The 60,948-nt window shown below is 41.4% G+C and overlaps 4 protein-coding genes across 4 annotated transcripts in view; all 4 read right to left on the reverse strand.

Annotated features, from left to right (window-relative positions):
- Window positions 1–5,149, reverse strand: part of LOC133108231 (sodium- and chloride-dependent GABA transporter 2-like) — a 5,158-nt gene extending 9 nt beyond the window's left edge. Inside the window, exons 1-5 of the mRNA XM_061217701.1 lie at window positions 4,981–5,149; window positions 4,540–4,674; window positions 3,569–3,709; window positions 2,640–2,730; window positions 1–136 (exon numbers count right to left, since the gene is read on the reverse strand). The exon at window positions 1–136 is cut by the window's left edge and continues 9 nt beyond it. Coding sequence (XP_061073685.1) covers window positions 1–136; window positions 2,640–2,730; window positions 3,569–3,709; window positions 4,540–4,674; window positions 4,981–5,149 — 672 coding nt within the window. The remainder of the gene's footprint in view (window positions 137–2,639; window positions 2,731–3,568; window positions 3,710–4,539; window positions 4,675–4,980) is intronic.
- Window positions 5,150–16,627: 11,478 nt separating this feature from the next.
- Window positions 16,628–33,635, reverse strand: LOC133108233 (sodium- and chloride-dependent GABA transporter 2-like). The gene is made up of 13 exons (XM_061217704.1): window positions 33,557–33,635; window positions 31,391–31,531; window positions 27,877–27,958; window positions 27,395–27,527; window positions 26,998–27,132; window positions 26,756–26,859; window positions 26,418–26,542; window positions 25,586–25,698; window positions 25,094–25,231; window positions 24,672–24,774; window positions 23,653–23,753; window positions 22,805–22,975; window positions 16,628–16,768 (listed from the first exon to the last, which is right to left on the reverse strand). The coding sequence occupies exons 1-13, from the start codon at window positions 33,618–33,620 to the stop codon at window positions 16,628–16,630; spliced, it is 1,551 nt and encodes a 516-aa protein (XP_061073688.1). The 5' UTR covers window positions 33,621–33,635.
- A 1,783-nt stretch (window positions 33,636–35,418) lies between these two features.
- LOC133108235 (sodium- and chloride-dependent GABA transporter 2-like) lies at window positions 35,419–51,227 on the reverse strand. Its single transcript, XM_061217706.1, has 14 exons — window positions 51,077–51,227; window positions 49,353–49,487; window positions 46,974–47,114; window positions 43,268–43,349; window positions 42,786–42,918; window positions 42,388–42,522; window positions 42,142–42,245; window positions 41,804–41,898; window positions 40,959–41,071; window positions 40,467–40,604; window positions 40,054–40,156; window positions 38,930–39,030; window positions 38,230–38,400; window positions 35,419–35,523 (listed from the first exon to the last, which is right to left on the reverse strand). The coding sequence occupies exons 1-14, from the start codon at window positions 51,225–51,227 to the stop codon at window positions 35,419–35,421; spliced, it is 1,707 nt and encodes a 568-aa protein (XP_061073690.1).
- A 185-nt stretch (window positions 51,228–51,412) lies between these two features.
- On the reverse strand, window positions 51,413–59,444 carry LOC133108236 (sodium- and chloride-dependent GABA transporter 2-like). Its single transcript, XM_061217707.1, has 6 exons — window positions 59,276–59,444; window positions 58,835–58,969; window positions 57,862–58,002; window positions 56,936–57,026; window positions 51,979–52,111; window positions 51,413–51,454 (listed from the first exon to the last, which is right to left on the reverse strand). Exons 1-6 carry the CDS (start codon window positions 59,442–59,444, stop codon window positions 51,413–51,415), a joined length of 711 nt encoding a protein of 236 aa, XP_061073691.1.
- Between the last annotated feature and the right edge of the window lie 1,504 nt (window positions 59,445–60,948).

Raw genomic sequence — 60,948 nt, forward strand, 5'->3', positions numbered from 1 at the left:
GACCTTGCCTGTAGACTTCACTCCCTTCCAGATGCAGAAGTAGCAGATGACCCACATAGTGATGAGGCACAGGAGCAGCTCCCACCTCACACTGCCCACCTCCTCAATGCCCCCCGAGATCAGCAGCACACGTCTCCTGGGAGGGAAGCAGAGAAAATTAATTAGAAAAATGTTATACTACAAAATTAACCCTTAAAAAACCTTATCCCTAGCCCCACCTCACCCAAACCATAACACTAACATTACATTTTAATGATACTAAATGTAGAAAATTAAGCAAATTAAGCAAATTAAGCAAATTAAGCAAATTACACAAATTTCACAAATGAAATAAATACTTAAATTATGAAAAATTCTAAATTAGGAAATAAAACATTCTCCCTAAAAAAACCCTTACCCTAACCCTCAACCAACCCTTAGCCTAAACCCCATCACCCTCACCCTCACCCAGATAACATTATATTTTAATTATCAAAAATTTAGAAAATTAATGAAATGGAAAAATTGAAAAATTCCCAAAATTCCAAAATACTTCAATGACATTCAAATGAAAATAAATAAAAAATTTTGAAATTAGAAATATATAAGAATATATAAATTTTTTTAAACCCCGAAAATTCATTTAAAAAAATATATATTATGAAATTATGAAATAAAACATTCTCCCTAAAAAAAACCTTACTCTCACCCAACCGTAAGCCTAAACCCCATTACCCTCACCATAACCCTAACACTAACATTATGTTTATAATTGTCAAAAATGTAGGAAATTCCAAAAATGACAAGAAATGAACATATACAAAAATTTGAAAGCATATACAGAAATTACAAAATTGTGAATTACATTCCAAAAATTCTAAAATTCTAAAATTCTAAAATTCTAAAATTCTAAAATTCTAAAATTCTTTCATTATTCTAACATTATGTTTTAATTATCAAAAATATAGAAATGTAGAAATGACAGAAATGACAGAAATGACAGAAAAATCCAGAAATGGAAAAATTCCTAAATTATTGAATTACATTTAAATTATAATTTAAAAAAACATTGAAAAAAAATTTACAAAAATAGCAGAAATGTAAAATTAAAAAAGTAATGTTATGAAATTAACCCGAGAAAAACCCTAACCCTTACTCTCACCCCAAACCTAACCCCACCTCACCCAACCCTAACATTACATTTAAATTATAATGAATGGAGAAAATTACAAAAATTACAAAAATTCCAGAAATGAAAAATTTCCCTAATTCTTTACCCTCACCCCCAACCGTAACCCTCAACCAACTCTAACCCTGAAAATTATATTTTAATTATCAAAAATGTAGAAAATGACTAAAATGTAGAAATATCCAGAAATGAAAAAATACAAAAATGAAGAAAATTACAAAAAGGACAAAAATGACAAACAATGTTTTATTATAATTTTATAATGAATTATTATTTTCAATGTAGAAAATTACAAAACTTACAGGAATGCCAGAAATGAAAAAAGATTCCCAGAATTCCAAAATACTTAAATAACATTTAAATGATAATAAATTACAAAAATTTAAAAAATAAAAATAAATTGAGGTAAACCTATGAAAAGACTGCAATAGGTTTACATCGCAAAGCACTTCCTTACACTCGCCTAATAGAACTGTTTTTGAGAACACATTAGGCTTCTGACATATATTTTAGCCATGGCAATTATCATCTTTCTGATCGGCGTGTTTCAGGGGGAGACAGGGCACAAACGACAAGTTTAGGTTTTCACTTAATAAAAATATATACGCGTATATTAGAGTAAATATCTTTCATCCACAAAGAAGATCCAGTACATGTCTTTGCTATATATATATAACAGTCTACAGTCTCTATGTTGTCTAACTAAACTCATATGACACAGTTAATGCGTGATGACCCTGGTGTAAATGCTATGACCAGTTTGAAATGACCAGCTACCAGCTGTTTCAAAACATCTTGAGCTGGTCAAACCATGTTAACTACAGATGTGGTCTGAATTGCTCAACCAGCTACCAGCGGTTTCAAAACCTAGCTTGAGCTGTTTTTTTCATGAGGGGAATATCTCTGAAGAAATGGATGAGAGCAAGTGCTATGTATAACAGAGTAAGTACATGGCATACATGGAATATACACTCAGTGATCACTTTATTAGATAGACCTGTACACCAGATTGTTAATGCAAATATTTAATCAGCCAATCATGTGGCAGCAACTAAATGCATGATTGGCTGATTAAATATTAAGTCATTATTAAATATTAATCTGTTGTTCAGTCCAAATGTCAGAATGGGGAAGAAATGTGACTTTGACTGTGGAATGATTGTTGGTGCCTGACAGGGTGGTTTGAGTATCACAGAAGCTGTTGATCTCCTGGGATTTTCACGGACAACAGTCTCTAGTGCAGGGGTACAAAACTCCTCTCCTGGAGGGTCGGTCTGTACTTGAGCACAGTATAATCTTTTGGATACACTTGCAGTCTGAAGCTGTAACTGGTACCTTTGCAAATATCTGATCAATACATTATTTAGTTAAGAAATAATGAACAGCAGAATTTGGCACAAAATCCTGAAAGGGATTGGCCCTTGCGGTGTGCACCTTCTCTAAAGTTACAGATGTCAGCCAGCACACTTACTCCCAAAACTCGGTGGCTGCAGAAGAGGAGTTGTTGGGCTGTTTGGTCCAGTTTGCAATGAGGTTTTGATTGGAGAAGTCCACACAGTGATCTGAAACACAGAGTAGCCTTTCCTAAATCATCAAACATACTCATCACACACTGCAGCTGAGGTATTTTAAACAGTCATAACTGTCACAGCAAACGAGTCATTCTGATACTGTTGAGTCTGATGTACTTAGTATATGCAGACAGCCATTATTAAACCAGGCTTTATACAATGGATAGGACCGGTCCATTGTCTCAAATGGTCAGTTTGTGTCCCAGCTGAGCCAATATCCACAATACACGCATGGCTAAATGGAATGTTCAGAAATCATTTAATATTACTCCGCATTTGTAGATCACCGTTATCTAATTTGTACCCAAAATTAACCTAACCTAATGTTATCATCATTTAGCCATACCGCTGCTTAGCAACCAAGAAACTGTTCAGTAGTTCCACAAAAATTGTCTTTCTTTTGTGAATTTTTGAAAGATGAATGTGGTAACCGTTGTATGAAAGCGTTATGGAACAAGAACCCGTGGTATATCGTGAATATTGGCACAGCTAGTGGGATGGTTAGGCGCTACTGACATTTAACAAGTGTAAGGAAAGCAATGCAAAACTAATATCTTACAAAATCAATACTCTTATCCAAATATGGTATATCATATATAGTGAAGTCCGTAAGTATTTGGATAGTGACACAATGTTTGTAGTTGTGGCTCCAGAGCATTGGATTTGAAATGAAACGATGTAGACGGTCAGCTTTAGTTTGAGGGTATTTACAGACATATCAAGTGATCTATGTAGGAATCATGGCCCTTTTTAGTTTGAGACCTCCTGTCTACGTGTCTGCAGTGTGAAGGAGGAGTTAGAGCACTTTACACCACATTTCATACTTTACCTGAGTTCCAGGTGTTGGAGCAGCTGGCCAAGGGCAGCTCAGAGCTGAAGGAGAAGTACAGGTAGAAGAGGGCCCAGGCCAGGATGATGATGTAACACATGCAACTGTAAATCAGGATCAGCTGACCTCCATAGCCAATCCCTGAGACACAAACAGATACTGTACACATAGCTATATACACATACACAAACTCAATTAACAGCTGGCAATGCCAATCATTGGTTTTAACAGCTACTTTGTGCAATAAATGGTAATGAATATGCTTGCTGTGGTTTCTCTTCATATTTGTATTCCTGATTATTTCACTGATGCCTTCTGCTTTGAGAGACACTCTGGACAAGAGCATCTGACAAATGGCAGTAATATATCGTCACTATTTCCTCCCGTATGATTATCCCATTTCTCCCTGCAAGAGTAGAGTCCACCTCTTTGCATATGATGGTTGTTCTCGAGGTATGCTTTGGATCATTGTCTTGCTGGAATACCAAACCTCTTCAACATCAATGTCTGGACTGACCTTTCAATTTCATGATATTTGGTGGAATCCATTATTCCTTCCACTCGCACAATATTTCCTGTGCCCTCAGCTGCCACACAACCCCAAAGCATAATGGATCCATCTACATGGTAAACAAGGTCAATTTTGGTTTTGTCAGTCCAAAGCACATTATTCCAAAAGTCTTCAGGCTTCTCAATGTTTTCTTTTGCATACTTCAGATGGTTAATTTTGTGTGGAGGTCTTTCTTTCTGGCAACTGTACCATGTAGGGCTTTGTTGTTGTAGTGGAGGCAGAAATACTGGGGGTTTTCAAGACCAGGCTTGGTACGTTGCTAGATACAATTTAGCTTTTAGGCAACTAAGCAGTAGATACACTTTGGGGTAAGAAACGGTGAGCACTGCTGGGTTGAACATTATGTTATGTTATGTTATGTTTGAACGTTATGTCACGTCAGAGGTTTCTGGCCTCTCACCCTCAGCCAATGGGCACAGCTTCCTCCAGCAGGTGATGGCCCCCTCCTGGGTGTACTGCCCCATGGCAGTCTGCAGCAGGAACAGGGGTATCCCACAGGTCACCACAAACACCAAATATGGCACAAGGAACGCTCCTGCAGATACACCCACAATCAAAGGTAACGTTTCACTGAAATGAATATGTTTAGTTCCATGAAGCCAACAATCTGAAACAATGGCTGTGCAAGAATCAGTGCACTTGCCTACGATTGAGTATGCTTGCATAGTACAGTGGATGAGAAAGTTGTTAAGTAGGTGAAATATTCTCTAAATGTAGTGTACTTAAGATCCCTAATAAAGCGCTCACTGAGTTATTTGCACTCATACACTCACACGTACTCACTCAGAGATTCACTCATACTCACACTCACACTCTTACTCTCACTAATATCCCCACGCACCACCGCGGTTCTTGTAGCAGAGGTATGGGAACCTCCACACGTTTCCCAGCCCCACTATGTTCCCTGCCACCGCCAGGAGGAACTCCACCTTATTCCCCCACTGACCCCTCTCCTCCAATGGCCTTTCTGCAGTCTTCCTCTCCTTTTTCATCTCTTCTTCCTCTGTCATATTCCACTCTTACTGTCTGCCCTTCTTCGGTGCTCTCCGGTGCTGGCCTTGTCCTTACTAATGAGTGACAGGTCCATATTAAAGAATCACCATGTCATGCTACGCGGAGCAGAGGAACCAAAAGCAGACACGGGGGTGTGGAAAAAGGCAGGTTTACTGGCAGATGAAGGGACAGACAGAGCGTAATCCAAAACAGGCCAAGATCAAAAACCAGGGGGTCAGTCCACAGAGGCAAAAGTACTAGAGCTGATCCAAAAGAAGAGACCAAAAAGCAGGCAGGGGTCATAAACAGGAATTCCAGAAACAAAACCAAACCGACAGGAAAATACCAGGACAGAATGCCATAAGGGCAAGGGCCCAGGAAACAAGGACTCGGGAATAAGGGGGCTAGAACCGGGGGAAGGAATGAATGGGTACGGGACTCAAACCAGGACAAGACGAACTAGCAAGGTGTAACTGAAAAGGACAGGTATAAATACACAGGGGAATGAGACATACTAGGCAGGGCATGGGAGTGAGGGTGGTCTAACAAATAAACATCAGGTGACACATAACGAGGGGGAAACAAAAACGCGGACTGGATTCACAAAGACACAAATGAAATACAAACGGCTCTGGACAAGGGAGTAGACAATTGCACAGAATCAGGAGATGTAGTGATAAGTAGAGACAGGTGCGAACACTTTGCTGAAACTGAGCAAGTAATCAGTGATAGAATAGGGAGGTGGAGTTACAGAACAGAATTTAAACTGGAGATGCGTTAGTAAGTTATTTACGTGATTTCAATTACACATACCCAAAACTAGTGATAGTTAGTTTGTTAGTTTGACAAACATTTTAGTGTGTTAGTATAATTAGTATTGTACCAATTCTATGTTAGTTGGGATTAGTATATTAGTGCTATCTACAAACATGAAATGGAGAGAATGCAGGAAGTAAGGAATGCAAGATTGGGAGGAAGGTTGAACCCCGGAACTACCGTAGACACCCGAATAGTGGAGCACGCAGACAGGGGAGTGACTCTGGCTCATAAACATTCAGAATTGTTTACTTGTTTACAAAGTTACTTTGACCATGGAATGATTGTTGGTGGCAGACAGGGTTTCAGTATCTCAGAACCTGCTGATCTCCTGGGATTTTCACACACACTAGTTTCAAGAGTTTGCAAAGAATGGTGCAAAAAAAAAAAAAAAAAGAGCAGACCAGTGAGCAGCAGTTCTGCAGACAGAAATGCCTTGTTAATGAGAGACATCAGAGGAGAATAGCCAGACTGGTCTGAGCTGACAGGAAGGTGACAGTAACACAAATAACCACACATTACAACAGTGGTATGCAGAAGGGCATCTCTGAACAAACAACACATCATAACTCTAAGTGGATAGGCTACAGCAGTAGAAGTCCAGAAAATAAGTCTAATAAATGCCTAATAAAGTGCTCACTGAGTGTATATTATTTTATTTATTTTCTGATTCTCCAATTTAGTATTTGTTGCCTTCTATTTATTATTTTATTCCTCCAGTATATTTGGGGATCTGCAATGAAACGGCAGTGCTTGGTTTAGGGACATTGGAGGAGCAGATTCAGTCAGAATACAGTTCTGATGATGATGGATGGAGGGTGTGGGAGAAAAATATAATGTAGTACAATGTAACCTCGGATATATGTATCCAGATATGTACAATGCATATAGTTAGAAAACTGCTTAAAAGAATATTGTGCTTGTGACAGATAACCAGCAAAAATGTAAGGGAGGGGTGAGTGCTCTGCCACAGCTTACGTCATATGGGCATATGTGCAGGGGATAAAGCAGAACACACTTCCATTGTTGGGTGCGCTCATGTGCTTGTTATGATAAAAAATAATGAGGAGGAATCGCACCCGAGGTCGGTTCCTCCTTACCTAGACTAAGGAGGAACCACGGATGATAAATATAACCTTGAAGATACTGTAGCAGTGGGCTAATTGCAACACAAATGTTATATGACTTAAGGAGCAGATGTGGGCCTAGGAGTACAACGCGTGGGAAAAATACTGAGACACTGTCTGAAGATGATTGGCTTTCACAGTAATGTATTCATGTGATAACTTAGGATGTGTAATGGCATAAGAATAGACACCCTGTCTGCTAAAATCCAGAGTGTTTTCTCACATTGGTGTGAGGCATTCTCCGTGCTTTGTTATAGGGTTAATAAAGCTTGTATTATTGAAACTCTCCTTGCTGTGAAAGAACTGGGTTCTTTTAAATGGGAAAGGTTGCTTGCAAGAAGTCTCTCCTAAATCAAGGGGAATTTTCCCCGACAGTAACTTGGCGTAGTCGGCAGGATCTCTAACTCGTTTCTGTCTCAGAAGGGGCTGAGTCTCACCAGTCCGGGACTGGAAAGGGATTGGCAGGATCTCTAACTGCTGTCTGTTTCAGAAGGGGCTTAGTCTTCCTAGTCCGGGACTAAAAACGAAGACCGCCTCCGGGAAGAGGGAGCGACCCGAGATCCGGATCCCTAAAACGAAGACCGCCTTCGGGGGGAGAAAGCGATACGAGATCCGAATATTGAGGAAGGAGAAAGACTGAGTGGCAACCCCACAGCAACGAGAACGAGACTTGGGCAGACTACACCGGGTGTAGGGCGTGCCTATGCGTTGACGAACGCACCGGTCCGGGACCGGAGATCTCGTAAGGCCTTAAAGACTCATTTCAGGTTGGTACCTTTCTGTAATTGTTAAAATGGGGAATAGTTGCGGGAAGGAGTTAAATGTGGGCTCTGATCAATTTACAGGGCCCCTAAGAACAATGTGGAACCAACACGGACCATCAGCCGTGGAAGGTTTAAAAATTTGGCAAGAGCATGGGTTTCCTTTAAATGGCACATTTTCAACACAGAGGTTAGAGGATGTTAGAAAAAATATGGAAAGTTGTACTAAGAAAAGACATTTTTGTAAAAAAAAGGAATTAAGGGGATTTGAGTTATGGGAACGAGAGGCACGTGAAAGGCAGGCGAGACAACAAAGAAATAATGATAAAAAAGGGGAAACTCAGCCTCCGTCGTATTTTCCAGCTGGGGCGAGTGGGAAAAGCACACCCTGTTTATATCCCTCACTAACCATGTTAAAACATTCCGAGGTTGACACGGACCTGGACTGCCCGGTGCCCCGTCCACCTCCTCACGCACCTCCACCGCACCAGCCAGCCCCGGTCCCCAACACCCCGACGAGACCGCCTGCTCCAGCCCTGACTCTGCCATCGCCACCACGCCTACAGACTCCTGGAAGAGGGACCCCTCAGCCACCAACTTTGACACCCTCCACGGGCCACACCAGATCGGGATTACAGTATCAGCCACGGAAAAACTACCCGTGTGCAATACCAAACTGTCAGTTCCCTGCCACAGGAACTGCAGCAGACAGAGCCCCTGTCTGTGCCTCACACACCGCAGAGGCACGGGAACGCCAGTATGGATTAAAAGACATTCCAGAAGGAGAATGGAATAAAGAACCATATCAGGGTGATCCCGAAGGGTGGTATGGACCTAAACCTGATGATCCTCCCCGCCCCCAGCTGACAATGGGACAGTTTCCGATGGTAGAATGTCCGGACCCCCATCAACCAGGGCAGGTACAATTGGTGTACCGACCCTATACTAGGGACGAACTAAGGGCAATCTGCTCGGAACTACCGAACCCAAGTCATACCGGGGGAGAAACTTTCTATGACAAATTGATGGAAATAATACAGTGTGCTAAACCAAGCAGTAATGATCTGGAAGGCATCATGCGCATGCATTTGGGCACCAGGTGGGGAAAGGTGAGAGACAGAGCTGGAGTACCGGGCGACGGAGGGCAAGTGGCTGCCTTCGACCCTACCGTCATCTATAACCCAGCAGCAGGATCCCCATATGGCTTACAGACTGCGGCTTTGAGGGCAGCTCTCACACATGTTTTTCCCACTCACCTGGATACAGGTAAACTGGCCAGAACTGTGCAGAAACCCGAAGAAACAGTGGAAGAATATGAAGACAGGCTGCAGAGTGTTATGGAACTGCATGGAGGATTGCCGAAGCCCCAACCATTCCCGGGAGTGCAAAACACACCATACGAGTCGTATCTCAGTCAACACTTTATGAACGGGCTGAGACCCAGCCTACGGGCAGCGATACAACAGACTCTTGTGGGATGGCAGCATGCCCGCCTGGATGACCTACGACGCCCATGCACATCATGCCGAAAATAATGAAAGAGAAAAAAAAGAAAAAAACAACAAAAAACATCAGATGCAAATGGTACAAGTAACTGACCTCCAACTCAAACAGCTGAAGAGTCAGCAGCCAGCTAGAGGAAGAGGCAGAGGACGTGGAAGTGGGAGAGGAAGAGGGGCTGGGAGAAGCAGCGACAGAAACGGCCCTTGTTATGTCAGCGGAGAAGAAGGACATTGGGCACGAGACTGTCCCAGGAAATACAAAGGGCAGGGCGGAGGAGACCAAAGACTGGGCGAAAGAGGCGAGCAAGAATGGCAACACGCTCCACGGGGCCGGGGCACAGTGAATCATCCTGATCAGTTTGACGAACAAGATTGAAGGTGCGAGGGGAAAGGTGGATGGAGCATGCGGCAGACGGGTGAGTCCACATTAATGTTGATAAAATGCAAACCAGGAGATTTACCTAATTGGACATTAAAAGTAAATGGGAAAGACATGACCTTTATGGTCGATTCTGGGGCCGGGGTGTCGGTAATAAGTAAGAATGCATGGAAAGGGGCGCAGCCAGCAATGTCTGGAAGAGGCTTAAATACCGTGAATGCGGGGGGGGGTACTGTATATGAAAATTTCACTGAGCCGCTGCCTACCGTTAGTGAAAACACTGCTACCCATCATTCTTTCTTATTTTCCGAAACATGTCCAGTAAACCTATTAGGAAGAGATTTAATTCGACTTTTTAATATTTGTATAATTGGTACAAACGGAGAAATGGTTGTTACACAAGGGACAAAGCCCGTTAAAAATAAAAAATGGATTTATGCATGGGGGATCACAGAGCCACCAACAGCTGCATGTCTAAAGAACGAAGCAATACATAGGAGAAGGAGATATTGCAAGGCACCAGGGGATGAAATGTCATCAGACAAATTGCATGTAACAATGAGGGTAACAGAGCAGGAAGATTGGGGGTTCTTGGGTAAGCTTGGAGATGGCAAAGTGTATATAGGAGATCTCTATATGGGGCCACAAGCTACAGCATTTTCTGTAAATTTGACAGAGGAGCAAAAATCGCTGTTTTGTGTGCCAGGAAGTGTTCCACATATTTCGATTGAAAAGAATTCTGATTGGGCATGGGAAGACCTGGGCCCTTGGATGGCTCAGTGTCAGAACACCAAAGATTGGGAAAACAAAGGGTGGGGCCAATATTCACCCTCCCTTCAGGTACGTTGAGTCTCAATAAGAGAATACATACCTGTTTTTCCGCAATTGTTAAAAGGAGGGAAAGGCCCTACAACGGGCACCTCCATTTTCCTCAATGCCTCGGAAAAGGAAACACTCCTGACACAGGTCCCAGAAAAACTCTGGACCACAAATACAGCATCAGCGGGATTACTGGCAGGTGCCAAACCGCTGGAAGTCTCCCCAAAGTCATCTTACAGGCCATGCAAACGTCAATATCCTCTTCGACCAGAGGCCGAGGAGGGTATTACGCCAGTGTTTGAAGAACTATTAAAAGAAGGAATTATTGTGCCGTGTACAGGTTCCCCATGTAACACGCCTATACTGCCAGTACGAAAGCCTGATGGAACTTGGCGATTTGTACAAGATTTGAGGGCAGTAAATTCGGCTATAATTCCTAGAGCCCCTGTGGTGCCTAACCCCGCTACTATTATGTCCCAGATCCCGGGTGAAGCATGCTGGTTTACTGTGATCGATCTAGCAAATGCATTTTTCAGTATTCCTGTAGCTCAGGAATCGCAACCATGGTTTGCATTTACATTTCGAGGGAAACAATATACGTGGACTCGAATGCCACAGGGCTACGTTGAAAGCCCTGCTGTATACTCTGCCGCACTAAGTGAATGTTTGGAAGGATTCACTTTTCCCCAAGGAAGCACATTGGTGCAATATGTTGATGATTTATTGATCTGTTCAGAAACAGAACAAGATTGCACTGCAGACACTGTTGCGCTTCTCACATTCCTAGCAGAAACTGGGAATAAAGTGAAAAAGGCAAAATTACAATTGATACAAGAAACAGTGCGATATCTAGGTCATGACATTTCTAAAGACGGCCGTTCGTTGGGCTTAGAGAGAATCGAAGCGATTCTCAAAGTACCCAAACCACAGACTAAAACTCAGATGATGTCTTTTTTAGGCATGACAGGATACTGCAGATCCTGGATCATGGATTATGCGCAAAGAACGCAACCTTTGCAGGATATAATACATGGTAAAGGGTTAGGGTCACATGACCCCTTAGAATGGACTGAGGCAGCAGAAGCTGCATTTTTAGATTTAAAAGGGCAATTACAAATAGCCCCTACATTAGGAACACCAAATATGGACAAAGATTTTACTCTGACGGTACAAGAGAAGGGCGGATATATGTCCGCTGTCCTGCTCCAGGAGCATGGAGGTAAACAACGACCTGTCGGGTATTACTCGACGAGACTGGACTCAGTAATCCGGGGACTTCCCGCCTGCATGCGAGCAGTTGCAGCGGCTGCTGCGGCTGTAGAAGCCACCTGTGCTTTAGTGGCTTATCGACAGCTCACTGTCCTGGTTCCGCATGCTGTGGCAGAAATACTGCTGAAACAAAAAACCGCTCACCTTTCAGCTTCGCGCATGCTCCACTACCAACATGTATTAACAACCCTACCTAATGTTGTTGTGAAACGATGCACTGTTTTAAATCCCGCTACTCTTCTTCCCACAGAAGCAGATGGAGAAGCACATGACTGTGTTGCTGTTTTGGAGGAAGTCCTCACCCCCAGACCAGACCTAAAAACAGAACCCATGCCGAATACGGATATTGAATTTTTCGTAGACGGATCCGCTTCAAAGGATCCCACAACCGGTGAAAATCATGTGGGCTATGCAATAGTAACCGAACATGCGGTACAAGAGTCCGCCCGGCTACCGGGTCACCTTTCTGCCCAAGCTGCAGAATTGTTCGCCCTTACCCGAGCGTGTCATTTGGCAAAAGGTAAAGTTGTAACAATTTACACAGACAGCAGATATGCATTTGGAGTGGTACATGATTTCGGTGCAATTTGGAAACACAGAGGATTTCTCACCAGTGCGGGAAAACCCATTCAGAATGGACCCCTGGTCAGAAATCTTCTGGACGCCATCATGCTGCCCAGATCTGTGGCAGTTTGCAAATGCACTGCACACACTGGGGACAGTACACCCGTGGCTAGAGGAAATGCAGCAGCTGATGCGGCTGCTAAGGCAGCAGCATATGCCCCTGTGAAAACGACCCTCCAAATGTTGAATGAACAAAAAGACCCACAGCTCACAATACAAGAGAGTCAGGAAATGGCTACTGCCACAGAGAAGGCAAAATGGAAAAACAAAGGGTCAAAGGTCGATGGTCTGTGGGTGGGGAAAGCCTCAGGTAAACCTTTTCTACCACAATGTTTGGTTCCATACTACCTGAAATTGACACATGGAAAGACCCATGTGTCAAAAGGAGGGATGGTGGCAGAAATGGAACAATATTGGGACCTCAGCACATGTGCATTCAAAAGTCACTCACAAAATTTTTGTTCCAGATGCATTGTGTGTGCAACACACAACGCCGGAGTAGCAGTAAAAACGGAACCAGGTGCTCAACCACCAGCACAAGAGCCGTTTGAGTACTTAATGATGGATTTCATTGAACTAACCCCTTGCAGAGGCCAAAAATATTGTTTGGTGATCATTGATATGTTTTCAAAATGGATTGAAATTTTTCCTTGCAGACATGCAGATGCAACAACGGTGGCGAAAGCACTTATTAGGGAAATCATTCCCAGGTGGGGAATACCGAAACGAATATCCTCAGATCGAGGTTCACATTTCTATAACAATTTGATGAAAGCATTGACCGAATTTTTCTCCATTGACATGCGATTCCACTGCGCTTATCACCCGGCCAGTGCAGGAGCAGTGGAAAGAGCAAATGGAGTGGTCAAAAACAAATTGACAAAAACAATGGCGGAGACAGGGCTGGATTGGATAACAGCTCTGCCCATAGTCATGTTGTCCATGAGGTCAGCGGTAAGTAAGACGACAGGATTGTCGCCCCACGAGGTCATCACGGGGAGACCCATGAGGACCCCCGTGGGGCCCCCAATTGCCGGGACAGACCTAGCCCTAGTAGATGATCAAATGGTTCAATATTGTGTGGAATTGAATAAGGCACTGCGATTTGTCTCAAAGCAGGTGAAAGCAGCACAACCGGCCGTACGTGACGAACCTGGCCATCAGCTGAAACCAGGAGACTGGGTGGTGGTGAAAGACTTCCAGAGGAAGAGGTGGTGCGAACCCAGGTGGCGTGGACCGTTCCAGATCCTGCTCACCACTCCGACGGCTGTTCGAGTAGCTGAGCGCACTTCCTGGATACACGCCAGTCATTGCAAGCTGTACAAACGAGGGGGATGCCTGTGACGAGCCATAGGCTGTCTTTGATGAGCAAAGCAGACAAATGTTTTTAATTTTTATTTTTTTATTTTTCTCTTTGAATATGTTATCATTTATATGATAAAAGGAGGGATTGTGGGAGAAAAATATAATGTAGTACAATGTAACCTCGGATATATGTATCCAGATATGTACAATGCATATAGTTAGAAAACTGCTTAAAAGAATATTGTGCTTGTGACAGATAACCAGCAAAAATGTAAGGGAGGGGTGAGTGCTCTGCCACAGCTTACGTCATATGGGCATATGTGCAGGGGATAAAGCAGAACACACTTCCATTGTTGGGTGCGCTCATGTGCTTGTTATGATAAAAAATAATGAGGAGGAATCGCACCCGAGGTCGGTTCCTCCTTACCTAGACTAAGGAGGAACCACGGATGATAAATATAACCTTGAAGATACTGTAGCAGTGGGCTAATTGCAACACAAATGTTATATGACTTAAGGAGCAGATGTGGGCCTAGGAGTACAACGCGTGGGAAAAATACTGAGACACTGTCTGAAGATGATTGGCTTTCACAGTAATGTATTCATGTGATAACTTAGGATGTGTAATGGCATAAGAATAGACACCCTGTCTGCTAAAATCCAGAGTGTTTTCTCACATTGGTGTGAGGCATTCTCCGTGCTTTGTTATAGGGTTAATAAAGCTTGTATTATTGAAACTCTCCTTGCTGTGAAAGAACTGGGTTCTTTTAAATGGGAAAGGTTGCTTGCAAGAAGTCTCTCCTAAATCAAGGGGAATTTTCCCCGACAAGGGTCAGACAGGTAAACACAGCAGCTCCTTTGTTAGATGTGGATGATGACAAGTGATAAAGAAAGTTCAGAGGGGGAGCATACTGTGGAGACAGGGTGAAGTACATCTATTGCCAATTCACTTTGTTCCAGAAGGGCTAGATTACCAAAAGCAACTAAATCATTCGGGACAAAAATCGCACCAACAATTACACACAGAGTTTGTTTGTAAGTGGAACACATAATCCTGTTAATGGGGCCATCACATATGAATGTGGAGATCAGCAGGTTGATTGAGTTACTGACCTGACTGCCATTGTGCAAGTGCTACAGTGAATGCACTCACCAAGTGACAAAGACTGTTGTAAATTATTACAATCGGTTACCATTCCGTTAGAATTTGTACAGGGTCGTGGAAATTGAAGGTTAAGATTAAGGTTAATAAGCAAAGCTGTGGGTTATTGTGTTATTGCTGACATGAAATTCAGTTTGTACCTTAGGAGGGACAGAATCCCACTGATTTTCTTGGACCATTTGTCGGTGTGTACAATCGCAGCAGACATAAAGTGGCCAGAGCACTACTGGCAGGTGATGACCAATTTTCTGGAGTTTAGTAAACATTAAGTTAAAGATTGTGTTTCCCCTACCTGCCACCATTTATTATTACAGTTTAATAGGGAATTGAGTGCACAGCCAACCAGACGGCACATAGGCAGAGAGATCCAGGACTGTCTAACAGCATTGAATGAGTCTTAACTGAGTTCATCCCCCAAACAGAGCCTTAGGAAAGGATTGCTCTGCAAACACCGAATACGTGTCAGGCCAAATTTCATTGTTCTGACTGTACAACACTCTTAATAAATAAACCTATTCTGTAACTTGTGATTGTCTGCCTGTGACAGGCCAGTATCACTGGTGCATTCTGAGTCATCTCACAGGACTTTTTTATGTAATGAGAGGTGTGAATAGCTCCCTGGGTCTGCCTTATGCCAGTCTACACTGCTCAGATAAGAAAAATCAATCTGAAAAATCTGAAAAATCAGTCTGAGAAAGTCACTGATAGTAATGAAGAAATAATTTTGTTGTACATTTGTACATTACACTCTTTATTTAAAAAAAGTAGGGAATGTTGGAAAACATGGGAGCCAATTTCAGTACAGTCAACCCCCACTGAAGTATATCACCTTGTAGTAGGCCAATTTACAACCTTATCTAGCCCCTAATCTAGTCCAATGTATTTATTTGATCAGTGCCTCTGTGCTATATCCTCTAACCCCTCCATCAGTCAATTCCCCACACCTTGTTTCTCTCCCTTACCAAAATGAGGACTGTAGGAATTACAGGAGGAAAATGCATATAAGGAGAATAACCTCATACCTACTCACAAATATGGAGGTGGGTCATTGATTTTTTAGAAATGTTTTGCTGCCAGCGGTCCAGGTCACTATTTAAGTATCAGGCTTCAGAACAATGAACCCAGCGCGAACCCACAGGAGTTCCAATCAAAGTCTTTATTAACTCTGGCAAGCAGGTATAGAGCCAACTAGGCAGTTCTTAAACGATAATAGAGGCAGAAGTTTGGTAAAGAAGCAGACAGATATAACAAAGAAAAACATAGTCATGGTCACAGACAGAAGGTTGATAACAGTAAGGCAGTCCAAACAGGCAGATAAACAGAAGCAAAATCCAAAAGCACAAGCCGCTAATCCAAACAGAGTCCAAACACAGTGGGTCAAACACGAACACGAAGGGAAATGCAAAAGGCAGTGGTCGGAAACAAAAGGGGTCAGGACACGAGAAGATGAGACAGGAAAAATACTGGAGGGAATGGCAGGAGCACATTACAATCTGGCAACAAATGAACAAAACAGACAGGTATATACACAGGTATATACCGAGCACTTTATTAGGTATTTATTAGACTTCTACTGCTGTAGCCTATCCACTTAAAGTTATGATGCGTTGTGTGTTCAGAGATGCTCTTCTGCATACCACTGTTGGTTATTTGTGTTACTGTAAAGCCATACCTGAGAAGAACTACCCTCTAGAATCAGTAATCTAGATCATGATTTTCAAATGCACACTTTTAACACTTCAATTTCCACTTTTGTGTTGGTAAGCACCTGAACTCTCTTTCAACACTAGCAGAAACTGCATTCCCTCGCTCTGCCATTTGCTTCCGGGTCAGGGGCAGGTCATCATCAGGGTGACACAGATGAGACAATCGCTGTCGGCAGAAAAATAATAACGGTATGGATCCTGATGCGCAACGTCAGAGGAGAATGGAGATATAGAGATATGAAATAGAGATATGAAGAGATATGAAATGTAACTACTCCATAAATAACAATGCCAATATTGAAAATTACATTTAATTAAAAAAAGAGAAACCCCAGAGATATTGCTTGAATGACCCCTTTCTGCACAGCTGTGGAGACACGGGATCCAGGCCTCATCTGTCTGTCAAAAGTGCATGTCCTGAACTTATGATTACCATAAATTGACGCCCCAAAAATACCTTACAAGGACCACAGAATTACATTTCAGGCAATTTAAACAGATGAAAAAACTTTGCTTCGTGCTGTGTAGCCTATATATGATCTGATTTTTTAAATATTATAATATGACGAGGTGTGCTACAGCTACTTTGTAACAGCTCGTCTTTGCAAACATTAAAATGTTTCGTAACTCTGTCTCAGGTTCTACATATTATGGAACAGGTTATAAAATTATTTCACTGTCCCCACTGTCCCATTTTTTTGCCTTTGCTTCCTTGACGTCTTTTATATCGTCACATCCGTACCCTATTCCCACTGGTAAATCCCATGAGGTTGGCACCCGAGGGGACTCTCTGGAAGTCTGCCTGAGCTTGATGAATTTGGCAGCCAAACATTTACATTGTCATTTGGCTGATGCTTTTATCCAAAGCAACTTTCAGAGATAATTTGCCCAAACCAGTTTACTAATCTCATTGGCAACATTGTTTCATGTGAATTCACACGCAGAACATGCTTTACAATATGACAGTATGTTTAATGTCATGCAGGAACAAAAACTTTGCGTTGCCTTTTAGTTGACGGTTTGCTGTTTACGATGTGTGCCTCCATGGGTGCTGCCATTGTTGTGTGAGTTCAAACAACCGCTCCTTGTGAAGTCGCGGAAGCTGGATTTGCCCCAAGTTCACAAGTAGAAATTCTGACTTTGAGTGACGTTCTATTGCACTTTTCCTAGTAGAAGGTCGACTTCCGAGTTGTCTGGAACGCAGCATAAAAGGTTAAGTTAGGAAGATGACATGTAGGCCTACACAGCCTACGTAAGCCACCTGGGCAGCAGAAATTACTGTGACTTTTGTAAGCAAGGTTACTGTCGGTGAATGATAGATAGAAAGGAAAAGAAATTGCTTTATTGATCCCCGGAGGGAAATTGAATAACACGCTATCATTGTAAGAAGAGCATTTTGAAGGGAACATGTTTGCAAGGCTATTTTTATCAGCGTCTTCGGGCGCCTCCTAGATTGTACAAGCAACGCCACAAGCAATCATGACCAAAAATATATATGGCATTTCAGTCCATTGTTTATGTTTTTGTTTACATTTACAGGGATCAAAACAATCAATTCAAGAGCCATTTAAAACATTAAAACCATAGGTCAGGGGTATTCAACTTCAGAAGCCCTGTGGGCCACATGTAAATCTGGTTTAAATACACAGGGGAATGAGACAACCTATGGGTATGGGAGTGAGAGCGGTCTAACAAGTAGACAGCAGGCGAGACACATGAAAGGGCAATCATACAATAATAATGGAGGAACGAAGACTCGGGACTGGATTCACATGGACTCACATGTAATACAAACGGCTCCGGATTAGGGAGTAGACAATCGCACAGACTTAAGGAATGTAGTTATAGAGAACAGGTGCGAACACTTTGCAGAATTAAAGCCTGATTTATACTTCTGTGTTGAGTCTATGCGGAGGCTACGGCGTAGGCCCTACGCCATGGAGAACATTTATACTTGTGCATTGGGGCGTCTGCGTCGCCAAAACGCAAATTTTTGTTGTCATTATATCCTATAATCATTTGCGATTAACTATATGGATCTTACTTCCGTTAAATTAATGCCGGCTGAAAACAGCGGTGGAGTTCACAAAGCACTGTAAAAGAGCTTGTCCATAAGTGCAAGTACACAACAAGCTCAACATTTACTTTATAAACAACATTTTAATTGCTTAACACACTGAAATAACGTATGTAATGTTTAAGTCTCCGTGAGTTAGCCAGCTAAATTGCTTGTAATTACGCATCACGTAGCTAATCACTTTACTTTCAAGCCTTTAAAGTGCTTCTCAATTACATGCTGCAAACACACATCCAAAGTCGCCTTTTTTTCAGGAGAGATGTCTAATCAGGCAACGAGGCATCAAGTCAACTGATTGCATAATGCAATGCTACCAAGCGGACCAATCACAGTTCTTACGGTCCGCGTCACTGCGAAACGTAGTTAGATTTCTGGGGAGGTGTGCGTCAAGCTACACTGTAGCCTCCATGTAGACTCAGAAGAAGTAGAAATCAGGCTTAAGGCAGGCAATCAGAGATAGAACAGGGAGGTGGAGCTTCAGAGCAGTGCAGAAATAGGGAGAATGTTAATATGTTAGTTACATGATACCCAAAACTAGTGAAGGTGAGTTTGCTATTAACACACACATATATTTGTGTGTTAATATCATTAGTACTGTACAAATTCGATGTTAGTCGGGATTAGTAGATTAGTAGATTAGTGCAATCTACAAACATGAATGGAGAGAAAGCGGGAAGCAAATAAATCGAGATTCGTGAAAACACCTAAAGAGTGAATCACCCAGACAGGGTAGTGACTTGGGCTCAGAACTAAGTAAAGACACAGACATCACAGGGGAAGACGAGTGCAATGAACAATGAATGTAAACGGAAAACAGGCATGAATATGAAATATAATAAAGTTACAAAAACACAGATCCTGATCACTTACTCACACTCTCACTCATACTCACACTTCCATTCTTGTAGCAGAGGTATGGGAACCTCCACACGTTTCCCAGCCCCACTATGTTCCCTGCCACTGCCAGGAGGAACTCCACCTTACTCCCCCACTGCCCCCTCTCCTCCAATGGCCTTTCTGCGGTCTCCCTCTCCTTCTTCATCCCTTCTGCTGTCCGTTCCATACTCTCTGATTATGTTCTCTGTCTAGACACAGTGAGCTGAGATCAAACAGAGGCTGATGTTTTACTGGAACTGCTGACTGACAGACACCTCCTTACACGTGCATAGTGTACCTGAGATACTGGGCCAAGTTGTATAAATATGTATAAAAGATTATGTATAAAAGTGAGCCAATCAAAAACTTTATTTTCACTTTTTATTTTGACTGTGTAAAGGCTACATACGGAAATTTTCATGTTCTACCATGCAAATGAAAAGTGCCTTACAGCAAAATACTATAATGACAACTGACTTTTCATGCATCTTTATAAATCAGGATCCTATTATAAGGGAAATCTCTGGATAAAAAATACCTCTCACCAAGAACCTTGCTTTGCATACTTTAACCTTCCTTTCACATTGTTAATACTGAATACTTCCCGGGGAATGTTCTGTTCTTCCTTGCTTCTTCATCTTTGTCAGGAATTTGACATTGTTTGGGTTGATTGCCTCTCACAGTGTATGTATAGGTATGTTGCTGACCCCCAAATATCACAATCTCTTCAGTTTTCTTCAGTCATGGTACTCTACCAACCTTCCTTGCTTCCTTTGGAGAGGTGACACTATCCTATCCTCCAAACTGTCAATAATGTTCATTATTTTCTTGAACGTCGGCAGTGCAGATATAGCCTATCACAATATGCAATAAAATGAAAGTGCTGTTTATTGTGGTTTGCAATAACAAACTGTATTCTGTGCAGTGACTGTGAAACATTGTTCATATACTCCATGTTATTTATTTGGAGCTTGATAGCTCCATGAATCGTGGATGTTTCTACACTGTTCAACAATCATTTTTCAGATTTGGTGTTTATTGTGTTTTGCAATTAAATTCTTCAAATATTTAAGTGGGCGGCACGGATGGTGCAGTGGGTAGCACTGCCGCCTCACGGCAAGGAGGTCCTGGGTTTGAATCCCCGTCGGCCGGGGCCTCTATGTGCGGAGTTTGCATGTTCTCCCTGTGTCTGTGTGGGTTTCCTCCGGGTACTCCGGTTTCCTCCCACAGTCCAAAGACATGCAGGTTAGGCTGATTGGAGAGTCTAAATTGCCCGTGGGTATGAGTGTGTAAGTGAATGGTGTGTGTGCCCTGCGATGGACTGGCGACCTGTCCAGGGTGTATTCCTGCCTTTCGCCCAATGTATGCTGGGATAGGCTCCAGCCCCCCCACGACCCTGTTCAGGATAAGCGGGTTCAGATAATGAATGGATGGATGGATGGATGGAAATATTTAAGTGTCCTTTTATATACTTACTGCATAGTTTACAACATCAGTTTACTTGTGAAATACGTTTTTGATCAGATTGACCCAACCCTCCTCCTCCTTTTGTTACAGCACACTAAGGACGTAGTACACTACTCACCGTCCTGCAGCAGGATTGTGATCAGCTGTTGATAATGTTGATGAGTCGGCTGGGCTGAGGATCCCGCTTGTGATACAAATTGTTGCCCTTAAGCTGGGTATACACTGTGATTTCTGCCACGATTCTGCAGTCGGGGGCACTACAGTCATTAATCAAACTTGCACAAAGCTTGGTTTATAACCTCTTTAGAGCAAGCTAAGCTGCAATATGGCTGAATAAACAGCCAATGCAAATTGAAATGGGCATGCCTTATTTCATAAATGCAAATAACTTCGAGCAGAAAAGATGGGATTCTCACAAAACTGGAAATAGATCTGGTTCTACTGTGTGAATAGGTGGTGCTATTACAGGGAAACATGTGAAAATTGCTATAACTAATGAACCAAGTTATTAAGTAACTTAAAATTGTGTATTTTGTGTCTTGGCCACAGGTCCAGACAGGCAATATATGAGACAATATACAATATATACAACAATATATGAAAAAAACATGGCCGGCATCAGCCAAGAATGCAGCACTTATTAGATCGAGTTAACATGGTTAACATGTGTCTTGTTTTATTTTAAAGTTCTTAAAGACGTACAATATATTGGAGCTTATCTAGTCTTTACGAGCACCTGCCATTGATGCTCTGGGAACAGGGGAAGGCACGCTGGGTCAGGACTGTGTTGTTGTACTTATACATTGTGCATATACTTATGCATTGTTAAAATGCATAGGCCTATATTCTGCAATCCACATGCACATACAAATATGCAGCTGTTTATTAGTAATTAGCAACAATGAGACATTGTCAGGTGCTGCTTGCAGCTATATTCATTATTCTGATTGTATGCCTCTTAGAGAAAGGGCTCATCAGAGTGCAAAGGGTTAATTTCATTTCTTGTTTTTTTCTTTCCAAATGTGTTACTGAACTTTGAGTGTTGGGAAGCAAAATCAGGTGTGTTACCAGGATGTAACCCATTAAAAAATACTAAACAAATCTGCAAAATTAATTAGTTGGTCTTCAACTCTTCCATTTCTGTGGCAGTAGTCGCAAGCGCTCGCTCAGCCATTTGCTTCCGGGTCAGGGGGAGGTCATCACCAGGGTGACACAGATCAGACCATCTCTGTCAGCAGAAAAATAATAATGGTAGGGATCTTGCTAAGCAAGTGTTTTATAAAATATACATATGAAATGTAATTACTATTACATAATAATACCACTGATCTGTAAAATACTTCCACCTATTGTTTGGATCTGCTTCTAGGTCCATTCAGCACCAAACCAAAACAATAACATAGCATACTCATCATATATTTAAGAAAAAATACAAAATATTTTTTCTAGCATAAGCTATCAGTAGATAAGACTGATAGTGTGCTGCCTAGGTAGGAGTAAGAATGGAAACAGACTACAGAATGGAAACAGACTCTACACTATTTTTCACTACATATTGTACAGGACAGACAGCTCTATCCACACCCACCTGCCTTGAATTTGGCTCATTGCATATCTACTGATGTTGTGAGTGTGTGTGTGTGTGTGTGTGTGTGTGTGTGTGTGTGTGTGTGTGTGTGTGTTTGTGTGCAATTCGGTAAAACACCCTGGGTAAGGGGGTGGGACAGTAAAAACAAGGCTAGCTTTCTGCACAGCTGTGGAGACAAGGGATCCAGGCCTCACCTGTCTGAGAGTGCCAGTGCTGATGGAGAGCTTGACCAGACTCCACCCCGGCACCAGTACAACAGAGGAGAGGGCCAGCAGCCAGCCCAGCATGTACGCCCAGTCTGGAAACACATACCAGCGGTTAAAGGTCAGGGGCTGGTACTTCACCACAGAGAAGATGAAGGATCCCTACGGGAGAGGAGGAAGAGTGGAAGGTTTAATACATGTTACAAACATACTGCCATTGTGTCATAGAAGTAGAAATAACATGAAATTGAGTTCAGTTATTGAAACTGGGTCACACAGTTATGCAGTCAAAAACACTCAGTGACCAGTTTATTATTTCCTAGACCTTTCATTTTTACTTATTGATCATCTACTGTCATAACCCATCCACACCCAAAGTTTGACATGCTGTGCATTCAGACTCAGCATGGGGCCCCTTCAATTATACAACTCAGCAGGCTTAGCCTCTCCAGAGTTCACAGGAATTCAAATTTCCGGTCTGCCCTGTACTCACAGACTGGAGGACTTAATGGAGTAGCCTGCATGTACAAACTATAATAATAATCCCACTTTTAAGATGAGAGCAGGAAAACGTAACCTATGATCTGTCTACAAATGCCCAGTTTACATATGACATTTTCTTTACACATGTGAATGTTAGCTTTCCTATGCACAACACATCTTGTTTGTGAGTTCTGCTATTCTCATTCATGCAAATTAATGTGACTAAAATTTGCAGTTTTATTCAATCTGAAATGCAACATGTTTGAGTTGTGCAATGATGAGGTTGTCCTGTAATACGTGAGTCAGGCAGATGCTCTGTCTCTAGACATCCCACAGTGGGGGTGAGTCAAACTCACCAGGGTCACCAGTGGGGTGAAGTAGAGCCAGCAGAGCTTAAAGATGAGGCTGGGCCGTTCCCCGGTCATGTCCTCGATCACATCCATCATGCGCTCCGCCCCTGCTCCAGGGCAAACAAGTGTAGTGTTGTGTATAAAGGGAAACTCAACTGAGGAACAAAATAAGATGAAATACCAGGGAATGGAAAATTGCATTTTCCTTTGTTATTCACATGGCTCTCTGGCTTAAAGCACAACGCTTGATTTTACGCTCAATATTATTATGAGAGTAAAACAATATTCATGTTCCCGGGTTACTTTCCTAAATGTTTTTATTCATTTTCATACACCTACGATAATAAGTACTTTGCTAACTTGTAGGATTGCTATTTATTTATTCATTTATTTATAACAAAGTCATAATTAATTCTGATAACATTTTAAAAAGGTTTGCAACATAGTCTAATTGACCGTAACTTCTTTGCGGCCCCCATAGGTCAAAATTGTCACCAAATGTAATGCCATCACGTAATTCTGCCTGCTGCATGTAATATGAGCTCCATTGCTGAACATTTGTAGCGCTTTTTAAAGCTTTATTACAATATTCAACTGAGGGTGCAAAATATTAATCTAAGGGTTTTTTGCACCCCCTGTAGAACTGGGCCTGCCATCTAAGTGTCAACGCTTTTTTCTTATTGGCTATTGACAGGCCAAGGTAAAAAAAAATTTAATCATGGTCTTAATTTTTTAAGTAGGCTATGCATTTCTCTGCCGTGATGTACATATTTAGAATTTCATAAATTTCATATATTTAAAAAAAAGTAATTTTAGATAGGCAACTATTTTCATTATCATCATCTGTACATTACGAGTACTCTGTATCGGTTCTTGTTCATAACCCATTCCCATTTGGTGCCATTATTTTCTTTTTTATTTCCATGCAGTGTTGGATTGGAAAGGTACAGTTTGTTGTTTGCGCAGTAATGTGTTAATACAGCGAGCTATCTTCCTAAATCCATTGAGCAAAGTCCTGCACTCACCAAACAGCCAGCCCATGGGCAGAACTTCAAACACACACAGGAAGAACATACAGGCCCCATTAAAGGCATAGTAGTCGAAGAGCTGGAACACATACATCCCCCCCTGTTGGACAGAACGGGAAATGACAAGAGCAGATATAGGAAAATAAGGTCAGGAAGAGACTGAGATGTGTGCTTTGTGTGAGATCTGGAATTGTGGATATGATTAGTATCATGCAATATTCTTTCATATGGCCTGTAGTCTTGAACAAGGAAATTAAACCGGACTACTTCTATCATCATGCATTATTAAAAATTGGTAGTAATTAAGATATTATCTTTGTAATCTGTACGCCAAAGGAGTCTGTAATGAGGGAAATTAATAGAAAATAGTGTCTATTTGAATGTATTTCTATCTATTTCTATCCCAGCTGTCTTCTCACCTGTGTGACCATCACCAGCTGCAAGACGAAGCAGGTGAGGCAGAAGAGCAGGAGGAAGATCTCTCTGCGCCCAGCCCTCCGGAGTACTTTGGGAAACAGGTCTGTCACCGACGTCATCACCACCTCCATCATCACAAACTTAAAAACAGACAGACAGCCCAGGGTTCACCAGAGAGAGGCAGGGAGAGAAAAGGAGAGCGAGGGAAGAGAAGAAAATGAAAGGAAAGGAGAAAAAATCGCTCACGCAATTCTTCCTCTGAAAATGATGATTCATAATTAACTATGAACTGTGGCACCGTTAGCTTGGCAAGTGCTGGGCTCTCTTGTAACCCAGCATGATGCCTTGCTTGCTCAGCACAGCTTTCCTTCATGACGAGCAAGAACCAAACTGGAAGGATCTAGAAGTAAACATGGCCACAGACATTAGTAGTGGCAGCAGTATCACAGACTCAGCAGCCAGGAGAGGCGAGCCACAGCCAGGAAACTGATTACCTGAGTGTCCAGGCCCAACAGGATGATCATAATGAAGAAGCAGGCGGCCCACAGCTGAGATAGGGGCATCATTGCTACTGCTTGGGGGTACGCAATGAATGCCAGACCAGGTCCTGGGAGCAGGGAGCAGGGGAGAACATGGGAAAGAGAGACAGGAGGAGATTGAAGGACAAAGAACGATTTGGAGAAAAAAAAAAAATACAATGCTTACTCTTCTCCGGCTGTCTGTCCCAAATTTTCTGTTTCCCTGAAATGGGAGAATGTATACAAACGTGCTGAAATGTCTACATGGTGTATAGACTAAGTGTATAAATACTCTGAGAAAGTTGAGAATGTGCACTCTAACCACATGTGAATTGCTTGATTACAAAGGTGCAGAGTACAGAGTAATATGTCCTTGTCCCAGGTGTTATGGAGCACATCGTATATTTTGCCACCCAGCTTGGGGCTGTACCAAATGCTCACCCAAATCTGGAATACACAACTGTCAGCCGCATTGCGTGCAGAAGGCACCGTGCGGATTTGGGAGAGCTGGGACATCCATGACACCTGCAGTCATACAAGCGACCGGCGGGGCTTGGCCAAGAGTGATTAACTGTGGATCCCTCCCCGATGGACCCCGCTCATCCCCTGGGAAATGCGGGAGCCAACTGTGTGTCACCCTGTGCAACTACCGGGCACAGTCGACACGGGTCACGGCCTGGATTCAATGCAAAGCCATGAGGCTCAGTCATGCACCCCAGTGGAATCATCCAACCAGCAGCTCGTTTTGTTGTATTTTTATATATTTGTTACATCTTCATAATTTGTTTTGACATACTGCACAAAGTACCTGATTCTGCCACTTCTGCGATGGGGACACCCTGCTCATGTGCCATGAACCCCAGCACAGAAAAGACCACAAATCCTGCCACCAGGCTGGTCCCACTGTTCAGCAGACACAGCCATAAACTGTCCCTGTAGAAACACCATCAGGAGGCTAAACATTCTCTGACCAGCCCTCATTTTTGCATTTAGTTTCTTCCAAGGTGAAGGAAATTAAGTGTTCACTGCTAAGTGGCATGCAGGATGTGTGTTGGTATCTGAGTATTACACTGGACAGAGCTGCATATTTATGGTTAAGAACCTGACTGTTTTCCTCTGCGTTTCTGCCCGAAGCTTGGGCCTTACTTGTAGCAGTTGTTGTTATAGGTGTTGTAGCTACCCAGCACAGTCAGAGTACCCACTCCAACACTGTAGGAGAAGAAGATCTGAGATCCTGCCTCCATCCACACCTGCAGTGACATCACAAACGTTTAACATATTGGATGTTGCTTAACAAATTCATTTGTTCCCTGGCTGGGTGAAATTAGGAAAGAGACATTTTACTGTGACAAGGTGATGGGGTGCAGCTGGTGTTATGGAGTACTTACCTGTGGGTCTGCCAGGCGGGAGGGGTCAGGGTACAGGTAGAACTCCACCCCCTGCAGAGCTCCAGGTAGAGTTAGCCCTCGTATCAACAACACCAAAAGCATCAGGTATGGGAATGTAGCTGTGAAATAAACTGCCTGATGGAAGAGAGAGAGAAAGAGAGAGAGAAATGCTGGTTCATTTCTATGGAGAAATATTATGAATAAATTCATAAAAAAGTATGAAAAAATAAATACAAAATGTCAGTCTGGTTGATACTGTATGTCCCTGTTTGAGTCTGTTAAATTCCACACCTGTCACAACGTGTTAAGCCTTTTACTTAGTTGGTCTCAATCTTCTGAGAGGGACCTTGTTTAAGGAAATTCTTTACTTTTATCTGTCAGTAAATCCGGGACAGACCTTGCCTGTAGACTTCACCCCCTTCCAGATGCAGAAGTAGCAGATGACCCACATAGTGATGAGGCACAGGAGCAGCTCCCACCTCACGCTGCCCACCTCCTCAATGCCCCCCGAGATCAGCAGCACACGTCTCCTGGGAGGGGGGAAGAGAGGGAAAGAAAGAAGGAACAAGAAAATGAAGGACAGAAAGCAGTTATTATTGTGCAAGCATAAATGTGAAAAGGTGAAACTAGGCCAATGTGCTCCATCCGCACATATACTTGCAAGCTATACCCTTACACATCACCTAATTTATTAATCTTAGCAGACAATATTATCCAGAACAATTAATACAATTTACAGACATTTACACAACTGGATATTTTCAGAAGCAATTCAGGCTAAGTACCTTTGATTTGAACCCACAATCTCTGGTTTCCCAGTTCTATAACCCCGAATGCTGTAGGAGGTGCAGCCCTACAGATGTCAGTCTGCAGACTTACTCCCAAAACTCGATGGCTGCAGAAGATGAGTTGTTGGTCCAGTTTGCAGTGAGGTTTTGATTGGAGAAGTCCACACAGTGATCTGAAGCACAGAGAGTAACCTTTCCTAAATCATCAAAACAGACTCAATGCTCACCACTGCAGGCAATTTGAAGGTTCCATACCTAATCTCCCATACTGAAGAGTGGTTACAGTTAGCTATACTATGGGCTTTCTTTTAACTGGACATACCATTTAGTACCATGCTTTGACAGACCGTTTTTCATACTACAATGGCTCGAGCACAAGGTAATTTGTTTATTCCAAGTATAAAAGATAAGAGTTACGAGGATAGACTTAGGATGCTTAATCTCTTTAAGTTTAGTAAAAGGAGGTTTAAGGGGGATTTGATTGAGGCATTTAAATTCATTAAAGAGATTAACAAAGTGAATTATAGGGGATTCTTCTGGTTGAGTTCGGTTAGCAGAACGAGAGGGCACAAATGGAAATTGGCCGAACGAAATTCACAGTAAATCCATCGGAAATGCATTTCCACAAATAATGTGGGATTTAGAGAAGAAAAAATGAAAGCGGAAATGAAAGCGCACGATTGTAAAGAGTGCTTTGTGCGTTTATTCATTCATTCGTTTGTATTTTATTTTGATTTGAGAGGCAAAATTATTTTAATAAGCCAACTGAATGTTGTAATTATTCATATCATATAAAAACGCAACAGAATTCAACATGAAAATGGGTGATGTTTCATTCCAGTAAACCTGATTAATTATTGGTTAAGTGGGGTATAATATAAATTCAATAAAACACGTAAAAAGTTTGCTATAAATAGGGCGTTGCCTGCTTAGGCCGTCTGGCCTCTCTATCCATTACTTTGGCCTATTAGAAGATTTGGGGCATGGTGTAGCCTACTTCGGAAAAAGCGCATATTCAAATACCAAGTCAATTGGTAAGGCTCGCAGAAGAAACAATGAACACTAAAGGCGAGTTCTCGTTCAAACATCATGGTATAGAAGTGGCATGGCATGTGGGCCATGCTTGCCTGAGTGACATCCAGAGCTGGATGGACAACCACTATATAAAGCTCAACCCAGGCAAGACTGAAATGATATTCATCCCTGCTAATACCTCTCCCCACCTGGATCTCTCCATTTCCCTTGGGGATACCACACTCACGCCATCACCCAGTGCAAGGAACCTTGGCGTGGTGATGGACAGCAGACTGTCACTTTCCGAGAACATTGCAGCGGTGACCCGGTCATGCAGGTTCTTCCTATACAACATACGGAGAATCCGCCCCTTTCTCACCCCCTACTCGACCCAGCTCCTGGTCCAAGCGATGGTTCTGTCCCGCCTGGACTACTGCAATTCCCTCTTGGCTGGCCTCCCAGCGTCCGCCATCAGACCCCTCCAACTTATCCAGAATGCAGCAGCTCGTCTGGTCTTCAACCTTCCCAAATACTCACACGTCACCCCCCTGGTTACTTCCCTCCACTGGCTGCCTGTCATGGCTCGCATCAAATTCAAAACATTGGTGCTAGCCTTCCAAGCAGCTAAGGGGTCTTCCCTAGCTTACCTACAAAAAATCATCAGACCCTAAACCCCTGCCAGACCTCTTCGTTCAGCCTCCACAGGCCGCTTGGAACCCCCTCTCTGAACCTCTACCTCACGCTCACGACTACTGTCTATTCGGTCAATCCGATATGACGTGAAGGCAGCATTAGACTCTGTTTACATTACGTTTAAATGTACTGCTTTAATAATTAAAGCATGGCTTACTTCCAGAAAATGGTCAGGTGCTTTCCGTCCTCAGCTTCTTGTGGACTGGCACAGAGTAGTGAAAATATATCGCTCCTTGATAATCCCAGACAGTAATGTCTCTCATTTAATTATATGCCTCCAGTTTTATGTCAAACCATTTTTGTTTTACCTGTTCCACATTATTCCAGTCCTATGTGGCATATACGTAGTTTATGTAGCCTATATAAACAAATGTAGGCCAATTACTACTATTTAGATGTTAGTTTGGATGAAAAGAAGGAAGCCTGCACACTGATATGTTCCTTACACACCTTTATTGTAGACAACATTTTGATCGCAGGGGATCTTCGTCAGTTTTGGCACATCACTTTATGTGTCTCCACCAGGACAATCAGCTTTATTTCCTCATTCATCTTTGAACAGAATAAACTACGGACAATAACGTCGAGTTCAAGTTTAAGTTTATTATAAGAAAACATCATGGCATAGAAGATGTCAGGAGTTCCTGTTTCATGAATCCCGCGCAAATTTTTAGTTTGTTTCCGATCACACATACATTTGCACACAGATTTCCGAAAATATTGATAAATGAGGCCCAGCGAGTGGTCAATGTGCTATGATGTTCGATTCTATTCAGGCACACTCAGGGGTAGGAAAAGGCGATCAGGCTGAATGGCCTGTTCTTGCCATTATGTTATGTTATGTTATTCTACAGTTTGTCTGCACAACATCGGTTTACAGGGTCAAATGCAGTAATTCATCAGTGATATTTATTTTAAACAATTGCAAAATGAGGAGACAATAACGCTGGTCTTCCAGATCATTTCAGAGGTACATACTTCAGTTATAATGATGTAAATTAGCTCATTTGCATACTTGTGAACATTTTTGTAGCAGTCTATAATCTGAACCAAGTAAGATGTTGTTATCATTATTTCACATTCTAAATGAGAAATGAGAAAGGTTTGCAAAGTTCCATGATGATAGGACTACTATGCACTGAGAAAAATGGTTCTTGAGTCCTGTAATAGAGTCCAAAATCTGCTTTTGAAAAAATCGACTCAACGGTAGGAATGGTAAATAATTATACTCATTTCACCATACACATGGCGTAATCATTCAAAAGGTGGTATTATCCTGAAAGTTTAATATTTGAAGGATGATTTGCAGCAGTAAACAGAAAAGTTGGATTTGACTAAAAATGTTTTAGTTGAACAGAACCTTAAACAGTCATGAAAGTCATTATGACACGATTTAGTCTGGTTTGCTGATACATATGACATTACATTACATTATTGGCATTTGGCAGACGCTCTTATCCAGAGCGACGTACAGTTGATTAGACTAAGCAGGAGACAGTCCTCCCCTGGAGCAATGCAGGATTAAGGGCCTTGCTCAAGGGCCCAACGGCTGTGCAGATCTTATTGTGGCTACACCGGGATTAGAACCACCGACCTTGCGTGTCCCTGTCATTTACCTTAACCACTACACTAAAGGCCGCCCTTAGTATTACAGGCTGTCAGCCTGGTGTATTACAGGCTGCCCACATAAATTTATCTGTCAGTAAATTCAATAATTGTGATGTCTATTCCCAACTCTGTTGGTTACTCTGGGGTTATGAGTATTATAACCAGCTCAATGTAGCTTAGAGACAGACTTTGTACCTTTATCTACCATGGATTTTAGCTAAAGAATATGTTGCCTGTATTTCAGCTGTTATTATAGCCAGCCCAGTGTTACACAACATGTCATACTTTACCTGAGTTCCAGGTGTTGGAGCAGCTGGCCCAGGGCAGCTCAGAGCTGAAGGAGAAGTAGAGGTAGAAGAGGGCCCAGGCCAGGATGATGATGTAAGACATGCAGCTGTAAAGCTTGATCAGCTGACCTCCATAGCCAACCCCTGAAACACACATACATACACATACATTCACTTAGCAGCTGGCAATAGCAGTTGTTGGTTTGAAAGCTGCTTTGTGTAGTTTCTGGTTATGAATGCCGGCTGTGGTTTCTTCTCCAAAATTGCTCCCTATTTCCTATATACTCCCTGGTGTAAAATCTAGCTATGACCAGCTTGAAATGCCAGCCACCAGCTGTTTCAAAACCTAGCTTGAGCTGTTTTGTGTACTATTTTGGTCATCAGCCAACTTGGTCTAGTGTCCAAATTCTTAAATCAAAATTGGCATACATTTTAGGGCACTAAAAATGTCCCACAATGTCTAGCAAGCAACCATGGCTACTATCCATCCATCCATTATCTTAACCCGCTTATCCTGAATAGGGTCGCAGGGGGGCTGGAGCCTATCCCAGCATACATTGGGCGAAAAGCAGGAATACACCCTGGACAGGTCGCCAGTCCATCTCAGGGCACACACACCATTCACTCACACACTCATACACTCATACACAATTTAGACTCTCCAATCAGCCTAACGTGCATGTCTTTGGACTGTGGGAGGAAACCGGAGTACCCGGAGGAAACCCACTCAAACACGGGGAGAACATGCAAACTCCGCACAGAGAGGCCCCGGCCGACGTGGATTCGAGCCCAGGACCTCCTTGCTGTGAGGCGGCAGTGCTACCCACCGCACCATCCGTGCCGCCACCATGGCTACTAGAAAGGTGAAAGTTAACCATGATTAATGTTTACAAAGTTTTTTTTTTACTTTAATATACATTAAGCAGTTCCTCCACTACAGTAAGTGGCACAGTTTCCTAGCTAGCGTCTTCTTATAGTTGACATGACTTACAATTCGCCATCTACCATGTCTATTGGTCAAAAGTTCAAATAGCAATCTTCTAAGTGAACTGATGCTTGTTCTTGGGCATTAAGTGATATAATTTGATTTTATATCAAAAGCAGAACCTCTACAGAAGTCTTGATTTATGAACAAGCTAAATGGTCAGTGGTTTTCTAGCGACTGTGTATGAAAAAAAAAATTGCCATTGGCAAAGTTCTTCGTCTACAATATATGCCGTATCCGTCATCTCCTAACGGAGAAAGCCACCCAGCTCCTAGTCCAGGCGCTCGTCATTTCCCGCCTGGATTACTGCAACTCCTTCCTAACTGGTCTCCCAGCTTGTGCCATTAAGCCCATCCAGCTGGTCCAGAATGCTGCAGCCCGCCTGATCACCAGTCAGCCCAGGTCGGCTCATGTTACCCCGCTCCTCATTGGCCTCCACTGGCTTCCTATTGCCGCACGCATCCGATTCAAGGCCCTAGTGTTGGCATTTCAGGCAGCTAAGGGGACTGCCCCACTTTACATACAATCCTTAACACTTAATAGGGATTAGGGGATAGGGATTAGTGAGCCATTTTAGTCAGTCATTTTTCATGACTATTTCTCTGTGTGATTATCCCACTTTCCCTAAGAGCAGTTAAACTCTTGGCTTCAGAGAGCTACATTCTGATGTAGAAGCAATATTGTAATGACAGTCATTCTAAATTACTTGTCCCAGATGAACTTTGGTTTGGGTAATATACACTCACTGAGCACTTTATTTGGTAGACCTGGACACCAGCTTGTTAATGCAAATATTTAATCAGCCAATCATGTGGCAGCAACTAAATGCATAAAAGCATGCAGACGTGGTCAAGAGGTTCACCTGTTTTGCTCACTGAGTGTAGACATTGCAGCAAATTATTAGCTGCCCTGCAAGGATGCTGGACACCCAGAAACAGAAATTGACCTGATCCACATTGGGCTATTCCACACACTTAAAATAGTGCCAGCCTGTAGCATAGTGGTTAAGGTACAGGTCTCCTGCTTAGTCTAATCAACCGTACGTCGCTCTGGATAAGAGCGTCTGCCAAATGCCAATAATGTAATGTAATGTAACACGATGAGCCCCTCAAGCAGCCTAGAGTCACAATTAATAACTATCTCAATTGTTATTAATTTGCCCACAGAGGTTTCTGGCCTCTCACCCTCAGCCAATGGGCACAGTTTCCTCCAGCAGGTGATGGCCCCCTCCTGGGTGTACTGCCCCATGGCAGTCTCCAGCAGGAACAGGGGTATCCCACAGGTCACCGCAAAAACCAGATATGGCACAAGGAACGCTCCTGCAGATACACCCACAATCAAAGGTAACATTTGAGATAAGATCTCACAACAGGTATTTGACCAAAACCAGAGATTGAGTGTGAGTGTCTGTTTCGCTCAGGTTGGGAGCTTTCCATAATGCACTCCAACCTGGTAAGCAACATGGACACAAACAGACAATATTGTAATGTTCCTGTACTTTGTCTGTTTGTTTATTGTTATTCTTTTGTTCATGAATATTTCATATCTGGTTTATTGTGATACATTACAGCCCATTGCATTCGTCATCCCCTGTTATGTCTGTGTCTGTATGTTTTTGAGCCATAGTCACTCCCCTGTCTGCGTGCTGCACTATTCGGGTGGTTTCGGAGATTTCCGGGTTTCAACGATTCCTTCCCAGTCTCGCATTTTCTTACTTCCTGCTTTTTCACTCGTTCATGTTGTATAGCACTAATCGTATTAATAAGAACTAACATTGATATTGTACAGTACTAATTATATTATCAGACTAAATGTCGATGTGTGGTGGCACGGATGGTGCAGTGGGTAGCACTGCTGCCTCACAGCAAAGCTGCCCTGGGTTCGAATCCCCGTCGACCGGGGCCTCTCTGTGTGGAGTTTGCTTGTTCTCCCTGTGTCTGCGTGGGTTTCCTCCGTGTACTCCGGTTTCCTCCCACAGTCCGAAGAAATGCAGGTTAGGCGGATTGGAGACTCTAAATTGACCGTAGGTATGAGTGTGTGACTGAATGGTGTCTGTGCCCTGCGATGGACTGGCGAGCTGTTCAGGGTGTATTCCTGCCTTTCACCCAATGTATGCTGGGATAGGCTCCAGCCCCCTGTGACCCTGTTCAGGATAAGCAGGTTAAGATAATGAATGAATGAATGACTAACTGTTTGTCTAACTAATGAACTAACAGTCACTTTTTTGGGTCATTTAGATTTTAGCACGTAACTAATTTACGAACATTATCTCCCGTTTTAATTCTGCTCTGTAACTCTGCCTCTCTATTCTATCCCTGATTAGTTGCTTAGTTTCAACAAGGTGTTCCCACCAGCCTCTCACTATCACGTCTCCTAACTCTATGCAAATGTCCACTCCCTAATCCGGAGCCGTCTGTATTACGAGTTTGTCTGTGTACCCAGTTCGCATTTTTGTTTCCCCCTTGTTATTGTATCATTACCCTATTATGTTCTATGACAACCCTTTGCCTGTTTTTTCGAGTTTGCCTAGCCCCTTTGATTTGTTTGCACGTTTCGGATTTGATTCTTCTACTTTCATCAACTTTGATTTGGCCTAGCCCTTCTGTACCTCTGCCTTCTGATTTTCTGGATTTTTGACCCCTGCTTTTTTTTTGACTTTTCTTTTGCATCTCGTTTTCGCATTGTTGTCTTGTGATCTTTTGCCTTTGGACTTGGACTGTAACAAATACAACGTTTTAGGAATGCGCTTGGATCTTCAGCACCGTACATAATAATTATACCATTCAGAATCACTAACTATGTACATAAACAAATCCTTACTCACGCTCCTTCAAATTCATTGACCCACTTTTATTCTATTCATTCATCTATTCTATTTTTATTCTATTATTTTATTCAAACGTATTCACTCTCCCGATCATTCACACTCCTACTCACTCATTTATATTCCCACTCACCGCCGCCGTTCTTGTAGCAGAGGTATGGGAACCTCCACACGTTTCCCAGCCCCACTATGTTGCCTGCCACTGCCAGGAGGAACTCCACCTTACTCCCTCACTGCCCCCTCTCCTCCAATGGCCTTTTTGCGGTCTCCCTGTCCTTCTTCATCCCTCCTGCTGTCCGTTCTATACTCTCTGACCTTATTCTCTGTCTAAACACAGCAATGTAGCAGGCTGATGTACCTGCAAACTGGGAGACACCTCCTTAAATGTGCAGAATTTGTTTCTGTGATACTGGGCCAATTCGTGAAAGTTACCACTTTCAACATTTTTTGTACTGTGTAATACTGAAATTTGCATGTTCTGCCATGCAAATTCCTTCATTTCTGTTTAAGTACTTGAATCTACAGTTGAGTGTGTTTTGCAGAAATGTCACGTACAGGCAATCTGAAACTGCTGACTCGCAAATGACAGAATAGGTCGTTTTGTTAGTCGTACGGTCCAAGGTCAACAACGCCCAGAAGCCACCACCACCTGCAGCCTGAGGTCCCCCTCTACAGTATCTACTGTATCGCCTCCTGAGTATGCTTCTAGAGTATACTTTTTAAAGAAGCTGTAAGTACGCAAAATTTCTGAAAATTGAGTGTTCGAAATACCTGGATGTAACTGGACACTTTGGTCCCTTAAATATGACATGCATCTTGACATCATATTCCGTATTCAAAACAACGTGGATGTAAGAAAAGTAAATACCAGTGTGATTAAATGTATATGTTTTGTTTACTTTTATGATACATTGTTTAAACTGACCTCAAACCCAAAATGAATTTCACTGTGAAATAACTATGCGATTGTTAAGTATTTTTTCTACTTGCTTGCATCAGTTGGGCAGGAAAAAGCAAAGATTGAATGCCACCAGGTGTGCAATGCAAAGTAACTTGTGTCAAACATATTTCCATGGCTATAAATATCTTTTAAATAGCTAAAACTATGGTTCTCTATTTAAAAGATGAAAGAAAGAGAGTTGGGAAGCAAAATCAGGTGTGCTACCAGGATGTAACCTGTTAAAAACACAAAGTTTTGTCTGCAAAGTATGAATTAGTTGGTCATTAACTCTTCCATCTCTGTGGCAGTAATTGCATGTTCTCGCTCAGCCATTTGCTTCCGGGTCAGGGGGAGGTCATCATCAGGGTGACACAGATCAGACCATCTCTGTCAGCAGAAAAATAATAATGATTGATAAGCAAGTGTTTTATTCAATATTAATATGAAATGTAATTAGTATGTACATAACAATACCAATGATCTACCGATCAAATTTTCAAAATATATATGAAAAAGGAGATACTCCAACTTCTACCTATTGTTTGAATCTGCTTCTAGGTCCATTCAGCACCAAACCAAAATAATGATGTAAGACGGAAATTATTAATATTTGGCATTATCACTCAGGGCTGGTCAGTTTGCTGGCTTCCTCTGGTATTGTGGCAAAATGTGGCTGTAAAGTAATTTAACCCAGGAGCATGCACCATTAACCCTCACTATCTCCCTCACTAGGCCCTGACCTTCTCCTGAACCCCCCTTTATTGCTCTCTCCCTCTTTACTCAGTCACTAAATGATGTGTACAGCATTGGACGTTTCATGACAAAGTCAGTTTAGATAATATTCATGTTTGGTATTATTCTGATTGTTTCAGTGCGACTGGTGCAATGGTTTTATTTCTGCAACAGCAAACCCTGGACATCATAACCAACCAGGGAGAAACTGTGTGGAGCTCTGCCCCAGTGAAAGCCATGTGCCTCAGCCCCCCTGCGTTTCCTGGGGAGGGGTGGCTCCAAATTACAGATGGGTGACCCATTTTTAGGGTTAACATCAAAGGCCAGATTTTGGATTTAAGGACAGTAAACTAAGCAATCTGGGAGAATGCAATCAGCCTCCCGTGCACACAGTGCACGTAATTTCTACGTACAGGGTGTCTGTAGCCAGACTCGGGTATGTAGCTTTTATTACCAGGTATGACTTTTAAGACTCCGTAATTTGGTTTCCGTTGTAATGATTTTTGATTTGGAACTAGTATGTAATTACGTGTATGTAACCTGCCTGGTAAAATAAATGGTTAAAACTTGATCTGTGTGGTTTCGCTTACTGACACTCAAAGTTATACAGGGAATGCTTGGTTTACCCCCTCAAACTGGTCTAGGGAGGATGAATATTTACGCTTAATGTATCACGGCGTATAGCACCCGTAGACCTATGATGGTAAATCCCTCGCATCCGCGTGGTAGTTCATTCATGTCGAGCAAAGCCGTAGCTAGGTTGGTCTGCTTGAGTCCCTAGGCTGTAAACAAATATACCCAAGAGTAGCTATTCCTGCGACCTCTGTGATGACTACAGATAGCTAGTCAGTTCGTGAGACGTGCACATAACGCGCGATGTGACATGCGGCGGTACCAGCAGAGGACTGTTCGGAGAGTAAATCTCAGTACAGGATTCCTATAGCGATCAAGTCAAAATTATAAATACGACATCCACTAAATGTGGACAACTGATCTAAATTATTATTCTAAAATGGAGTCAGATAAACGAAGGTGAATCTATTGGCCCTATTGTGGAGATTCTTGGTCAGCCCGGACCAGTAAAGAGCGGAAGGCAGAGTGGTACTACTGCCTTTGTATCGTGGTTTATTTATTGGCTGATCTAGACTCTCTGCTTAGGGGCCATTTTTAACCCTACTAGTATTCTTTCAGCAACACCAGAAGGACGAGCACGCTGATACCTTCAGCCCTCGCTAAATTCCGTAGTTGGGTTAGCATGGGGTTTTACAATGACATAGCATACTGATTATATATTTAATATAAAATATGAAAACAGAAAAAGCTTTCTGCACAGCTGTGGAGACACGGGATCCAGGCCTCACCTGTCTGAGAGTGCCAGTGCTGATGGAGAGCTTGACCAGACTCCACCCCGGCACCAGTACAACAGAGGAGAGGGCCAGCAGCCAGCCCAGCATGTACGCCCAGTCTGGATACACATACCAGCGGTTAAAGGTCAGGGGCTGGTACTTCACCAGAGAGAAGATGAAGGATCCCTACGGGAGAGGAGGAAGAGTGGAAGGTTTAATAAATGTTACACACACCATGCTGCCATTGTGTCATAGAAGTAGAAATAACATGAAATTGACTTCAGTTGTTGAAACTCGGTCACACAGTTATGTAGTCAAAAACACTGACCACTTTATTATTTCCTAGACCTTTAATTTTGATTCATTGATCTTCTGCTGTCGTATCCCATCCACTCCCAAAGTTTGACATGCTGTGCATTCAGACTCAGCATGGGGCCCCTTCAATTGTACAACTAGCCTCTCCAGAGTTCACAGGAATTCAAATTTCCGGTCTGCTTTTATTTCACATGTGAATATTTTAGCTATCCTATTCACAAAACATCTTGTTTGTGACTACAAGTGCTGCAATTCTCGTTCATTTGTATTCATTTTGCTGAAGTTTGCAGTTTTATTAAATCCGAAATGAGTTGTGCAATGATGAGGTTGTCATGATGATGATGAGTCAGGCAGATGCTCTGTCTCTGGACATCCCACAGTGGGGGTGAGTCAAACTCACCAGGGTCACCAGTGGGGTGAAGTAGAGCCAGCAGAGCTTAAAGAGGAGGCTGGGCCGTTCCCCGGTCATGTCCTCGATCACATCCATCATGTGCTCCGCCCCTGCTCCAGGACAAACAAGTGTAGTGTTGTGTATAAAGGGAAACTCAACTGAGGAACAAAATAAGATGAAATACCAGGGAATGGAAAATTGCATTTTCCTTTGTTATTCATATGGCTCTCTGGCTTAAAGTCTCTTTTTATGAATGGGTGTTGACTGCTTCAGGTATCCAAGAAGGGGTCTCTTACTGTCTTTACGTTGCTGAGATATTGACGTCCGAATGGCACAACGCTTGATTTTATGCTCAATATTATTATGAGAGTAAAACAAGATTCATGTTCCCGGGTTACTTTCCTAAATGTTTTTATTCATTTTCATACACCTACGATAATAAGTACTTTGCTAACTTGTAGGATTGCTATTTATTTATTTATTCATTTATTTATAACAAACAAAGTGATAATTAATTCTTCTGATAACATTTTAAAACGGTTTGCAACATAGTCTAACTGACCGTAACTTCTTTGCGGCACCCATAGGTCAAAATTGTCACCAAATGTAATGCCATCACGTAATTCTGCCTGCTGCATATAATATGAGCTCCATTGCTGAACATTTGTAGCGCTTTTTAAAGCTTTATTACAATATTCAACTGAGGGTGCAAAATATTAATCTATGGGTTTTTTGCACCCCCTGTAGAACTGGGCCTGCCATCTAAGTGTCAACACTTTTTTCTTATTGGCTATTGACAGGCCAAGGTAAAAAAAAATTTTAATCATGGTCTTAATTTTTTAAGTAGGCTATGCATTTCTCTGCCGTGATGTACATATTTAGAATTTCATAAATTTCATATATAAAAAAAAAAAGGAATTTTAGATATGCAACTATTTTCATTATCATCATCTGTACATTACGAGTACTCTGTATCGGTTCTTGTTCATAACCCATTCCCATTTGGTGCCATTATTTTCTTTTTTATTTCCATACAGTGTTGGATTGGAAAGGTACTGTTTGTTGTTTGCGCAGAAATGTGTTAATACAGCAAGCTATCTTCCTAAATCCATTGAGCAAAGTCCTGCACTCACCAAACAGCCAGCCCATGGGCAGAACTTCAAACACACACAGGAAGAACATACAGGCCCCATTAAAGGCATAGTAGTCGAAGAGCTGGAACACATACATCCCCCCCTGTTGGACAGAACGGGAAATGACAAGAGCAGATATAGGAAAATAAGGTCAGGAAGAGACTGAGATGTGTGCTTTGTGTGAGATCTGGAATTGTGGATATGATTAGTAGCATGCAATATTCTTTCATATGGCCTGTAGTCTTGAACAAGGAAATTAAACCGGACTACTTCTATCATCATGCATTATTAAAAATTGGTAGTAATTAAGATATTATCTTTGTAATCTGTACGCCAAAGGAGTCTGTAATGAGGGAAATTAATAGTAAAATAGTGTCTATTTGAATGTATTTCTATCCCAGCTGTCTTCTCACCTGTGTGACCATCACCAGCTGCAAGACGAAGCAGGTGAGGCAGAAGAGCAGGAGGAAGATCTCTCTGCGCCCAGCCCTCCGTAGTACTTTGGGAAACAGGTCTGTCACCGACGTCATCACCACCTCCATCATCACAAACTTAAAAACAGACAGACAGCCCAGGGTTCACCAGAGAGAGGCAGGGAGAGAAAAGGAGAGCGAGGGAAGAGAAGAAAATGAAAGGAAAGGAGAAAAAATCGCTCACGCAATTCTTCCTCTGAAAATTATGATTCATAATTAACTATGAACTGTGGCACCGTTAGCTTGGCAAGTGCTGGGCTCTCTTGTAACCCAGCATGATGCCTTGCTTGCTCAGCACAGCTTTCCTTCATGACGAGCAAGAACCAAACTGGAAGGATCTAGAAGTAAACATGGCCACAGACATTAGTAGTGGCAGCAGTATCACAGACTCAGCAGCCAGGAGAGGCGAGCCACAGCCAGGAAACTGATTACCTGAGTGTCCAGGCCCAACAGGATGATCATAATGAAGAAGCAGGCGGCCCACAGCTGAGATAGGGGCATCATTGCTACTGCTTGGGGGTACGCAATGAATGCCAGACCAGGTCCTGGGAGCAGGGAGCAGGGGAGAACATGGGAAAGAGAGACAGGAGGAGATTGAAGAACAAAGAACGATTTGGAGAAAAATAAATAATACAATGCTTACTCTTCTCCGGCTGTCTGTCCCAAATTTTCTGTTTCCCTGAAATGGGAGAATGTATACAAACGTGCTGAAATGTCTACATGGTGTATAGACTAAGTGTATAAATACTCTGAGAAAGTTGAGAATGTGCACTCTAACCACATGTGAATTGCTTGATTACAAAGGTGCAGAGTACAGAGTAATATGTCCTTGTCCCAGGTGTTATGGAGCACATCGTATATTTTGCCACCCAGCTTGGGGCTGTACCAAATGCTCACCCAAATCTGGAATACACAACTGTCAGCCGCATTGCGTGCAGAAGGCACCGTGCGGATTTGGGAGAGCTGGGACATCCATGACACCTGCAGTCATACAAGCGACCGGCGGGGCTTGGCCAAGAGTGATTAACTGTGGATCCCTCCCCGATGGACCCCGCTCATCCCCTGGGAAATGCGGGAGCCAACTGTGTGTCACCCTGTGCAACTACCGGGCACAGTCGACACGGGTCACGACCTGGATTCAATGCAAAGCCATGAGGCTCAGTCATGCACCCCAGTGTGGAACTTCACCCGAATCATCCAACCAGCAGCTCGTTTTGTTGTATTTTTATATATTTGTTACATCTTCATAATTTGTTTTGACATACTGCACAAAGTACCTGATTCTGCCACTTCTGCGATGGGGACACCCTGCTCATGTGCCATGAACCCCAGCACAGAAAAGACCACAAATCCTGCCACCAGGCTGGTCCCACTGTTCAGCAGACACAGCCATAAACTGTCCCTGTAGAAACACCATCAGGAGGCTAAACATTCTCTGACCAGCCCTCATTTTTGCATTTAGTTTCTTCCAAGGTGAAGGAAATTAAGTGTTCACTGCTAAGTGGCATGCAGGATGTGTGTTGGTATCTGAGTATTACACTGGACAGAGCTGCATATTTATGGTTAAGAACCTGACTGTTTTCCTCTGCGTTTCTGCCCAAAGCTTGGGCCTTACTTGTAGCAGTTGTTGTTATAGGTGTTGTAGCTACCCAGCACAGTCAGAGTACCCACTCCAACACTGTAGGAGAAGAAGATCTGAGATCCTGCCTCCATCCACACCTGCAGTGACATCACAAACGTTTAACATATTGGATGTTGCTTAACAAATTCATTTGTTCCCTGGCTGGGTGAAATTAGGAAAGAGACATTTTACTGTGACAAGGTGATGGAGGTGGTGCAGCTGGTGTTATGGAGTACTTACCTGTGGGTCTGCCAGGCGGGAGGGGTCAGGGTACAGGTAGAACTCCACCCCCTGCAGAGCTCCAGGTAGAGTTAGCCCTCGTATCAACAACACCAAAAGCATCAGGTATGGGAATGTAGCTGTGAAATAAACTGCCTGATGGAAGAGAGAGAGAAAGAGAGAGAGAAATAATGGTTCATTTCTATGGAGAAATATTATAAATAAATTCATAAAAAAAGGATGAAAAAATAAATACAAAATGTCAGTCTGGTTGATACTGTATGTCCCTGTTTGAGTCTGTTAAATTCCACACCTGTCACTACGTGTTAAGCCTTTTACTTAGTTGGTCTCAATCTTCTGAGAGGGACCTTGTTTAAGGAAATTCTTTACTTTTATCTGTCAGTAAATCCGGGACAGACCTTGCCTGTAGACTTCACCCCCTTCCAGATGCAGAAGTAGCAGATGACCCACATAGTGATGAGGCACAGGAGCAGCTCCCACCTCACGCTGCCCACCTCCTCAATGCCCCCCGAGATTAGCAGCACACGTCTCCTGGGAGGGGGGAAGAGAGGGAAAGAAAGAAGGAACAAGAAAATGAAGGACAGAAAGCAGTTATTATTGTGCAAGCATAAATGTGAAAAGGTGAAACTAGGCCAATGTGCTCCATCCGCACATATACTTGAAAACTATACCCTTACACATCACCTAATTTATTAATCTTAGCAGACAATATTATCCAGAACAATTAATACAATTTACAGACATTTACACAACTGGATATTTTCAGAAGCAATTCAGGCTAAGTACCTTTGATTTGAACCCACAATCTCTGGTTTCCCAGTTCTATAACCCCGAATGCTGTAGGAGGTGCAGCCCTACAGAAGTCAGTCTGCAGACTTACTCCCAAAACTCGATGGCTGCAGAAGATGAGTTGTTGGTCCAGTTTGCAGTGAGGTTTTGATTGGAGAAGTCCACACAGTGATCTGAAGCACAGAGAGTAACCTTTCCTAAATCATCAAAACAGACTCAATGCTCACCACTGCAGGCCATTTGAAGGTTCCATACCTAATCTCCCATACTGAAGAGTGGTTACAGTTAGCTATACTATGGGCTTTCTTTTAACTGGACATACCATTTAGTACCATGCTTTGACAGACCGTTTTTCATACTACAATGGCTCGAGCACAAGGTAATTTGTTTATTCCAAGTATAAAAGATAAGAGTTACGAGGATAGACTTAGGATGCTTAATCTCTTTAAGTTTAGTAAAAGGAGGTTTAAGGGGGATTTGATTGAGGCTTTTAAATTCATTAAAGGGATTAACAAAGTGAATTATAGGGGATTCTTCTGGTTGAGTTCGGTTAGCAGAACGAGAGGGCACAAATGGAAATTGGCCGAACGAAATTCACAGTAAATCCATCGGAAATGCATTTCCACAAATAATGTGGGATTTAGAGAAGAAAAAATGAAAGCGGAAATGAAAGCGCACGATTGTAAAGAGTGCTTTGTGCGTTTATTCATTCATTCATTTGTATTTTATTTTGATTTTGAGAGGCAAAATTATTTTAATAAGCCAACTGAATGTTGTAATTATTCATATCATATAAAAACGCAACAGAATTCAACATGAAAATGGGTGATGTTTCATTCCAGTAAACCTGATTAATTATTGGTTAAGTGGGGTATAATATAAATTCAATAAAACACGTAAAAAGTTTGCTATAAATAGGGCGTTGCCTGCTTAGGCCGTCTGGCCTCTCTATCCATTACTTTGGCCTATTAGAAGATTTGGGGCATGGTGTAGCCTACTTCGGAAAAAGCGCATATTCAAATACCAAGTCAATTGGTAAGGCTCGCAGAAGAAACAATGAACACTAAAGGCGAGTTCTCGTTCAAACATCATGGTATAGAAGTGGCATGGCATGTGGGCCATGCTTGCCTGAGTGACATCCAGAGCTGGATGGACAACCACTATATAAAGCTCAACCCAGGCAAGACTGAAATGATATTCATCCCTGCTAATACCTCTCCCCACCTGGATCTCTCCATTTCCCTTGGGGATACCACACTCACGCCATCACCCAGTGCAAGGAACCTTGGCGTGGTGATGGACAGCAGACTGTCACTTTCCGAGAACATTGCAGCGGTGACCCGGTCATGCAGGTTCTTCCTATACAACATACGGAGAATCCGCCCCTTTCTCACCCCCTACTCGACCCAGCTCCTGGTCCAAGCGATGGTTCTGTCCCGCCTGGACTACTGCAATTCCCTCTTGGCTGGACTCCCAGCGTCCACCATCAGACCCCTCCAACTTATCCAGAATGCAGCAGCTCGTCTGGTCTTCAACCTTCCCAAATACTCACACGTCACCCCCCTGGTTACTTCCCTCCACTGGCTGCCTGTCATGGCTCGCATCAAATTCAAAACATTGGTGCTAGCCTTCCAAGCAGCTAAGGGGTCTTCCTTGGCTTACCTACAAAAAATCATCAGACCCTAAACCCCTGCCAGACCTCTTCGTTCAGCCTCCACAGGCCGCTTGGAACCCCCTCTCTGAACCTCTACCTCACGCTCACGACTACTGTCTATTCGGTCAATCCGATATGACGTGAAGGCAGCATTAGACTCTGTTTACATTACGTTTAAATGTATTGCTTTAATAATTAAAGCATGGCTTACTTCCAGAAAATGGTCAGGTGCTTTCCGTCCTCAGCTTCTTGTGGACTGGCACAGAGTAGTGAAAATATATCGCTCCTTGATAATCCCAGACAGTAATGTCTCTCATTTAATTATATGCCTCCAGTTTTATGTCAAACCATTTTTGTTTTACCTGTTCCACATTTTGCACTGTTTTATTCCAGTCCTATGTGGCATATACGTAGTTTATGTAGCCTATATAAACAAATGTAGACCAATTACTAATATTTAGATGTTAGTTTGGATGAAAAGAAGGAAGCCTGCACACTGATATGTTCCTTACACACCTTTATTGTAGACAACATTTTGATCGGGGATCTTCGTCAGTTTTGGCATATCACTTTATGTGTCTCCACCAGGACAATCAGCTTTATTTCCTCATTCATCTTTGAACAGAATAAACTACGGACAATAACGTCGAGTTCAAGTTTAAGTTTATTATAAGAAAACATCATGGCATAGAAGATGTCAGGAGTTCCTGTTTCATGAATCCCGCGCAGATTTTTAGTTTGTTTCCGATCACACATACATTTGCACACAGATTTCCGAAAATATTGATAAATGAGGCCCAGCGAGTGGTCAATGTGCTATGATGTTCGATTCTATTCAGGCACACTCAGGGGTAGGAAAAGGCGATCAGGCTGAATGGCCTGTTCTTGCCATTATGTTATGTTATGTTATTCTACAGTTTGTCTGCACAACATCGGTTTACAGGGTCAAATGCAATAATTCATCAGTGATATTTATTTTAAACAATTGCAAAATGAGGAGACAATAACTTCCAGATCATTTCAGAGGTACATACTTCAGTTATAATGATGTAAATTAGCTCATTTGCATACTTGTGAACATTTTTGTAGCAGTCTATAATCTGAACCAAGTAAGATGTTGTTATCATTATTTCACATTCTAAATGAGAAATGAGAAAGGTTTGCAAAGTTCCATGATGATAGGACTACTATGCACTGAGAAAAATGGTTCTTGAGTCCTGTAATAGAGTCCAAAATCTGCTTTTGAAAAAATCGACTCAACGGTAGGAATGGTAAATAATTATACTCATTTCACCATACACATGGCGTAATCATTCAAAAGGTGGTATTATCCTGAAAGTTTAATATTTGAAGGATGATTTGCAGCAGTAAACAGAAAAGTTGGATTTGACTAAAAATGTTTTAGTTGAACAGAACCTTAAACAGTCATGAAAGTCATTATGACACGATTTAGTCTGGTTTGCTGATACATATGACATTACATTACATTATTGGCATTTGGCAGAGGCTCTTATCCAGAGCGACGTACAGTTGATTAGACTAAGCAGGAGACAGTCCTCCCCTGGAGTAATGCAGGATTAAGGGCCTTGCTCAAGGGCCCAACGGCTGTGCAGATCTTATTGTGTCTACACCGGGATTAGAACCACCGACCTTGCGTGTCCCTGTCATTTACCTTAACCACTACACTAAAGGCCGCCCTTAGTATTACAGGCTGTCAGCCTGGTGTATTACAGGCTGCCCACATAAATTTGTCTGTCAGTAAATTCAATAATTGTGATGTCTATTCCCAACTCTGTTGTTTCTTGATGCCTTTAATGGCAATTTTTTATGTTCGGCCTTTCCAACTCCCAGTAATTATAATGCGAGGGATTCTTGGGCCATAACAGGCATGCATTGTAATTACAGTAATATGTCTCTCATGTTTCATTGATCTGAATTTGCTGTACATTATTTTTTCCTGTCACTCTGAAGGACTGTGCGACTGTGGTACACAACTAAAATTGGGGTTATGAGTATTATAACCAGCTCAATGTAGCTTAGAGACAGACTTTGTACCATTATCTACCATGGATTTTAGCTAAAGAATATGTATTTCAGCTGTTATTATAGCCAGCCCAGTGTTACACAACATGTCATACTTTACCTGAGTTCCAGGTGTTGGAGCAGCTGGCCCAGGGCAGCTCAGAGCTGAAGGAGAAGTAGAGGTAGAAGAGGGCCCAGGCCAGGATGATGATGTAAGACATGCAGCTGTAAAGCTGGATCAGCTGACCTCCATAGCCAATCCCTGAAACACACATACATACACATACATTCACTTAGCAGCTGGCAATAGCAGTTGTTGGTTTGAAAGCTGCTTTGTGTAGTTTCTGGTTATGAATGCCGGCTGTGGTTTCTTCTCCAAAATTGCTCCCTATTTCCTATATACTCCCTGGTGTAAAATCTAGCTATGACCAGCTTGAAATGCCAGCCACCAGCTGTTTCAAAACCTAGCTTGAGCTGTTGTGTGTACTATTTTGGTCATCAGCCAACTTGGTCTAGTGTCCAAATTCTTAAATCAAAATTGGCATACATTTTAGGGCACTAAAAATGTCCCACAATGTCTAGCAAGCAACCATGGCTACTATCCATCCATCCATTATCTTAACCCGCTTATCCTGAATAGGGTCGCAGGGGGGCTGGAGCCTATCCCAGCATACATTGGGCGAAAAGCAGGAATACACCCTGGACAGGTCGCCAGTCCATCGCAGGGCACACACACCATTCACTCACACACTCATACACTCATACCTATGGGCAATTTAGACTCTCCAATCAGCCTAACGTGCATGTCCGTGGACTGTGGGAGGAAACCGGAGTACCCGGAGGAAACCCACTCAAACACGGGGAGAACATGCAAACTCCGCACAGAGAGGCCCCGGCCGACGGGGATTCGAGCCCAGGACCTCCTTGCTGTGAAGCGGCAGTGCTACCCACTGCACCATCCCTGCCGCCACCATGGCTACTAGAAAGGTGAAAGTTAACCATGATTAATGTTTACAAAGTTTTTTTTTAACTTTAATATACATTAAGCAGTTCCTCCACTACAGTAAGTGGCACAGTTTCCTAGCTAGCGTCTTCTTATAGTTGACATGACTTACAATTCGCCATCTACCATGTCTATTGGTCAAAAGTTCAAATAGTAATCTTCTAAGTGAACTGATGCTTGTTCTTGGGCATTAAGTGATATAATTTGATTTTATATCAAAAGCAGAACCTCTACAGAAGTCTTGATTTATGAACAAGCTAAATGGTCAGTGGTTTTCTAGCGACTGTGTATGAAAAAAAAAATTGCCATTGGCAAAGTTCTTCGTCTACAATATATGCCGTATCCGTCATCTCCTAACGGAGAAAGCCACCCAGCTCCTAGTCCAGGCGCTCGTCATTTCCCGCCTGGATTACTGCAACTCCTTCCTAACTGGTCTCCCAGCTTGTGCCATTAAGCCCCTCCAGCTGGTCCAGAATGCTGCAGCCCGCCTGATCACCAGTCAGCCCAGGTCGGCTCATGTTACCCCGCTCCTCATTGGCCTCCACTGGCTTCCTATTGCCGCACGCATCCGATTCAAGGCCCTAGTGTTGGCATTTCAGGCAGCTAAGGGGACTGCCCCACTTTACATACAATCCTTAACACTTAATAGGGATTAGGGGATAGGGATTAGTGAGCCATTTTAGTCAGTCATTTTTCATGACTATTTCTCTGTGTGATTATCCCACTTTCCCTAAGAGCGGTTAAACTCTTGGCTTCAGAGAGCTACATTCTGATGTAGAAGCAATATTGTAATGACAGTCATTATAAATGAATTGTCCCAGATGAACTTTGGTTTGGGTAATATACACTCACTGAGCACTTTATTTGGTAGACCTGGACACCAGCTTGTTAATGCAAATATTTAATCAGCCAATCATGTGGCAGCAACTAAATGCATAAAAGCATGCAGACGTGGTCAAGAGGTTCACCTGTTTTAAATTGCTCACTGAGTGTAGACATTACAGCAAATTATTAGCTGCCCTGCAAGGATGCTGGACACCCAGAAACAGAAATTGACCTGATCCACATTGGGCTATTCCACACACTTAAAATAGTGCCAGCCTGTAGCATAGTGGTTAAGGTACAGGTCTCCTGCTTAGTCTAATCAACCGTACGTCGCTCTGGATAAGAGCGTCTGCCAAATGCCAATAATGTAATGTAATGTAACACGATGAGCCCCTCCAGCAGCCTAGAGTCACAATTAATAACTACTCTGCATTCATTCAGAATTGTTTTTGGTATTTTATTTTATGCATATAATACCCAGTGAGGTTTGCATGTGAGAACCATTCAAATGAACCCCTAGCCACACTGGGAGATTTCAAATGAAAGGGCTGGTCATTTAATCACAGGCTTGTAGCTGGTGAACTTGCCTCTTCTCTCCATTGCTCCCTGTCGGTAAAGCCAAAGTGATCTCAATTGTTATTAATTTGCCCACAGAGATTTCTGGCCTCTCACCCTCAGCCAATGGGCACAGTTTCCTCCAGCAGGTGATGGCCCCCTCCTGGGTGTACTGCCCCATGGCAGTCTCCAGCAGGAACAGGGGTATCCCACAGGTCACCGCAAAAACCAGATATGGCACAAGGAACGCTCCTGCAGATACACCCACAATCAAAGGTAACATTTGAGATAAGATCTCACAACAGGTATTTGACCAAAACCAGAGATTGAGTGTGAGTGTCTGTTTCGCTCAGGTTGGGAGCTTTCCATAATGCACTCCAACCTGGTAAGCAACATGGACACAAACAGACAATATTGTAATGTTCCTGTACTTTGTCTGTTTGTTTATTGTTATTCTTGTTGTTTATGAATATTTCATATCTGGTTTATTGTGATACATTACAGCCCATTGCATTCGTCATCCCCTGTTATGTCTGTGTCTGTATGTTTTTGAGCCATAGTCACTCCCCTGTCTGCGTGCTGCACTATTCGGGTGGTTTCGGAGATTTCCGGGTTTCAACGATTCCTTCCCAGTCTTGCATTTTCTTACTTCCTGCTTTTTCACTCGTTCATGTTGTATAGCACTAATCGTATTAATAAGAACTAACATTGATATTGTACAGTACTAATTATATTATCAGACTAAATGTCGATGTGTGGCGGCACGGATGGTGCAGTGGGTAGCACTGCTGCCTCACAGCAAAGCGGCCCTGGGTTCGAATCCCCGTCGACCGGGGCCTCTCTGTGTGGAGTTTGCATGTTCTCCCTGTGTCTGCGTGGGTTTCCTCTGGGTACTCCGGTTTCCTCCCACAGTCCAAAGAAATGCAGGTTAGGTGGAGTCTAAATTGACCGTAGGTATGAGTGTGTGACTGAATGGTGTCTGTGCCCTGCTATGGACTGGCGACCTGTCCAGGGTGTATTCCTGCCTTTCGCCCAATGTATGCTGGGATAGGCTCCAGCCCCCTGTGACCCTGTTCAGGATAAGCGGGTTAGGATAATGAATGAATGAATGACTAACTGTCTGTCTAACTAATTAACTAACAGTCACTTTTTTGGGTCATTTAGATTTTAGCACGTAACTAACTTACTAACATTATCTCCTGTTTTAATAATGCTCTGTAACTCTGCCTCTCTATTTTATCCCTGATTAGTTGCTTAGTTTCAGCAAAGTGTTCGCACCAGCCTCTCACTATCACGTCTCCTAACTCTATGCAAATGTCCACTCCCTAATCCGGAGCCGTCTGTATTACGAGTTTCTGTGTACCCAGTTCGCATTTTTGTTTCCTCCTTGTTATTGTATCATTACCTTATTATGTTCTACGACAACCCTTTGCCTGTTTTTTTGAGTTTGCCTAGCCCCTTTGATTTGTTTGCAGGTTTCGGATTTGATTCTTCTGCTTTCATCAACTTTGAATTTGCCTGGCCCTTCTGTACCTCTGCCTTCTGATTTTCTGGATTTTTGACCCCTGCTTTTTTTTCGACTTTTCTTTTGCATCTCGTTTTGGCATTGTTGTCTTGTGATCTCTTGGCTTTGGACTTGGACTGTAACAAATACAACGTTTTAGGAATGCGCTTGGGTCTTCAGCACCGTACATAATAATTATACCATTCAGAATCACTAACTATGTACATAAACAAATCCTTAATCACGCTCCTTCAAATTCATTGACCCACTTTTATTCATACTTATTCACTCTCCCGATCATTCACACTCCTACTCACTCATTTATATTCCCACTCACCGCCGCCATTCTTGTAGCAGAGGTATGGGAACCTCCACACATTTCCCAGCCCCACAATGTTCCCTGCCACTGCCAGGAGGAACTCCACCTTACTCCCCCACTGCCCCCTCTCCTCCAATGGCCTTTTTGCGGTCTCCCTCTCCTTCTTCATCCCTTCTGCTGATCTACTCTCTGACCTTATTCTCTGTCTAGACACAGCAACGTAGCAGGCTGATGTACCTGCAAACTGGGAGACACCTCCTTTCAATATTTTTTGTGCTGTGTAATACTGAAATTTTAACATTGGCCAAATGCCAATAATGTAATGTAATGAGCAGTGGCTCTCCTCCCATTTTGTCATGCTGAGAGTTCCGAAATTGCCAGAAGCTTCTGGATTATCTGGAATATACAAAATTAATGAATCAATCAGGCCAGCTCACAACACGCCAGGCACTGGCCAGAAATTATGGCCCTTGGTGTTTCTCTTGGTTAGCACTGGTTTCCATCTTGCTACACTCAGAAATTTTGTTATTTTAGAGTCATGAACAGCGACATATCTGATGCTAGAGAGGTTCTTTTGATGTTATTTTGGGATCACGTGTGACTTTCTGGTTAGTTCAGACTATGCCCTTGGAGGAATTATGGCAGGCCAGCCAGTCGTCTGGAATTCTTCTCCATCTGGAGATAATGGTTCTGGCTGTGGTTTGATGAAGTGCCAGAGCCTTAGAAATGTAACCATTCCCAGACTGATATATTTCAACCGCTTTTTTCGCATCTTCTGGAGTTTCCTTTTATCATGGCGATTTGAGTTAAGTTCCGCACCTATCGCTACATGTTGAGCGTTTTACATGGACTCACTCTGCGGAGAGTCGCCTGGGTAAGGAAATTCTTTACTTATCTCTCTCAGTAAATCAGGGACAGACCTTGCCTGTAGACTTCACTCCCTTCCAGATGCAGAAGTAGCAGATGACCCACATAGTGATGAGGCACAGGAGCAGCTCCCACCTCACACTGCCCACCTCGTCAATGCCCCCCGAGATCAGCAGCACACGTGTCCTGGGAGGGAAGCAGAGAAAATTAATTAGAAAAATGTTATATTACAAAATGAACTCTGAAAAAACCTTAACCCTAGCCCCACCTCACCCAAACCATAACACTAACATTAAATTGTAATGATAATAAATGTAGAAAATTAAGCAAATTAAGCAAATTAAGCAAATTACACAAACTTCACAAATGAAATAAATACTTAAATTTTCAAAAATTCAAAAGATTAAAAAAATTAGGAAATAAAACATTCTCCCTAAAAAAACCCTTACCCTAACCCTCAACCAACCCTTACCCTAAACCCCATCACCCTCACCCTCACCCAGATAACATTATATTTTAATTATCAAAAATTTAGAAAATGACAAAAATTTAGAAAATTAATGAAATGGAAAAATAGAAAAATTCCAAAAAATCCAAAATACTTCAATGACATTCAAATGAAAATAAATAAAAAATTTAGAAATTAGAAACATTAAGAATATATATATTTTTTTAGACCCCAAAAATTCATTAAAAAAATTATATTATAAAATTAGGAAATAAAACATTCTCCCTAAAAAACCTTACTCTCACCCAACCGTAAGCCGAAACCCCATTACCCTTTTTTGGAAATTCCAAAAATGACAAGAAATGAACATATACAAAAATTTGAAAACATGTACAGAAATTACAGAAATTACAAAATAGTGAATTACATTTAAATTCCAAAAATTTCAAAAATTCAAAGATTCAAAAATTCAAAAATTCAAAAATTCAAAAATTCAAAAATTCAAAAATTCTTTCAATATTCTAACATTATGTTTTAATTATCAAAAATGTAGAAATGTAGAAATGCAGAAATTACAGAAAAATCCAGAAATGGAAAAATTCCAAAATTATTCAATTACATTTAAATTATAATTTAAAAAAACATAGCAAAAAAATTCAAATACAAAAATAGCAAAAATGCAAAATTAAAAAAAGTAATGTTATGAAATTAACCCAAAAAAAAACCTAACCCTTACTCTCACCCCAAACCTAACCCCACCTCACCCAACCCTAACATTACATTTAAATTATAACGAATGGAGAAAATTACAAAAATTACAAAAATTCCAGAAATTGGAAATTTCCCTAATTCTTTAAATACATTGAAATTATAATAAATACAAAAACATTACAAAAAATGTAAATTTAGAAATGAGAAAAATTATGAATAAAATGACAAAAGAGGCAAAAATGAACAAAATGCGAAAATTCCTAAAAGAAAAAAAAGTGTATGAGGAAAATAGCAAACATTCTCCCTAAAAAACCCTAACCATAATCCTTACCCTCACTCCAACCCTAACCCTATTACCCTCACCCTAACCCTAACGCTTACATTATGTTTTAATTATTAAAAATGTAGAAAATGACATGAATGACAAATTATCCAGAAATTCATATATACGAAAATGACAGAAATTACAGAAATGAAAATTACAGAAATTCCAAAAATTGCAAAATAGTTAATTACATTTAAATTATAATTTAAAGAAACATTACAAAAAAGTAAAACATTTGGAAATTAGAAAAATTACATATAAAGACATTTTAAAAATGTACAAAAATGTAATGTTATGAAATGAACCCTAAAAAAAACCTAACCCTAACCCTTACCCTTATCCTCACCCTAACCCTAAACCTAACCCCACCTCACCCAACCCTAACATTACGTTTTAATTATAATAAATGTAGAATTCTAAATTAGAAATTAGAAATTCCAAAATACTTAAATACATTTAAATTATAATGAATGGAGAAAATTCCTAAAAAATCTCCTTAAAAAACCCTCCCCCAACCTGAAGCCTAAACCCCATTACCCTCAGCCTAACCCTAACACTTACATTATGTTTTAATGATCAAAAATGTAGAAAATAACATAAATGACAAATAATTCAGAAATAAAAATATACGAAAATGGCAGAAATTCCAGAAATTCCAGAAATGAAAATTACAGAAATTCCCAAAATTCCAAAATAATTAATGACATTTAAATTATAATTGAAAGAAACATTACAAAAAAATGTAAAAAAATTTATTTATTTAGAAATTAGAAAAATTACATGTAAAAAATTAAGATTTTTATTTATTCATTTAAATGACACAAATTTTATATTACGAAATTAACCCTAAAAAAACCATAATCCTAACCCGTACCCTCACCCCCAACCGTAACCCTAATCCCACCTCACCCTAACACTAACATCTCCCTAAAAAACCCTAACCCTAACCGTAACCCTCAACCAACTCTAACCCTGAAAATTATATTTTAATTATCAAAAATGTAGAAAATGACAAATAAAATCCAGAAATGAAAATATACAAAAATGAAGAAAATTTGTTGAAAAAGATGTTATATTATGATTTTATAATGAATTACAAAAATTATTCAAAAAATAGGAAAATTACAAAAACAAAACTTTTTTTATCTAAAAACTTACAAAACTTACAGAAATTCCAGAAATGAAAAAATGAATTGCCCAAATTCCAGAATACTTAAACTATAATTTATATGAATTATGAAAAATGTAAAAATAAAATCATAACAATAATACAATAATACAATAATACAACAATAATAAAATTACAAAATACTAAAATTCATTGAAATAAATGATAATAAGGAATTAGGAAATAAAACATTCTCGCCAAAATTTTCAATGTAGAAAATTACAAAACTTACAGAAATTCCAGAAATTAAAAAAATCGAAATATTCCTAAAATTCCAGAGTACTTAAACTATAACTCATATAAATTATCAAAAAAAAAACCTATTTACCCTCACCCTAACCCTCAGACTAACATTATATTTTTATTATCAAAAATGTAGAAAATGACTAAAATGTAGGAAAATCCAGAAATGAAAAAATACAAAAATTAAGAAAATTACAAAAATGTTATATTATAATTTTATAATGAATTACAAAAATTAGAAAAAAAAGGGAAAATTTTTTTTTAAAGATTTTAATGTCGAAAATTACAAACTTACAGAAATTCCCGAAATGAAAAAATAGAAAAAATTCCAAAATTCCAGAATACTTAAACAATAAAAAAAAGTTAGAACATTTTAATATTTAAAAACGTAAAAAAGAGAATAATTAAATTAAATTAAATATGAATATTACAAAAATTACAAAAAGTACAAAAAAATTACATAATACAAAAATTCATTAAAATAAATTATATTGTAATGATCAAAGGCATGAAAAATAAAAAAATACTAAAAATTCCCAAAATTCCAGAATACTTAAACTATATTTTATATTAATTATCAAAAATAAAAAGTTCAAACATTTAAATATTTAAAAATAATCAGAAAAAATAGGAATATTAGAAAAATTTATAAAATTATAAAAAAAAATTCAAAATACAAAAATTCATTAATAAAATAAATAATATTAAGAAATTAGGAAATAAAACATTCTCTCTAAAAAAAACCTAACCCTAAGCCTCAACTCATTACCCTCACCCTAACCCTCAGACTAACATTATAGAAAATTACAAACAATGTTTTATTATAATTTTATAATTCATTATTATTTTCAATGTAGAAAATTACAAAACTTACAGAAATTCCAGTAATGAAAAAAGATTCCCAGAATTCCAAAATACTTAAATAACATTGAAATGATAATAAATTACAAAAATTTAAAAAATTTTAATAAATTGAGGTTTACATAGGTTCTGTAAACCTATGAAAAGACTGCAATAGGTTTACATCGCAAAGCACTTCCTTACACTCGCCTAATGGAACCGTTTTTGAGAACACATTAGGCTTCTGACATATATTTTAGCCATGGCAATTATCATCTTTCTGATCGGCGTGTTTCAGGGGGAGACAGGGCACAAATGTCAAGTTTAGGTTTTCACTTATTAAAAATATATACGCGTATATTAGAGTAAATATCTTTCATCCACAAAGTAGATCCAGTACATGTCTTTGCTATATACATATATAACAGTCTACAGTCTCTATGTTGTCTGACTAAACTCATATGACACCGTTAATGCGTGATGACCCTGGTGTAAATGCTATGACCAGTTTGAAATGACCAGCTACCAGCTGTTTCAAAACATCTTGAGCTGGTCAAACCATGTTAACTACAGATGTGGTCTGAATTGCTCAACCAGCTACCAGCGGTTTCAAAACCTAGCTTGAGCTATTTTTTTCATTAGGGGAATATCTGGAAATGGATGAGAGCAAGTGCTATGTATAACAGAGTAAGTACATGGCATACATGGAATATACACTCAGTGATCACTTTATTAGATAGACCTGTACACCAGATTGTTAATGCAAATATTTAATCAGCCAATCATGTGGCAGCAACTAAATGCATGATTGGCTGATTAAATATTAAGTCATTATTAAATATTAATCTGTTGTTCAGTCCAAATGTCAGAAAGGGGAAGAAATGTGACTTTGACTGTGGAATGATTGTTGGTGCCTGACAGGGTGGTTTGAGTATCACAGAAGCTGTTGATCTCCTGGGATTTTCACGGACAACAGTCTCTAGTGCAGGGGTACAAAACTCCTCTCCTGGAGGGTCGGTCTGTGAGCTGGTTTTTGTTCTAAGCAATTACCTTAATTTCTTTTTCTGACAGCTCTATAAATGATGTTGGTTCACTTCTGTACTTGAGCACAGTATAATCTTTTGGATACACTTGCAGTCTGAAGCTGTAACTGGTACGTTTGCAAATATCTGATCAATACATTATTTAGTTAATTAACCTAATGAATCCTGAAAGGGATTGGCCCTTGCGATGTGCCCCTTCTCTAGAGTTACAGATGTCAGCCAGCACACTTACTCCCAAAACTCGGTGGCTGCAGAAGAGGAGTTGTTGGGCTGTTTGGTCCAGTTTGCAATGAGGTTTTGATTGGAGAAGTCCACACAGTGATCTGAAGCACAGAGAGTAGCCTTTCCTAAATCATCAAACATACTCATCACACACTGCAGCTGAGGTATTTTAAACAGTCATAACTGTCACAGCAAACGAGTCATTCTGATACTGTTGAGTCTGATGTACTTAGTATATGCAGACAGCCATTATTAAACCAGGCTTTATACAATGGATAGGACCGGTCCATTGTCTCAAATGGTCAGTTTGTGTCCCAGCTGAGCCAATATCCACAATACACGTTAAATGGAATGTTCAGAAATCATTTAATATTACTCCGCATTTGTAGATCACCGTTATCTAATTTGTACCCAAAATTAACCTAACCTAATGTTATCATCATTTAGCCATACCGCTGCTTAGCAACCAAGAAACTGTTCAGTAGTTCCACAAAAATTGTCTTTCTTTTGTGAATTTTTGAAAGATGAATGTGGTAACCGTTGTATGAAAGCGTTATGGAACAAGAACCCGTGGTATATCGTGAATATTGGCACAGCTAGTGGGATGGTTCGGCGCTATTGACATTTAACAAGTGTAAGGAAAGCAATGCAAAACTAATATCTTACAAAATCAATACTCTTATCCAAATATGGTATATCATATACAGTGAAGTCCGTAAGTATTTGGATAGTGACACAATGTTTGTAGTTGGGGCTCCAGAGCATTGCATTTGAAATGAAACGATGTAGACGGTCAGCTTTAGTTTGAGGGTATTTACAGACATATCAAGTGATCTATGTAGGAAGCATGGCCCTTTTTAGTTTGAGACCTCCTGTCTACGTGTCTGCAGTGTGAAGGCGGAGTTAGAGCACTTTACACCACATTTCATACTTTACCTGAGTTCCAGGTGTTGGAGCAGCTGGCCAAGGGCAGCTCAGAGCTGAAGGAGAAGTACAGGTAGAAGAGGGCCCAGGCCAGGATGATGATGTAACACATGCAACTGTAAATCAGGATCAGCTGACCTCCATAGCCAATCCCTGAGACACAAACAGATACTGTACACATAGCTATATACACATACACAAACTCAATTAACATCTGGCAATGCCAATCATTGGTTTGAACAGCTACTTTGTGCAATAAATGGTTATGAACATGCCTGCTGTGGGTTCTCTTCATATTTGTACTCCTGATTATTACACTGATGCATTCTGCTTTGAGAGACACTCTGGACAAGAGCATCTGACAAATGGCAGTAATATATTGTGACTATTTCTTGCTTTATGATTATCCCATTTCTCCCTGCAAGAGTAGAGTCCACCTCTTTGCATATGATGGTTGTTCTCGAGGTATGCTTTGGATCATTGTCTTGCTGGAATACCAAACCTCTTCAACATCAATGTCTGGACTGACCTTTCAATTTCATGATATTTGGTGGAATCCATTATTCCTTCCACTCGCACAATATTTCCTGTGCCCTCAGCTGCCACACAACCCCAAAGCATAATGGATCCATCTACATGGTAAACATGGTCAATTTTGGTTTTGTCAGTCCAAAGCACATTATTCCAGAAGTCTTCAGGCTTCTCAATGTTTTCTTTTGCATACTTCAGATGGTTAATTTTGTGTGGAGGTCTTTCTTTCTGGCAACTGTACCATGTAGGGCTTTGTTGTTGTAGTGGAGGCAGAAATACTGGGGGTTTTCAAGAGGCTTGGTACGTTGCTAGATACAATTGAGCTTTTAGGCAACTAAGCAGTAGATACACTTTGGGGTAAGAAACGGTTAGCACTGCTGGGCTGAACATTATGTTATGTTATGTTATGTTAAGTTTGAACGTTATGACACGCCAGAGGTTTCTGGCCTCTCACCCTCAGCCAATGGGCACAGCTTCCTCCAGCAGGTGATGGCCCCCTCCTGGGTGTACTGCCCCATGGCAGTCTCCAGCAGGAACAGGGGTATCCCACAGGTCACCACAAACACCAAATATGGCACAAGGAACGCTCCTGCAGATACACCCACAATCAAAGGTAACATTTCACTGAAATGAATATGTTTAGTTCCATGAAGCCAACAATCTGAAACAATGGCCGTGCATGGATCAGTGCACTTGCCTACGATTGAGTATGCTTACATAGTACAGTGGATGAGAAAGTTGTTAAGTAGGTGAAATATTCTCTAAATGTAGTGTACTTAAGATCCCTAATAAAGCGCTCACTGAGTTATTTGCACTCATACCCTCACACGTACTCGCTCAGAGATTCACTCATACTCACACTCACACTCTTACTCTCACTAATATCCCCACTCACCACCGCGGTTCTTGTAGCAGAGATATGGGAACCTCCACACCTTTCCCAGCCCCAGTATGTTCCCTGCCACCACCAGGAGGAACTCCGCCTTACTCCCCCACTGACCCCTCTCCTCCAATGGCCTTTCTGCAGTCTTCCTCTCCTTTTTCATCTCTTCTTCCTCTGTCATATTCCACTCTTACTGTCTGCCCTTCTTCGGTGCTCTCCGGTGCTGGCCTTGTCCTTACTAATGAGTGACAGGTCCATATTAAAGAATCACCATGTCATGCTACGCGGAGCAGAGGAACCAAAAGCAGACACGGGGGTGTGGAAAAAGGCAGGTTTACTGGCAGATGAAGGGAGAGACAGAGCGTAATCCAAAACAGGCCAAGATCAAAAACCAGGGGGTCAGTCCACAGAGGCAAAAGTACTAGATCTGATCCAAAAGAAGAGACCAAAAAGCAGGCATGGGTCATAAACAGGAATTCCAGAAACAAAACCAAACCGACAGGAAAATACCAGGACAGAATGCCAGAAGGGCAAGGTCCCAGGAAACAAGGACTCGGGAATAAGGGGGCTAGAACCGGGGGAAGGAATGAATGGGTACGGGACTCAAACCAGGACAAGACGAACTAACAAGGTGTAACTGAAAAGGACAGGTATAAATACACAGGGGAATGAGACATACTAGGCAGGGCATGGGAGTGAGGGTGGTCTAACAAATAAACATCAGGTGACACATAACGAGGGGGAAACAAAAACGCGGACTGGATTCACAAAGACACACATGAAATACAAACGGCTCTGGACAAGGGAGTAGACAATTGCACAGAATCAGGAGATGTAGTGATAAGTAGAGACAGGTGCGAACACTTTGCTGAAACTAAGCAAGTAATCAGTGATAGAATAGGGAGGTGGAGTTACAGAACAGAATTTAAACTGGAGATGCGTTAGTAAGTTATTTACGTGATTTCAATTACACATACCCAAAACTAGTGATAGTTAGTTTGTTAGTTTGACAAGCATTTTAGTGTGTTAGTATAATTAGTATTGTACCAATTCTATGTTAGTTGGGATTAGTATATTAGTGCTATCTACAAACATGAAATGGAGAGAATGCAGGAAGTAAGGAATGCAAGATTGGGAGGAAGGTTGAACCCCGGAACTACCGTAGACACCCGAATAGTGGAGCACGCAGACAGGGGAGTGACTCTGGCTCATAAACATTCAGACTCAGACATTCCATGGTCAAAGTTACTTTGACCATGGAATGATTGTTGGTGGCAGACAGGGTTTCAGTATCTCAGAAACTGCTGATCCCCTGGGATTTTCACACACACTAGTCTCTAGAGTTTGCAAAGAATGGTGCAAAAAAAAAAAAAAAAAAGAGCAGACCAGTGAGCATCAGTTCTGCAGACAGAAATGCCTTGTTAATGAGAGACATCAGAGGAGAATAGCCAGACTGGTCTCAGCTGACAGGAAGGTGACAGTAACACAAATAACCACACATTACAACAGTGGTGTACAGAAGGGCATCTCTGAACAAACAACACATCATAACTCTAAGTGGATAGGCTACAGCAGTAGAAGTCTAGAAAATAAGTCTAATAAATGCCTAATAAAGTGCTCACTGAGTGTATATTATTTTCTTTATTTTCTGATTCTCCAATTTAGTATTTGTTGCCTTCTATTTA

The sequence above is a fragment of the Conger conger genome, chromosome 13 (assembly GCF_963514075.1).
Source record: "Conger conger chromosome 13, fConCon1.1, whole genome shotgun sequence".
Taxonomy (NCBI): domain Eukaryota; kingdom Metazoa; phylum Chordata; class Actinopteri; order Anguilliformes; family Congridae; genus Conger; species Conger conger.

Coding starts and splice junctions, on each gene's coding strand:
- LOC133108235 (XM_061217706.1), bottom strand. CDS start 51,227: ATGAAGAAGGAGAGGGAGACCGCAAAAAGGCCATTGGAGGAGAGGGGG. Junction 41,899..42,141: donor TATAACAACAACTGCTACAA/GTAAGGCCCAAG, acceptor TCTGCTGAACAG/TGGGACCAGCCTGGTGGCAG. Junction 39,031..40,053: donor GCCCATGGGCTGGCTGTTTG/GTGAGTGCAGGA, acceptor GTCCTGGAGCAG/GGGCGGAGCACATGATGGAT.
- LOC133108236 (XM_061217707.1), bottom strand. CDS start 59,444: ATGACAGAGGAAGAAGAGATGAAAAAGGAGAGGAAGACTGCAGAAAGG. Junction 58,003..58,834: donor GCTGTGCCCATTGGCTGAGG/GTGAGAGGCCAG, acceptor TTTGTGTCTCAG/GGATTGGCTATGGAGGTCAG. Junction 51,455..51,978: donor GAGTGAAGTCTACAGGCAAG/GTCTGTCCCTGA, acceptor TGTATATTCCAG/ATAATCCAGAAGCTTCTGGC.
- LOC133108233 (XM_061217704.1), bottom strand. CDS start 33,620: ATGGGGCAGTACACCCAGGAGGGGGCCATCACCTGCTGGAGGAAACTG. Junction 27,959..31,390: donor CTCCAACACCTGGAACTCAG/GTAAAGTATGAC, acceptor TCTGTGCTTCAG/ATCACTGTGTGGACTTCTCC. Junction 23,754..24,671: donor GCCCATGGGCTGGCTGTTTG/GTGAGTGCAGGA, acceptor GCCCTGGAGCAG/GGGCGGAGCGCATGATGGAT.